This window comes from Otolemur garnettii, unplaced genomic scaffold, assembly GCF_000181295.1.
Source record: "Otolemur garnettii isolate 467f Iridium unplaced genomic scaffold, OtoGar3 scaffold00029, whole genome shotgun sequence".
Lineage (NCBI taxonomy): Eukaryota > Metazoa > Chordata > Mammalia > Primates > Galagidae > Otolemur > Otolemur garnettii.
The window spans coordinates 12044998-12115048 of record NW_003852424.1 but is presented as its reverse complement, the minus strand read 5'-3'; the positions used below and the strand labels follow the sequence as shown (position 1 = coordinate 12115048).

Genomic DNA, 70051 nt, shown 5'->3' with positions numbered 1-70051 from the left:
TCATGTAACTTTCTTAGTTATTATGTCAAAACATTCATATTCTACTCATAGAAAGATTCACTTGTACCCTTGCAAGATGAACCACAGAAGTGAACTCTCGAATCCCTCTCCCTCCCCCCCCTCCCCCCTCCTTATATCCTTAGGTTGTTAGAAAGATGGAGACTTTACATCCTTCATGTTCACATGGATGGAGCTGGAAAATGTCCTTCTTAGCAAAGTATCACAGGAATGGAAGAAAAAGTATCCAATGTACACACACCTATTATGAAACTAATTTAAACCTTTTTATATGAAAGCTATAACCTAATATTCCACATTTCTTATTATTATTCTATAGACTTTAGTTTTTCCCAGCTCCCTTTGAGTATGCACTGGTCCCCACAGCACGCACTGTGCACACATGCATCCTGCACACAGGCCTGTCACACACACACACACACACACACGCACACACACACACACACACGTGTGCTCCTTTAATAAGACAGTGGGGCCCATCAGTCAGTTGCCAGCCAGAACTCTCACACCTCTCTGTGGAGCAGAGATCATATTCAATAGCTGCTAACTAGGCTCTCTTGCCCTGTCAGCTCTGAGTTTGTCTTTCCTGTGGGATCATCGAGTTGCCTGGCAACCACCAGCAGGTCGGCCTCTCACATGGTTTTCTTAAAGAAAATGGCAAAGCCCTCATTCCTGCTGCAGTCCAGGCCAGGCCTAATTAGTGTGAACCGGGAATCAATCATTCAGGGGAGTGGGGCTGGTGCAGAATGGTAGAAAGCGTGTGAAGTGCACCGAGGAGGGCCTGAAATGGGCACTGGGGAGCTGGCGTGACAGTAGGTATGTTTTCCTAAGGCTCTGTGTCTAAAAGTCACCCTCAGACAACATTGTAACCACCCCTCTTACTGCCTCCATGAATGAATGTGGGTGGGGGCAGAGCAAGGCAGCACTTTTTAGGTTCATATCTGAGCTATGATTGAAGAAATAGGGGATCTTCGACCTACAGAAGATTCTTTTCAAGCATGGGAAACATGAGTGTCTTCAAATACAGCAAAACATCCATAGTTGATCACTTCACTGCACTGACCACCTCCTAAAGGTGACCTAATTTTTGAAGACTGGACATGCACCACATGTACTAAGCCCTAGTACCTTATGTTGACCAGTTTGTTACAATCTCGTGTGGTCAATTTACAGAGGTTCAACTAGCTGAAAGTGAAGAAAAGGGATTGGGGACTGGGTTCCACTTGCGCATGAGAAGGCAGCAAATGTGGGCCCATTAGGAGGGAGTGGTTTTAAAAATGTAAGTGGTTCAGAAAGGAGGGTTTGTCTTGGGGCAGCCAGCAGTTCACTGCAGCAAAGGCAAGCATGCTGGGGAAAGGGTGGGTGCAGCTGAGACTGTTACCTTTGATGGTAACAGCATCTCAACCTGGGCAGGTCTGCATTCCTACATGGACATGAATGGCTCTGGGCGCTTTATCTGCCCTGCTGTCTTAGTCTTTTCAGGCTGCTATAGCAAAATGCCATGATCTCTAGCTTATCAACAACAGAAATTTAGCTCTGGGGGCTAGTAAAAGTCTAAGGTCAAGGCACTGGCAGATCCAGTGTCTGGTAAAGGCTCAATTTCTGGTTAATAGGTGGTGCCTTCCAGCTGTAAACTGACATATGGAAAGAAGCTAGGCCATTCTCTGGAGCAGTAGTGTTCAGCCTTCCTAATGCCGCGATGTATTTTCATTGTTACAAAGGGGTCGCGACCCACAGGTTGAGAACCGCTGCTCTAGAGCCTCTGTCATAAGAACATTAATCTCACTCATGACGGCTGCACCCCCATGACCCAATCACCTCCTTAAGCTCCCAGCCCCAAATAGCATCACAATGGTGATTAGATTTCAGCTGATAAATTTTGGAGAGGATGCAAATATTCAGGTCATAGCACACAGCCATATCCTGGCCTGCGGAATTGTCACCGTCTGGCCCCCATTGTAAGTGTTGGGTAGCTGCTGACCTATCAGTGTCCTTTTCATGCACAGGAATCACACTCCAATTCTCTCACGCCAAAGGTACTTTGGGGGCCATGGCTGGCATGGCTGAGGCTGCTGGCGGCATGATGTGGGGGCTGGGATGGTCTTAAGGGACGGGCAATAGACAGGACTGACTCACTCTTGCTGAAACAGGCAGCACCAAGAGCACGGGACAGGCCAAGGGTTATAAGCAGGGATTCTGAAGTCAGGACGTATGATGCAAAGTTGTGGAGTGGGTAAGAGGAGGTGGAGGGCGATAACTGGGCTGCCAAGCAATGTCAAAATTCCTTTCTGATGTTGGGTGTGTCAGGTAAGGCAGAAGAAACTAACATCTGAGGGAGCAGCTATTACAAAGCAATGAGTGATGACATTTGGTGTGTGTCCGTGATGGGCAGGGTGTTGCCATTTAATCACCTTTAACCATCACAGCAACAGGCAACATCATGCCCACTTTGCGAGTGAGGAAACTGAGACACAGGAAGTCTCTGAGTGACCTAAGAAGTGGCAGAGAAAAGACGCACGTATGGATGTGCCCTCCCCGAAGGTCTCCTGTGCTGCTGCCTCCACCCAGGCAGACAGAGAAACAGCCACTGAGGCTACCTGTGCACACACGGCCTGGGTCCCTGCTCGGAGCGGCAGGGCTGTTACACTTGAGAGCTTAGCATGACTCGACTGTTTCTTTTTTCTTCATGGATTTATTTATTTTTCTTTTAAACTTACAAACAGAGGGATAAGGGAAAGAGAGAGGTCATGGATAAAGGACCTTCAGCAGACAGCTTCGTGTTTTACAAATGCACCTGTATGACCGTCACCCAGGGCAGGAGGTTTCCAGCTGCCCAAATGGTGTTTTTCTTAGCACAAATCCGAGCTCTGTGGGAACAGCTAAATATATACATTAATGGGTCATGTACTGCTGGATAGAGCCTAATAAGATTTGCTAACATAGGTACTGTGCTATGGTTTCCAGAGCCCAGACAGGGGATGAGCAGATTGTACCGCAGATAAGGTTCTGAAGCGCAGCATTCAGTGATTAATGGTCCCTAGGCTGCTGCTTTGATTCAGTCTGATATGGAGAGGAGAAAGCATTGTTTAAACTCCCTGTTCCAGCCCCATTGCCACGTTGCTCTGTTATCTCAGGGAGGCCAGAATCGACCCATGTTTAAACTCCCCGGAACCTTACAGAGGGCCCTCACCCCCGCCACTTCATGTCCAGAGAGCCATCTCTTAACGACCAAAGATGTACTCCTGACGTGTTACCTGGGAACCTAGCAGGTTGCCTTGTAGCACCTGGGGCTTGGGGGGCTCTCATTCTCCCCAGCAGGTGTTCCAGGACCCCCTGCAGCCCACCACCTTTGAAGAGGTGAGCAAAGAGGCCTGGGTGGCCCTGTCTAGAGGATGAAAGTGCCAGATGGCCTGGCAGGTGTTCCAGCTGACTTAACAACCTTATCAGATGCACCATGGGGCCCAGCCCCCAGCAGACAGTAATGATCTGTGAAGGTGGCAGGGGAAGGTGTCCGCCCTCCTCCCTTTCCCCCTTCTATCTCTTTGGCCTTCCTCAGTTTGGTCAGAGGGCCATCAAATGGCTCTCAACTGCTGTCACTCTGTCCCCACCACATCAGATCCCTGGCAGAAGCTGCAGGCCAGGCTCCTAGAAGGACCTTAGCTGCCTCCCAAGCTCACCACTTACAGACTGTCAGGGGAATGGGCCACTGGAAGTACCCCAGCTGACCAAGTGGCCACTCTAGTTAGAGTTGCAGGGGTGACTGGTCTCACTGTGGTCACACTGACTGCTCTGCCCTCATGTGCTGGATCCAGACCTATAACTTCTTAGTTTGTCAGCTCAGAGATGCTCAGGGGGTTGGAGGGAAAAAGAGAGTAGCTTTGGGTGTCCCCACCCATGGAAGGGGTGGACAGACTTCACATACAACTGCTACCATGGTTATTCATTACATATAACAAATATCAAGTTTCCATTCCAAATGCCCAGCTAATTTACAAAATTATTTTAGAGATGAGGTCATTCTATGCTACCCAGGCTGATCTAGAACTCCTGGCCTCAAGCAATTTTTCCACCTCAGCCTCCCAAAGTATTGTGATTACAGATGTGAGCCACTGTGCCTGGCCTGTATTAAATACTGTCTTTCCCAAATAGGATGGCTTCCTTCCAATCCCCCATGATACCTGTTTCATAGATGGGAAAGCAGGCAGAGAAAAATGGCTTGCCAAGGCCACATAAGCCTGGAATACAGCGATGGAGCTGATATTCACACAGAAGTTAGAGCAGCCAGTCTGGGGTGGGGACATGGGGATGAAACACAATTCTCATTTTCAAGGGGCTCATAAGCTTATTGATGAGACAAGGTGGTCCAGCATGGTAAGAATCCAATTAATGAGTTAACATTTGTTGACGGCTAAATGTTTTAGCAATGTGCTAAAAGCTTTCCATGTATTCACTAATTTTATTTCCCACACTATAATGTAGGTAATACAATTATTGTCCCCATTTAACGGATGAGTAAACCAAGGTACAGAAGAGGTAAGTAACTTGTGGGTAGGAACTATCAAAGGCTGAACTGAACTAGTCTCCCTCCAAACTTCCCCCACCTTTTGAATGAGCTCTTGGGGGAAAACTTAAAAGCCAAGGGGCAGGCCAGGAAAAGGATGGTGAGGGTCTACATTTCAGGGGAGCGAATTCCTTCCATTGCTTTATCTTCATGTAGGTCAAGCATGGAAATAAGCTTATCACTAAAGAGCTACTGAAGCTCTCTCCTCCTCGCTCTCCTCTTCTCTGTCCTCTTCTCTCCTCCCTCCTCCTTGGTGCTGCTCTGCAGCATCCCTCCCTCACCAATAAAGACCTTTCGTACAAAATAAATAAATAAATAGCTACTGAAGCTGTTTGAGTGCCAGGCAGGCTGGAGGGGAATTTCAGTCTCTTTTTGTTTTTATGGAAAGTTTCAAACAAATACGAAAATAGAAGAGTAGGATGAATTCAATGTCTCCAAAAACTTTTAGTTTAAACCACTTCATTTCTCAAGGGAAAGTTTAACTGCAAGAAATCAGAGGGGCTTGAGAAAGCCCTGCCTCCCCTGTGGTGTGGGCAAGGGTGAGCAAGCATGGGCTGTGTGGTGGGTGAGGAAGTGTTGGGCTGAACCCTGGGGGGACAGCATCTAGCAGGCCGAATGGAGAAGCAGAAGGCCTGCAGTCCACTCAGAGGTGGCTCCACAAGCCATTCCAGCCACAAAGCTGGAGACAATCTGAAACTTAAAGCTCCTCTTTTCTTTATTTCTTTTTGTTTGTTTTATTTTGAAACAGGGTCTTGCTCTGTCACCCTGGCTAAAGTGCAGTGGCATCATCATAGCTCATTGCAACCTCAAACTCCTGGCCTCAGGGGATCCTCCTGCCTCAGCCTCCCAAGTAGCTAGGATTACAGGGGTATACCACCATGCCTGCAGAGATGGGGGTTTCACTGAGCCTTTTTGCTCAGGCTGATCTTGAATTCCTGGCCTCAAATGATCCTCCTGCTTTGGCCTCCCAAGGTGCTAGGATTACAGGTATAAGCCACCTTGTCTGGCTAGAGGGGATCCATTTTTTTTAATTGAGATATAATCTACATACCATACATTTCACCATTTTAAAATGTACCATTCAGCAGTTCTTAGTATATTCACAGTCATGAGTAACCACTACCATTATCTAATTCCAGGACATTGTCATCACTCCAAAAAGAAATCCTATACCCACTAGCAATAATTCCCTATTCTCCTCTTCCCTTAGCCCCTGGCAACCACTTGCCTACTTTATGTCTCTAAGATCTGTTTGTTCTAGATGTTTCATATAAATGGAGAAATACCATGTGTAGCCTTTTGTGTTTGGCTTCTTTCACTCAGCATAATGTTTTCGAGGTTCACCCATGTTGTAGCATTTATCAGTACTTTATTCCTTTGTAATGCTGAATAATATTCCATTGTAGGGATATAGTGCCTTTTATATATTCTATTGATGGACCAGGGTTATTTCCACATTTTAAATAATGCTGCTATGAACATTCAAGTTCAAGGGTTTTTTTTGCTTGTTTGTTTGTTTGTGTGTGTGTGTTTTTTGAGACAAGTCTCATTTTGTCACCCTTAGCAGAGTGCTGTGGCATCATAGCTCACAGCAACATCAAATTCTGGGGCTTAAGTGATTCTCCTGCTTCTGCCTCCTGAGTAGCTGGGACTACAGGTGCCCACCACAATGCCCTGCTATTTTTAAGAGACAAGGTCTCCCTGTGATTCAGGCTGGTCTTGAACTCCTGATCTCAGGCAATCAACCCGCCTTGGTCTTCCAGAGTGCTATGATTACAGGCTTGAGTCACCACGCCTGGCTCAAGTTTTTGTGTTTTAATTCCATTTCTTTACATACCTAGGTGTCATATGGTAACTCTATGTTTAGCTTTTTAAGGAACCGCTAAACTGTGTTCATAGCGATTGCACCTTTCTTACCAGCAATGTACAAGGATTTCAATTTCTCCACATTCTCACCAATATTTACTGTGTATTTTCATTTTTTAAAATTATGACCAACTGAGTGAGTATGAAGTAGTATCTCATTGTAGGTTTTTTTTTTTTTGAGACATAGTCTTACTTTGTAGCCTTCAGTAGAGTGCTGTGGCATCACAGCTCATAGCAACCTCAAAGTCTTGGGCTTAAGTGATTCTCTTGCCTCAGCTTCTCAAGTAGCTGGGACTACAGGCGCCTGCCACAATGTCCAGCTATTTTTAGAGACAGGGTCTTGCTCTTGCTTAGGTTGGTCTTGAACTTCTGAGCTTAGGGGATCCACCTGCCTACGCCTCCCAAGTGCTGGGGTTACAGGCATGAGCCACGGCTCCTGGCCTCATTGTAGTTTTGATTCAAATTTCTATGATGACTAATGATGCTGAGGATTTTTCTTGTGTTTATTGGTATACGTACACCTTTTATGGCAAAATGTCTATTTAGATCCTTTGCCCATTTTTTAATTAGATTGTGCTAAAGTGTAAGAGTTTTACATTTTTGGTACTAGATTATCAGTTATATATGATTTGCAAATGATTTCTCCCATTCTTTTTGTCATCTTTTTTCATTTTTGGGTGCTTTTTGAAGTACAACAGTTTTTTTTTTTTTTTTGGCCGGGGCTCAGTTTGAACCCACCACCTCTGGTATATGGGATGGGCACCCTACTCCTTTGAGCCACAGGTGCCACCCTGAAGTATAACAGTTTTTTAAAAAAATTGATGAGTTTTAATTTATCTATTTTTCCTTTGGTTGCTTGTGATTTTCATGTCATGCTTAAGTCAAGGTAACAAAGAATTATACTTTTAAGAATTTTATAGTTTTAACTCTTACATTTAGGTCTTTGATTAATTTTGAGCTGATTTCTTTTTTAGTCTAGTTCCCCATCCTGCCCTATCTGGGGCCACAGCCACATAGAAATGGTATTGTAATTGTTCATCCTTTAGCAACTGGTGTTAAAACTTCCAGTTTCAATCCCCAGGCCCAGAACTGAGGTAGCAGGCCTCAGACATTTCCATCTGAGTAGCTTTTGGTAGTTTAAACTAATTCTCTCATGTGATCTCTCCAATAACCAGGTTAGAACATTGTCCAACTTTATTTATTTATTTTTAGATAGAGTCTCACTTTGTTACTCGTGGTAGAATGCCGTGATGTCATAGCTCACAGCAACCTCAGACTCCTGGGCTAAGCGATTCTCTTGCCTAGCCTCCCAAGTAGCTGGGACTACAGGTGCCTGCCACAATGCCCAGCTACTTTTAGAGACGAGGTCTTGCTGGTCTTGAGCCTGTTACCTCAAGCAATCCACCCATCTCGGCCTCCCAAGTGCTGGGATTACAGGCACGAGTCACAGCGCCTGGCTGTCCAACTTTAGATATAAAAAAAGAGACTTGGAGAGGGTGAGTGAGTTCCCTAAAATTATGCAGGAATCCAAACAGAAGAGTCAAAATTTAAACCTTGAGGAAAAAACCCTGGAAAAAGGGAGATGGAAATCCTCGGTCATAGTCATGGCTCTGGCACTTGTACTTGTGTCGTGTTGCACAAGTCAGGTCTCTCTGGGGTCTCAATTTCTTTCTATCTTATTTTTTTCTTTTTGAGACAGAGTCTGACACTGTCACCCTGGGTAGAGTGCCATGGCATCATAGCTCACAGCAACCTCAATCCTCTTGCTTCAACCTCCTGAGTAGTTGGGACTACAAGTGTGCACCACTATGCCTGGCTAGTTTTTTCTATTTTTAGTAGGGACAGGGGTCTCACTCTTGTTCAGGTTAGTTTTGAACTCCTGAGCTCCAGTGATCTATTCGCCTCAACCTCCCAGAGTGCGAGGATTACAGACATAACCCCCTGGCCCAGGATGGAGTTTTAATTTCATCATCAGTAGGTAAGGGATTTGTCCTCAGGCAATTATGGAATAGTAATAGTTTACTGGGCTCTGTGTGAGGTACTTTACATATAACACCTCTCATTCTTTCAACCTTGTAAGGCAGGTATAATCTTAGTTTCTCATAAGAAGAAATGGAGACTCTCAAGCTAGTAACTCAGGACACTCCAATTTGAAATGAGAAGACTGGGCCAGAAACCCAGGCTCTTTCTTCTCCAAGCTACTTATCCTTTTTGAGCTTTAGTTTCCTCATCTGTAGCATAAATAATAAACATTCCTTCCCCACAGTTGCTGTGAAGGAAGCAGCTGTGGGAGCAGCCATTCGTTCATTTATTGGATTTTTATTGAACAGCTACAAGATATCAAACCCTGTTGTGGGTAAGGATAGAACAGAAAATGAGGCAAATTGGCTGCTTTAACAGAGTTTAATTCCAATGGTAGTGGTGGTACTGGGTGTGGGGAACAGAAAAAAGAAACAAAGGGGAGAAAATACAGACAGTGATGAGTGCTATGTAGAAATAGCATGAGCGGGATGAAATGAGAGAGGCTACTTAAAGAGGTGACATTTGTGCTGAGACATGAATGATCTGAAAGAGGCTGATGCCAGAAAGTTTGGGGTTAGGCTGTCCAGAAAGAGGACAAAGCAAAAGTTTCAACGGTGAAACCAGCTCGTAAGTGACTACATAAGACAACGTAAATACAAGACAAGTAAAGGTTTGAAGTTAAATTTAAAAGGATTAGGTCAAGGAGCTGTATACCACTTCGTGCCAGCAACTATATTGGGCAGAGTATCCAAAGATGGTAAATACAATCCCAATCCTCGAGGTGCTCACTAGCTGATGCTCAGCTGATGAAATGAAGCATCTAATTAAGAAATGAAAAATCGGCTCGGCGCCTATAGCTCAACCAGCTAAGGTGCCAGCCACGTACACCTAAGGTGGCGGGTTCAAATCCCCAGCCCGGACCCGCCAAACAACAATGATGGCTGCAACCAAAAAATAGCCGGGCGTTGTGGCGGGCGCCTGTGGTCCCAGCTACTCGGGAGGCTGAGGCAAGAGACTCACTTGACCCCAGGAATTGGAGGTTGCTGTGAGCTGTGATGCCACGGCACTCTACCCAGGGGGACAGCTTGAGGCTCTGTCTCAAAAAAAAAAAAAAAAAGAAATGAAAAATCAATTCTTATACAAGTTTTTGCAAATGTGCCCAGCAAATGCAGAGATACTGTCATAGGAGATCACAAGGTTCCCCAGAGGGCTCCGGGTTAATTTTTCCTTCCCAGCCACTGAACCTCTATGGCTTCGATCCCTCCTCCGGGCGCCAGGGTGCGTTGTAAGATTTCTTAGCCCAGGCTGGACAGTGCTACCCTCTCTCCTGCTTCCCTTCTCGCTGTGCCTCACTTCCGGTAGCTAGCGGAAGTGGGCCCTGACGCCACGGGCGCCGGGGTCCTGAGGCATGGCGGGGGCGGGGCCGGGGGAGGTGCGCACGGAGCAGGCTGGGGCATCTCTCGCCCCCGTTCTTTGAGTCCGGACCAGACAGGTGAGGACTTCTTGTTTTTGGCCCAGCCTCTCAGCTCGGCCGACCCTCCCCTGCAGGCTCCTCCCTGCTGGAAGCCGAGGGCCAAAGGCTCCATAGCCCCCTCCCGTCTGCAGAAGTCTCTTCCCTTGGAGGCTCCGCCTCTTCCCTTTTCTTTCCGGGGGCGCCCTCTTGGGCGTGTCTGCCCGCCCCTTGTTATTCACTTTTCATTTTGGAGGCCGTCTCAAGGATTTGAGAGACTGGGCAGCTTCTCCCATGGCGAAACTGAGACCCAGCAAGGGAAAAGGACTTAGGCCCACACAGTGAGTTAGTGGCCCGATTCAGTCAGGCTTTCTTACCTTTTCTGTTACGTAATGTACCGAACACCTGCTGTGTGCCAGCCCTAGTGCTGGGCTGAGACTACCGGGATGACCATAGTAGACCTGGCTACTGTCTGGAGAGTACCGGTTAGCAGGAGTCAAACATTAAAACATAACCATGCAAATGAAAGTATATATACAAGTTGCGACAATTACTAAGAAGACAAATAACGGGGAGACTTCTGAAGGAGATGACCTTTAGCAGCAACTTGGAAAGTTATGGCAAGGATTAGGGGAAATACATTCCAGGCAGAGGGACTAGCTCCTGTGGGTGCCTGAGTTGGCCAAGAATTTGGCAGGAGGCTGGTTCAGTGTTCAAGAATGGAGGTTTATCATGTATCAAACACTACGACGGGCCAGAAGATACAGTTTGTGTACTGGTCCTTGGAAGCATAGGTATAGTTAAGAGCAAAAATATAAGTAAAATACAAAGGCGGAGATGCTAGCATACTAAGTGCAGGGGAGGGGTATGGCTAGTATATTGGGATTTTTATCTAATGGGAGCTGAAGGAAGAATTCTCTGAGGAAATGATGAGTAAGCTGATATCTGAAATAGGAGTTAACTCAGCAAAAACAAGAACTTATGTAAAGGGTCAGACAGTAAATATTTTAGGCTTGTGGACCGTGCGGTCTTTGTCTCAACTACTCAAGTCTGCCAATGTAAGGGAAAAGTAGCCGTAAACAACAGGTAAATGGATGGGTGAGGCTGTGTTTCAGTGAAACTTTATTTACAAAAACAGGGAAGTGGGCTACATTTGACTTGAGAGCTGTAGCTTATAGACTCTTGCTCTAGTCTAGATCGGTATACATTTTGTATCTTTACTCAGTACAGTGAAACAAATGTTACCATTACTACATGTGATACTTTCTATTTTATTGTACTTCACATCAGTAAGAATATCCTCTAAACTGATTTCAAGGTCCTATTAATCCTTTGTAACTAGCAGTAGTTTGAGAAACTTGATTAGCTCAGTATTAGAGGTATGTACATTTTTAACTTGACTAGATGTATGTGTATTTATTTATTTATTTTTAGCTCATTTTGTCGCCTTCGGTAGGGTGCTGTGGCGGCACAGCTCACAGCAACTTTCAGCTCCTAGGCTCAGGCAATTCTCTTGCCTCAGCCTCCCAAGTAGTTGGGACTATAGGCACCTGCCATAGGGCCTGGCTGTTTTTTGTTGCAGTTTGGCCAGGGCTGGGTTTGAACCCGCGACCCTTGGTATATAGGGCTGGCGTCCTACTCACAGGCACCACCAGATGTATATGTATTTATATAAGACATTTGAAATCCTTTTAGTGGGAGATAGAATATAAGCAAAGTAAATATTTCATTGTATATATGTTTTTATTTCTAAAATACAGATTGGATCCAGTCATTCTCCTGGAGTCTTTTTCTATATCACTCTGTGCTTCTCTGTGTTCTAGCTGCTTGAAATTATTCTGATTCCCAGTGGTGCCATGCCATGTTCTTTTCAAGTGTATTTTTAGGCATTTTTTCCCCCCTGAATGTTCTTCTTTTACTTTGCTAGTGAATTCTTTATCCTTCAAGGCCCATGTTGAATGTTGCTCCATTTATTCAACATATATATGAGCATTTATTGCCTTTGTCCTAGGTGCTGGGGGTATAGCAAGGAATTAGACAAGGTCCCTACTCTCTGATATAGAGAGACAGATAATAAAAAGGTAAATAAATAATGTAATTTCAGAAAGCAATAAGGGCCTTGAATAAAATGAAATAGGGTAAAATGATAGATTCATGTAGATGGAGGTGAGGCGGTTGGGAACACTTCTGAAGAGTTGGTGTTTTTTTTTTTTTTTTTTTGAGACAGATCCTCAAGCTGTCCCCCTGGGTAGAGTGCCATGGCATTACAGCTCACAGCAACCTCCAACTCCTGGGCTCAAGCGAGTCTCTTGCCTCCGCCTCCCAAGTAGCTGGGACCACAGGCGCCCGCCACAACGCCCGGCTATTTTTTGGTTGCAGCCATCATTGTTGTTTGGCGGGTCCGGGCTGGGGATTCGAACCCGCCACCTTAGGTGTACGTGGCTGGTGCCTTAGCCGGTTGAGCTATAGGCGCCGAGCCAAGAGTTGGTGTTTTAACTGAGACTTGAATGATAAAACAGCAGCAGCTTGTCAGCACTTAAAAATATGTTCTATTTCCTTCTGGGCCCTGTGTTTTGTGATGAGAATCACAGACATCAAATGTCTACGGACATTTGAATTGTTGTTTCACCTTTAAGTAATGCATTGATCTCATCTGGTTGCTTTTGAGAGTTTTACTTTACCTTTTCCCCACTTTAACTTTGATGTGTGTGGGCGTAGATTTCTTTGGGTTTATCATAGATTGAGGAGGGAGTCTTGTCCTGTGAACTTCTCAAAATCTGGGGTTCATGTCTTGAAATTTTCAGTCATCATTTCTTCAATTTTTTTGTTTTTAATTTTTAAGCATTGTACTCTTTCTTTCTGGAACTCAGAAGAAGTTTCTTTCTGGAATTCTTATGACAAGGGCCTTAGACTCTTTTTATTTTCCCTAGGACTTTTAAAATCTTTTTTTCTCTGTTGTTCATATTGCATAATCCTTACTGATCTTTCAGGTGACTTTCTTTTTCCTCTATTGACTACATTCTGCTCTTGAATCCCATCCAGTTAGTTTTTACTGTGGTTATTGCCTTTTACCTCTAACTTTTCTCTCTGGTTCTTTAAAAGTAAATTTTCTTTGTTGAGACTTTCTTTTTTTTTTTCCATTCATTTCAAAAGTATTTGTGATTGCTTGTTGGAGCATTTTTATAATAGCTCCTTTAAAATCTTTGTCAGACAGGCTGGGTGCAGTGGCTCAGGCCTGTAATCCTACCACTCTGGGAGACTGAGGTGGGCAGATTGCTTGAGTTCAACGGTTCAAGACCAGCCTGAGTAAGCGTGAGGTCCTGTTTTTACTAAAAATAGAAAAACTAGCCAGGTGTTCTGGCACACGCCTATAGTCTAAGGTGACCAGATTTTAACATTGGTAAAGCGGGACACCATTGATGGGGGGGGGGCGGAGAAGGGGTGTGTTCTTAATTAAAAATTTGGTCTATATGGAGCAACAAAAATTTTCACAGAATGCAAAAATAATATTGTAATATATATATTTTTAATTTCAACATAAATACAATTTACAAATATACATTAAAAAAATGTATAGGGCAGAGCCTGTGGCTCAAAGGAGTAGGGCGCTGGTCCATCTGGGCTGCCTTGCCCAGGAGGGGGGAGTAGGGAGTTTACATTAGCCTTTTCATTTCCAAATGAAGTTACATTAATCTCTTCATTCCCAAATGGAGTTACATTAACCTTTTCAGCAGCTGAAAATCTTATATTCCCTTCCGGTTGTCCCCACCATTTCCTAGCTAGTGCATTCTTTCCAAAAATTGGGACTTTTTAAAAACACCTCAGGACGTGGGACAAATTGTTAAAAATTGGGACTGTCCCGCCAAAAGCGGGACGTCTGGTCACCTTACTATAGTCCCAGCTACTCAGGAGGCTGAGGCAAGAGGATTGCTCAAGTCCAAGAGTTTGAGTTTGCTGTGAGGTATAATGCTACAGCACTCTAGCTATGGTAACGGAGTGAGCAGAGTGAGATTTCGTCTCTTTAAAAAAAAAAAAAAGAAACTTTGTCAGAGAATTTCAATTGACATTGGTTGTCAGTCAGTTGTCATTTCTGATTTGAGCTTTTTCCTAGTACGTAATATACTGAGTAATTTTTTTTGGGGGGGGGGGACTTAGTCTCACTCTTTTGCCCTTAGTAGAGTGCCTTGGCAACATTGTGGTTCACAGCAACTTGAAACTCTTGGGCTCATTGTTGTTTGGCGGGCCGGGCTGGATTCGAACCTGCCAGCTCAGGTGTATGTGGCTGGTGCCTTAGCTGCTTGAGCCACAGGTACCAAGCTGGGTGGGTGGGTGGGGTTCTTGCCCTTTTTAGGCTGGTCTTAAACTCCTGAGCTTAGGCATTCCACCAGCCTTGGCCTCCCAGAGTGCTAGGATTACAAGCGTGAGCTGCCACACCTGATCTGCTGAGTGATTTCAGATTGTATTTTAGACATTTTGTATGTTAAACTATAGGACTTATTTAAAATTCTATGGAAAATGTTGATCATTTTAGGTTTAGTAAGCAGTCTGCCTAATTAGGTTTAAGTAATTAGCAATTTGCAACCCTTCTTCTGCAGGCTATGGTTCCAGTGTCACATCAGTTTTCAAAATCTTTGCCATACTGTTTAGATCTGTCCCATGTTTGTGATACTCATTGGCCCATCTGAGATCGGGATACTTGTCTCCTTGTTAATTTGGGTCTCAAAGCCTTTAGTGTAACGATTTGGAACAGATCTACAACTGTGCAGGTCAGAAGCAAGCTCAGGCATTCAATAACTTCATGGCTTCTCCCCATCCCTTTTGGTTCCATGGGGGCTCTACCATTTTATCCTCTGGTTCAAAAGTTGGGGCTTTGGCTATCCTTTTTCTGTCAGGCACTGGCTCTGCAAACAGCAAGAGGATCAGAGGAAACAATGGCAACTTAACTGTCTGCTGAGTGGTACTTTCTTGTTAGTCTGCTATTGTCTTCAAGTGTCTGTACATGTATTCTGTGTTTCATAGCTACATTTAGCAATAGAGATAAGGTGGCATTTGCTTACTCCATTTTACCTTGGAATAGCTTAATAACTTAAAAGTTTTTCATTAACTACATTGACTTTTATGGATTGTGATTTAACTTTGGTTTGAATCAAGGTGGAATAAAACATCTGGAAGCCTTAAAGTAAATGCCCCATCAGTATATTTTTGGTTCCATGGGGGCTCTACTGTTTTATGCTCTGGTTTGAGGATATATAATAGATGCCCCATCAATATATTTTTTTAAATTTTGTTTAAAAAGAGCATAAAATGTACCATCTTAACCATTTTAAAGTGTATAGTTCAATGGTGCTGAGTATATTCACATTGTTGTGAAATAGATCTCCAGAACTTTTTCATCTTGCAGATATAATCCATTGAATAGCACCTTCCCTTTCCCTCCTCCAAGTCCCTGGTGGCCACTATTCTGCTTTCTGTTTTTATGAATTTGAAAACTTCAGAAAAAAGGATAAAAAATTTTTAAAACTTTTTTTTTTTTTTTTTAGTGATGGGGCCTTGCTATGTTGTCCAGGTTGGATTTGAACTCTTGGGCTCAAGTGATCCTCCCACCTCATTCTCCCAAGTAGCTAGGATTCTAGGTATACCACCACACTAGGCTGTGGAATTTGACTAGCCACCTCAGCCTCCCAGGTAGCTAGGATTATAGGTATGCCATCATACTAGGCTGTTGAATTTGACAACTTTTGATAACTCACATAAGTAGAGTTATAAAATATTTGTCTTTTTTGTAATTGGCTTATTTGACTTAATACATGTCCTCAGGGTTTGTGAACGTTGTATCATATGTTAGAATTTCCTTCCTTTACAAATTTTTTTCTTTAATTTTAGAGATGGAGTCTTACTCTGTTGCCACCGTGGAGTACAGGGGTATGATTGTAGTTTACTGCAGCCTCAAACTCCTGGGCTCAAGCTATTCTTCCACCTCAGCCTCCTGAGTAGCTGATACTACAGGTGTGAGGTACTACATCTGGCTAAGTTTTAAATTTTTGTAGAGATGGAGTCTTACTATGTAGCCCAGGCTGGTCTTGAACTCCTGGCCTTAGGCAGTCCTCCTGCCATGTCTTCCTAAACTGCTAGAATTACAGGTACAAGCCACTATGCCTTTTAAGGCTGAATAATATTCCATTGTATGTATATACAAAGGGTGCAAAAAAATGTCTACACATTTTAAGAAAAGAAAAAAGTGTGTTAAAATTATAGTACTCAATATATACAAATAACAAAAGATGAATACAAGTCATATTTGAGCACCTCTTGTAATTGCTGAAGTCACACATGACTTGAGTGTTAACATATTCCAGAATAGGAATATGTTCCAAGTATTCCTAGTGAACTAGGTCCTTCCCTTACACCTATTTCTAGCCTTAGGCATGTCACTTCCTGACTATAATCTGTAAAGGAGAAATGCTAGTCACTGTCAACTGGAGAGCTCTTAAATTTAGGATATATAAGAAGGGAAATTTGTTTGACCTGTGTGTTTTTATATTTTGGAGGATTTTGTTTTGTTTTCTTGACTTCTGCTTTTTCATGCAGAGATGTGATAATGGATCATCATGTTACCACCATTAAGCCCCGAAGAATCCAAAACCAAAATGTTATTCACCGTTTGGAACGCCGGCGGATCAGTTCAGGCAAGGCAGGTACCCATTGGCACCAGGTCCGCGTTTTCCACCAGAATGTCTTCCCCAACTTCACAGTTGTCAACGTTGAAAAGCCTCCTTGTTTCTTGCGCAAATTCTCACCTGATGGACGCTACTTTATTGCTTTTTCTTCAGACCAGACATCTCTTGAAATCTATGAGTACCAGGGCTGCCAGGCAGCAGAGGACCTACTGCAGGGGTATGAGGGGGAGATCCTGTCCAATGGCAATGACCAGCGGTCAGTCAACATCCGGGGCCGGCTCTTTGAACGATTTTTCGTCTTGCTCCACATTACCAACGTGGCAGCCAACGGTGAGCACCTGAACCGGGAGTGTAGCCTCTTCACTGATGACTGCCGGTGTGTCATCGTGGGCTCAGCTGCCTACCTCCCAGATGAACCTCACCCTCCTTTTTATGAGGTATATCGAAATAGTGAATCAGTGACCCCTAACCCACGATCCCCTCTAGAGGACTATTCCCTCCACATCATTGACCTTCACACTGGCCGCTTATGTGATACACGCACATTCAAGTGTGATAAAGTGGTTCTGTCACACAACCAAGGGCTCTACCTGTACAAAAATATTCTGGCCATCTTGTCAGTGCAGCAGCAGACCATCCATGTCTTCCAGGTGACTCCTGAAGGCACTTTCATCGATGTGCGGACCATTGGCCGCTTCTGCTATGAGGATGACCTGCTCACTGTGTCAGCTGTTTTTCCTGAGGTACAGCGGGACAGTCAGACAGGCATGGCCAATCCCTTTAGGGATCCTTTCATCAACTCACTCAAGCACCGGCTTCTAGTATACTTGTGGCGTCGGGCAGAGCAGGATGGTAGCGCAATGGCTAAAAGGCGCTTTTTCCAATATTTTGACCAACTGCGGCAGCTGCGCATGTGGAAAATGCAACTTCTGGATGAAAACCATCTGTTTATCAAGTATACTAGTGAGGATGTAGTAACACTACGGGTCACAGATCCATCCCAGGTATGAGGTGAATTGTCCTGCCCTTGACCCCTCCACTCTTCTTGGCAGAATGGGAAGGCTTCTCTCTTTGCCTATAGCCAACAACTCAAAAATAAACATTTTATGTAGTCTGAATTGCTATCTTAGGGCTCAAACTTAGAATCAGCTCCATTTTTCTCTGGCCATATGTGTTCATCTGAACATTTGGAAACTAAATCTCAAGCCATTGACTGGTAGATAGTCAACTCTGTGACTAGTCTTCTCATTCTTTTGCAGAGAAGTACTCTAGAGATAGAAGCCCAGATGTTACAAGGCCAAGATTTAGACTGCCTATGGATAATCCTCCTTTGATTTTGTAAGACTGTGCTTGTTGGTCTGGCTTCTTTAGTTCTGGCAATGAGAACGAGCACAAGATGGGTACAGTGGCTCACACTTGTAATCTTAGCACTCTGGGAGGCCGAGGCAGGTGGATTGCTTGAGCTCACAAGTTTGAAACCACCTTGAGCAAGAGTGAGACCCCAGCTCTAAAAATGCTAGGCATTGTGGTGAGTGCCTGTAGTCCCAGCTACTCAGGAGGCTGAGGCAAGAGGATCACTTGAGCCCAAAATTTTGAGGTTGCTGTGAGCTATAATATTGCCATACCACTCAACCCCAGGGCAGCTGAGTGAGACTCTGTCTCAAAAAAGAGAGAAACTTAAAAAAAAAATCTAACCAGGTGGTGCCTGTGGCTCAGTGGGTAGGGTGCCGACCCCATATACCAAGGGTGGCAGTTTTGAGCCTAGACCTGGCCAAACTGCAACAAAAAATAGCCAGGCATTGTGCTGGGCACTTGTAGTCTCAGCTACTCGGGAGGCTGAGGCAAGAGAATCGCCTAAGCCCAGGTGTTGGAGGTTGCTGTGAGCTGTGACGCCACGGCACTCTACTGAGGGGGATAAAGTGAGATTCTGTCTCTAAAAAAAATAAGTAAATAAAAAATAAAAAAAAACTAACCTCACTTTCCTACTTAAATGATTAATGTCAGTTTACTTCTCCATAAAGCCCTTTTTTGTAAGGTATGTAAGAGGTAAGTTCATTTGACAGAGTTGAGTTTTTCTGCTTTACCCTGACCTTTCTCCTGTGCTGGGACATAGGTTGTAGAGCAGTGAAAAGATCAAAAGGAAGCCAGAATTTGTGACGCACTGGAGAATCATCAGGATTGTGGGTCCTAAAGGTTTTTGGATTTGGGTGAAATATGTTGGTAAGAGGTAGAGGAATTTCTCAGAAGGGGATAAGGTGATGTAAAGAGCACAGAAATCATTAAGATTCTTGGGTTGGGCTCGGCGCCTGTGGCTCAAGCGGCTAAGGCGCCAGCCACATACACCTAAGGTGGCGGGTTCGAATCCCCAGCCTGGGCCCGCCAAACAACAATGATGGCTGCAACCAAAAAATGGCCAGGCGCTGTGGTGGGCGCCTGTAGTCCCAGCTACTTGGGAGGCTGAGGCAGGAGACTTGCTTGAGCCCAGGAGTTGGAGGTTGCTGTGAGCGTGATGCCATGGCACTCTACCCAGGGGGATAGCTTGAGGCTCTGTCTCAAAAAAAAAAAAAGATTCTTGGGTTGAAACACTATGTTGAAGTTCAGGGTAGTTTGGGCATTTGTCTTTGAGAAGCCCACCACTTTGGTTGAATAAGTAAGAGACCTACGTTTCTGTACTTTCCCCCCCAGCCACTGTGCTCATTCTCTTGTTTCCAGATTGTCTCCTTAGACGCTAGTTTGGAAATTCAGACTAGCCAGCAAACCAATAAGCCATGAAGTCAGCTGAGGTGGGTGTCTTATTGACCTACAGCTGATTTTACCATTACGAAATAGTATTATAGGGGCATCTTCTAAGACCTCACCAGCTATCTGTGTTAAAATATAGTAGAACCTCGGGTGGTGCCTGTGGCTCAAGGAGTAGGGTGCTAGCCCCATATGCTGGAGGTGGTGGGTTCAAACCCAGCCCTGGCCAAAAGCTGCAAAAAAAAAAAAAAAAAAGTGTATATATATATATATATATATAGTAGAACCTCTGTAAATTGACCACCCAGGGACTGTCACAAACTGGTCAACATACAGAGATGGTCCATATGAGGAACTAGGTTTACTGTACTGATATGGTACATGTGGTAGATTTCCAGTCTATGACAGTTAGGTCAACTTACGGAGGTGATCAGTGTAGAAAAGTGGTTAATTATGGAGATTCTGATGTTTTTTCCTCAAGAATAGTTTGTGTATTCTAAACAAACGGGGGGGGGGAGAGTAATAATTTTTTTCTGGATCTTTTTATTTCCTATCGTTGAAGTCATCCATGAGGCATCATAGGTGAGCATCTAGTTTGTCTTATGCATTATGGGGTATCTGTGGTGAAGACCTTGACTTCCCTACTCTCCTGTTCTTTATTTCCCAGTCTGGTTTGGAGGGAAGGCTAGTAAATGTTTGTGTTATTTTATATTCATATAATTTTGAGGGATCCTGATGAAGCCCTGATATAATCCAAGCGTTATCCAAGTCTATAGAAAGGACATGAGTCAATCTTTTATTTAGGTTTGAGCTATTATTACTTTTTTATTTTGGAGGCAGTATGTTATCTATGATCGTTGCATTTGAGATTATCCATTTTTCCTTTGCAAAAAGGTGACCTATTTTTTTTCTAGTAGCTATAATAAGTTGTAGCTAGAAACATTGCTAGAGCTCTATCCCTTGCTTACAGAGTTTGTAACTCAAAACCCAGTCTTTCTGCCCTAGTTGTCATCTTCATTCCCCCCTCTTCCCCAGTCTAATTTGATAGGTTCCATTAAGGTTGATGAGTAAGAGGTGCATCTAAACACAAAGCCTCTGTAATATTAAGGGTATTATTCTCAGGTTACTCTCCAGTCTTTTTAATTTACAGCCGAATTTAATTTCCTGGTGACCACAAGGCCATGTAATATAAGTTGTAGGAAGGACTAATTGCTAGTAAGACTGTTGGGCCACCTGGCTCCAGAAATTGGTAATGGAGATTTAAACTCCATCGTAAGAGGCTAAAATACTAAACATAGTGTTATGAAAACCTAGAGTCCTATTAGAAGCTGGCAGTTTAATTTACACTACTACATTCACTATGACAAAAACTAGAAGTGCCTGGAGCCTCCTTGTTAGGCAGAGCAGAACACTGCAGGCTTAAAGGAAGAGGGTTAGTCACCTAGGGGCCCATTCAGAAAAAGCAGTATCTCTGCCACCTATGGCATTTGAATGCTTTTCAGGTTCCCCCTCTGATCTTAATTGCTACAAATCTCAAATGTATTTTACACATGCTTTTGGCTGAAAGAACATTTAAGAAGAAAGAAACGGAAAATGCCTCTCTGATTTGTCATTTGTTTAGCAATGGTACCCTGCTTGGATACAACTTGCCTGGGCAGTTTTAGAGCACCATGTACTTAAGGTGTCTCTCTGCATGTTAGAAATATTAAGAGGGAAAAATAAATGCCCCTAAATTGAACTTTCAACTGTACGCGTACAAGGGAAAATAATTTGCCAACAGGCAGCCCCAGGCTGCAAATCACTTTCTCAGCAGGAAAGAAAATTAAATCTGGCTTTTTAAGAAAGTGTTTTTTATCTCAGGGTGGGTTGGGGAGCAAGTAGGGCATAAATACTCAGAAGGAAAAATATTGAATTTGCACAGTTTGAAAATTGAAAACCTTTTTATACATAAATGCCAGCCGACTCAGTAATGCTAGCAGCACAAATACATAGGAAACTTGGCAACATTGAGGCTCTTAATTGATAAATCCCACTGATGCTTCCTCTTTTACCAGAACCACTTAGAGCTACGTTTCCACCCTAGTGGTAAAGTTGAAGTGTTTGCTTGTTTTATTTGTGTGATTTAAATTTTGAGCCAAGTGGTAAGTTTCCTAGCCATGACATTATACTTACCTGTCCCATAGCGCGCTTTCTCCTTCTGCAGGCATCTTTCTTTGTGGTTTACAATATGGTGACAACAGAGGTGATTGCTGTGTTTGAGAATACATCAGATGAGCTTTTGGAGCTCTTTGAGAACTTCTGTGACCTCTTCCGTAATGCAACCCTGCACAGTGAAGTCCAGTTTCCTTGCTCAGCTTCTAGCAACAATTTTGCAAGGCAGATCCAGCGCCGGTAAGCTGTTTCACCTGGCTCAACAGGCTTCGTTCTTTAGAAAAGTTGATGTCAGGCCAATAGTTGTTTTCATCAGGAACTCTCTTTATTATCTCTGTCTACTTGGCCTTGGTTAGTCTGCCTGTTGTAACCATCCTGAACTTCTCCTTTCTCTCTCTCAGCATCTGTGTAATTCCTTATGTATTGTTTATGATTCTTCCCGTGTGTGAATCACTGTATCTGACTCTGAATTGCAAAAAGATAAAGGCTGTGTCTTCATTTATCATTACATCCTCAGAAGTGTACTGTCAAGCACTTAAATATTTGTTGAATGCATTATTAAGGATACTATTTTAGAATTTTTGGTTAAAAAGGGTGTGTTAACAAATGCATTTAGCCCTACTTCACCCCCAAGTCCTAGTAAATGACAATAAAGGAATAAGAGGTATAAACCTGTAAGAACTAAGAGAATGGGAGAGGAGATAGTTAGAGATGGAATATATCAACAAAGTTTTAGAAGCTGAAAAGCCAACAGATGAGTAATAATTGACTCAGCATACTTCAGAGAGTAAAAACTTTTTTTTTTTTTTTGAGACGGAGCTTCAAGCTATCCGCCTGGGTAGAGTGCCATGGCATCACACTCACAGCAACCTCCAACTCCTGGGCTCAAGTAGTCTCCTGCCTCTGCCTCCCAAGTAGCTGGGACTACAGGCGCCCGCCACAACGCCTGGCCATTTTTTGGTTGCAGCCATCATTGTTGTTTGGCGGGCCCGGGCTGGGGATTTGAACCTGCCACCTTAGGTGTATGTGGCTGGTGCCTTAGCCACTTGAGCCACAGGCGCCGAGCCGAGAGTAAAAACTTAACACTGCCCAGCTTAATCATCAAGAAACAAGTCTGCCTTACACCAGAGAACTCTGGAAAAGGTCAGGACATTGGAGGCCCTAGGTACCTTGGAAGTTCCCTGTGAGGTAGGCTGAAATCAGAAGGATTGGCAAAGTTATTATTATTATCATTATCATTACTATTATCATTATTATTTTGAGACAGAGCCTTAAGCTGTCGCCCTGAGTGGCATCACAGCTCATAGCAACCTCCAACTCCTGGGCTCAAGCGATTCTCCTGCCTCTGCCTCCCAAGTAGCTGGGACTACAGGTGTCCCCGATAATGCCTGGCTGTTTTTTGATTGCAGCTGTCATTGTTGTTTGGCGGGCCTGGGCTGGATTCAAACCCGCCAGCTCAGGTGTATGTGGCTGGTGCCTTAGCCTCTTGAACCACAGGCACCCAGCCAAGCAAAGTTATTAAAAGGAGCAGCCATACCTCCTACATTTTCCTTAGGCCTACACAGCCAAATTACTGTCTCTTTCTCTAACTCCATGAAAGTCTGGAATTTTAATCTCCAGACAGATTGAACCAGAAAAGCTCTTGACTCAGGTTCCTGAGGTATGTCTTAGAGTACGGATGAGACATAGCATGTTAAACACAGGAATTCGGTGAAGTGTGACATACTGAAGGGTAAAACTCTTGTCCCTTTTCCCTGATGTGGCATTTAGGCTTATCTTCTCCAGGGAGGAGATGAGAGACTTTTCCCTAGGGAAACCAACCAACCCAAAGAAGAGGCTTTCAGATATTGATGCTTGGAGTCCCCTTCACAAAACAGTTAAGTTATCCTAAGTTGATACCCACCAGTCAGCAAGGGGCTCTCCTATGAACTGAAGCTTCTAAATAACTACCTTAGTGCATTATTATGAAATTAATGGCTTCTTTGGACTAAGGGCCCAAGCTAAATCCTGTTCTAGTCAGACAATACCTTATCAGATTTCACATATCTAAACTGTTCCTCTTACCTTAGCCAAAAATGGAAAGTACCTATTTTAAGTCTCAAGATAGATCAGACCACAGTGAGTGGATGAATCAGAATAAGTGTTACTACCACTAGGAAAAACATGAAAAACAGCTATCTTAATGCAGTGGCATCATATTATATAAAAGGACAGTACTCAGTTAGAAATACGTAGATATTCATTTCAGATGACTGACTTGCCTTTTCCTTTTTCTCTGGTTCACACAAATATTCTGCCTTGTTAGTAATTTTATTCAGTGTAGAAGGATTTTTGGAAGCAGAACATGGATCAGAATTTGCTTTTTTAATTTTGGAATGAATTTTCTTCTTTTAAAATTAACTTTACAGGGGGCCATTTCCACCATCCCTCTACTGTTAAGCCTTGTCTTAACTTATGTAGAGCCTTTTTATGTCTTTCAATAAGCTCCAAATACTCTAAAAATAAAAGAAAATAAACTTTAATGTTAAGTAGATCATTAACCAATAACAAAAGGTGGGTACACTCAGTCAGAACATCAAAGTCATGGGAAAGCAAGCTCCATGAGAGCTGGGATTTTGATCTGTTGTTTCTACAACACCAAAGCCAGTGTCTGTCGTGTGGGAGGAACTCACTATGTATCTACTGAATAAGTGAAGTTATACAGGAATTAGAGGAAACTGTTTTCAAAATATTATTTTAGAATGTATTTGAAATTAAGCAAAATTGCAGAAATGTCTCAGAAGGAGGAATTAAAAGTTGAGAAAGTTTATATATTCCTGCTCAGTGATCTTTAAAATTTTACTTCATACTTCCAAAAGATTTGGAGAGGGCCGGTGGCTTATACCTATAATCCCAGCACTCTGGGAGGCTGGGGCAGGTGGATTGCTTGAGCTCAGGAGTTCGAGACCAGTCTGAGCCAGAGCAAGACCCTGTCTCTAAAAATAGCTGGGCATTATGGTACATGCCTGTAGTCCTAGCTACTTGGGAGGCTGAGGCAAAAAGATCTCTTGAGCCCAAGTGTTTGACGTTGCTGTAAGCTATCATGCCACAGCAACATGTTAGGCTAGAGCGACAAAGTTAGGCTCTATTTCAAACACAAAACACAAAAACAAAAGATTTGGAAAAACTATAGATATTCTCAAATATTTTTAATTTGATTTTCTTTCCTTTCCTTTTCTTTTTCTTTTTTTTTTTTTTTTGAGACAGAGCCTCAAGCTATCGCCCTGGGTAGAGTGCTGTGGTATCACAGCTTACAGCAACCTCAAACTCCTGGGCTTAAGCGATTCTCTTGCCTAAGCCTCTCAAGTAGCTGGGACTCCAGGTGCCCAACACAATGCCTGGCTATTTTTTGGTTGTAGTTGTTGTTTGGCAGGCCAGGGCTGGATTTGAACCTGCCAGCTTTGGTGTATGTAGCTGGTGCCTTAGCCACTTGAGCTATAGGCGTCACCTAATTTGATCTTTAAATATTTTTACTATTACTACTAAATTTAAGTAGTTCTAGAGGATACTATTTTCTTTCTTTCTTTCTTTCTTTTTTTTTTTCTGAGACAGAGTCTTGCTCTCACCCGTGCTGGAGTGAGACAGAGCCTCAAGCTATCGCCCTGAGTAGAGTGGCATCATCATAGCTCTCTGCAACCTCAGTCTTCTGGGTTCAAGCAATCTTCTTGCTTCAGCCTCCTGAATAGCTGGGACTACAGATGCATACCACCACCTGGCTCATTTTTCTGTTTTTAGTAGAGATGAGGTTTTACTGTTGCTCAGGCTGGTTTTGACCTCCTGAGTTCAAGTGATCCTTCTACCTTGGCCTCCCAGAGCACTAGGATTATAGATATGAGTAACCATGCTCAACCTAAGGTACTATTTTTAACATATATTAAACATTGACATTTAAAAAGAATATTGGCCTGGTGTGGTGGCTCATGCCTGTAATCTTAGCACTCTGGGGGGCCCAGGTGGGTAGAATGCCTAGCTCACAGGTTTGAGACCAGGCTGAGCCAGAGCAAAACCCCAGCTGTAAAAATATCTGGGTGTTGTGGCAGGTGCCTGTAGTCCCAGCTACTTGGGAGACTGAGGCAATGAATTGCTTGAGCCTAAGAGTTAGAGGTTGCTTTGAGCTGTGATACTTATGGCACTCTATCAAAGGGGACAAAGTGAGACTCTGTCTCAAAAAGGTAATAATAAAAAATAAATAAAATATTATAACACTTTTAAATATGGCTAAAGGAATCTAAATACTATACTAATTTGATATTCAAGTATTTGATATCAAGTTTAGAGCAAATTATTTCCAGTTGGAAATTTTACATTGTTTCTTCTTATTCTCAAATTCATATGTTTATTCCATTTCCCCAATAAAATTATATCCTCATGTAGTATGTTTTATTAATCACTCTTTCATACTTTGCTGCTTTGAAAAAATGATATATATATAGAAAGCATTTTTTATTTTTTCTGAACATGTCTCTAAATATTAAGTTTTATGGTGATTTTTTTCCCTCAATAATTTTTTGGTAACAGTGAATAAAAATGGGTCCCTGTGGTCAGAATAAGCCTTTAAGGAAAACAGTAGACAACAGAGTTCATGAGTTATTTAAGGAAATCCTTTATCCCAAAAGGTAGAAACCAAAAGAAAACAATCAGCAGGAATAAAGGATAAGGAATAAAGGATTCAGGAAACAATATTACATTAACTGAAACAGTTGCAGCTATAAAAACAGGAACATTTTGGCTTGCCACCTATAGCTGAGTGGTTAGGGTGCTGGCCACATGTACCAAGGCAGGGGGCTTTGAACCTGTGAGCTAGGCATTCTACCCACCTGGGCCCCCCAGAGTGCTAAGATTACAGGCATGAGCCACCACACCAGGCCAGCTAAAATAGCAATGACAACTGTAACAAGAAACAGCTGGGTGTTGTGGTGGGTGCATGTAGTCCCAGCTACTTGGGAGGCTAGGGCAAGAGAATTGCTTAAGCCCAAGAGTTAGAGGTTGCTGTGAGCTATGACTCCAGGAAACTCTACCCAGGGCGACATAGTGAGACTCTGTCTCAAACAAAGACTATAACCTTGGCTTGGCACCTTTGACTCAAGTGGCTAAGGCGCCAGCCACATATACCTAAGGTGGCGGGTTCGAATCCAGCCCGGGCCTGCCAAACAACAATGACGGCTGCAACCAACAAAATAGGCAGGCATTGTGGCTGGCGCCTGTGGTCCCAGCTACTTGGGAGGCGGAGGCAGGAGACTTGCTTGAGCCCAGGAGTTGAAGGTTGCTGTGAGCTGTGATGCTATGGCACTCTACCCAGGGGGACAGCTTGAGGCTCTGTATAAAAAAAAAAGGCTGTAACCTTTTGCTGTGCCAATCAGGTGTCCGCACTAAGTTCGGCATTAGTATGGTGACTTACCGGGAGTGGGGGTGCCACCAGGTTGCCTAAGGAGGGGTAAATCAGCCCAGGTCAGAAATGGAGCAGGGCAACATAGCAAGACCTTGTCTGTTAAAAAAAAAAAAAAGAAAAAAAAAAAACCAGGAACATTTCTAGAACAAGAGAATAAAAACAGGGACGTTCCTAGAAAAATGAGATGCTCATGGAAATTTAAAATTTGTCAGATACAGGCTTGGCACCCATAGTTCAGTGGTTAGGGTGCCAGCCACATACAGTAGGTCTGGCAGGTTCGAACCTGGCCCAGGACTGCTAAACAGCAGTGACGATTACAACAAAAATATAGCCAGGCGTTGTGGCAGGTTCCTGTAGTCCCACCTACTTGGAAGCCTGAGGCAGGAGAATTGCTTAAGCCCCAAGAGTTTGAGGTTGCTGTGAGCTGTGACAATACAGCACTCTACTGAGGGTGACAAAAAAGAGATTTGTCAGATATGTCTGAGGGACTCTCCAAGAAAGTAAAGTGAAAAAATAAGAGAAGGGAAATGACAGAGAAACAAATGTAAAAAAAAAAACAAAATAGGCCAGGTGAGGTGGCTCATGCCAGTAATCCTGGCACTATGGGAGGCTAAACTGGGAAGACTGCTTGAGCTTGGGAGTTCAAGGCCAGCCTGAGCAAAAGTAGGACCCCGTCTCTATTAGAGATAGAAAAATTAGCCAGGTGTCATGGTATATGCCTTAGTTCTAGCTACTTAGGAGGCTGAGTCAGGAGGATCACTTGGGCCCAAGAGTTTGAGGTTGCTGTGAACTATGATGATGCCCTGGCACTCTACCCAGGGTGACACAGTGAGACTGTGTCTCAAAGAGTAAGTGAAATAGTGAGATAAATGTAAGTGGGATAGAATTAAAAAAAAAAATTCTCTTCTGCTTTCTCCTATTTTTTAGTAACAAAGTCAGCAATGCCATTAGCTGAGAGTGAGCATGGAGTAGGGGGAATGAAATCGCTATGGAAGAGAGTAGGAGCCTGGCATGTCTATGGACATGTAGCCTGAGTGCCTTGTAAAATTAAAGGCCCACCTAAAGTTCATGGTCATAAAGTGAGCATTGTTGTATGTTTTTCTCCAGCCTTGGAGAAAACCAAGTGGATACAGGCATGGAATTAGCTAGAATTGTAGTTTTTCCAGGCAACTACCACAAAGCAAAAGAGTTCAAGGTTGTTAAAGATAAACATAGTGAAGCAATTTACATGATTGACTGTGGGAACAAAAGCTGGCTAAGGAGAAAGAAGAGAGGACATGCTGAGGGTATAAGATGGCAAATAGCTGGGTACAATCAGTGGACTGTGGGTCCTCTGGAGGCTGAAGGATTGCTGAAGATGAGATGAGTAAAGGGAGTAAGCAGGAAGATAAGAGAGAAGATGGTTGGAAAATGTGATGGTCTGCTGTGAGATTACAGAGGGGTTGCAGACGTTGGTAACGGTTGAGGGAATGTCCATAGAGTAAGGGTCTGAGTTTGAGAGTTCAAAAAACTAGGAGGCCACAGTGTTAAAAGGATCGTTGTGAGAATTTTGAAACCAAGAAGAGTGGAGAGAATGATACTGACCTAGGAGCTAAACTGGTGAAGATGTGAGAGTGTGAGTGTCATCTTTTCCTCCGTGGGGAGCATGGTGGGAGGTGGGTGCTGCTGCAGAGGAAGAGGGGTTGCTCCAACCCTTGTTTCACCTGAGAAAGCCAGAAGCCAGTGAGCCAGGCAGGGTGAGGGCTGGATTGTGAGGTGGTGCTAGATGTTTGCTGAAAATCAGAGAGCCCACTAGAAGGATTTGTGATTTCAGTTCAAATGAAAAGGAGAAAATAAGTTCTGTTTGTTCCAAAGTTTAATTTTAATGATTTACACGGAGGCTGTGAAAATTACTGTCGGGACAAGTAATGGAAAAGCAGCATTGATAGCTAGGCTTTCTTCTAGGGTTGCTGAGACGTGTTCATGTCCATTCAGCACCACAGGTTAACAGTGAAAATCAAAATCAATCCCAACTGATCAATCTTTCTGGTCTCATGAAAGTTAGGAACATTCAAGTTTTTTATTCCATTGGTTTCAGGGATGAGATGTTATGCAGGTAGTCCCTGGATTATGAACAAGAAAGGCTCTGTAGGTTTGTTCTTAAGTTGAATTTGTATGTAAGTTGGAACAGATACATTTACCTATTACCTGTAATAGCCTCTGCTTATAAGTGTGAGTCAACCTCATGTGGATGTTTGTAACTTGGGGACTTAACTGTAATAGCCTCCATTCATAAATGTGAGTTGTCTGTAAGTCAGATGTTTGCAACTCAAGGACTACCTGTATCATATTTTCCCCCCAATTTAAAAAATTGTATTTATTTTCCCTCAATTATTAAATCATCTAATATACTTTGATACACAGAGTTTTATTTTATTTTTATTTTTTGTTTTTTGGGACAGTCTCACTGTGTCACCACGGCCAAGCTGTGCCTTGGCGTCACAGCTCACAGTGGCCTCAAAATCTTGAGCTTAAGTGATTTCCTTACCTTAGCCACCGAAGTAGCTGGGACCACAGGTACCTACTACAATGCCGGGCTATTTTTTTTTTGTTGCAGTTGTCGTTGTTTAGCTGGCCCAGGCCAGGTTCAAACCCGTCAGCCTCAGTGTATGTAGCTGGTGCCTTAACCACTGTGCTATGGGCGCCGAGCTGATAGACAGATTTTTAAAAATTACTGATAGTTGAAATTCTTTCTAAGAAAGTGAGAAAGAAAAAAGAAATCCAAAATGTCATTATCTAAACAATTATTAACATTTTGATGTTTTTTCTGTTAGCCTTTTTTTTTTTGAGTGGAATTTTTCTGTTGTTTTTAGCCTTACAATATAGACAGCGTTGTAGCCTACTTCTTTTATTCAACATTATGATAAACATTTCCCCTATTACCATATAATCTTTGAAAATTACAGTTTTCCATTAGGTTTTTAATTTTTCCTTCAGTTTTTTTTTTTTTTGGGAGAGAGTCTAACTTTGTCACATTCAGTAGAGTGCTGTGATGCCATAGTTCAAAGTAACCTCAAATTCTTGGGCTCAAGTGATTCTCTTGCCTTAGCCTCCCAAGTAGCTGGGACTATAGGTGCTCACCACAACACCTAGCTATTTTTGGAGATGGGGGGGTCTCACTTTGGCTTGGGCTGGACTTGAACCTGTGAGCTCAGGCATTCCACCTGCTTCAGCCTCTCAGGGTGCTAGGAGTACAGGCGTGAGCCACTGTGCTGGTCTCCTTCAGTATTTTATTGTCATAGACAGTGCTGTATTGAATGTGCATAGAGATTTTTCAGCGTGTAGCAGTGTTTCCTTAGGGTAAATTTCTAGAAGAATAGAAATACTTGATTAAAGAGTACTAAATTTAGTATTTGTTACAGCTATGGGAAATAACTGGTCTCATTATTTTCCAACAGAAGTCATATATATGACTCTGTGTCTGTGTTAGTATTCTTCTAAGTACTGGTTTTTCTGCAGGAGTATAGAATGCTAGTTCCCAAACCTTGTTTAAACAAACAAAGAATAAGTAATTTATCAAAAGATTTGAGGGAAGTTAGCTTCCCAAGAAGAGTCACATAGAGGCTCTTCAGGGTTCTCTGCTTTCCGTAACACCTTCCTAATTCATTCTAAGGCTATTATTTGAGGGAAGTAAGTTTTTGAACTTCTTCCCCTAGTTGAGCTATTATCAAAAACAGCAGAAACAGTTGTCATACACTAGTTATACTCGTTTTAAATTTGTCTATAGAGTCTTTGTTAACTTTCCTATAGTAACTTAGTATTGTCTATTTCTAATTCTGCTTTTTTTTTTTTTGCTTTTTAAGAGTATTTCTAGTTAGACTAGTCATGTGCTGATAAAGAGTTCTATCTTTTTTCAGAATCTAGATTTTAACTTTTATTTAGAGATTGAATTGTTTTTAGACATATGTTAGTCAACTTAAAATCCAAGAAAGCTTTGTGTACCCACTAACAAAGCCTTCGTCACTGGTCCTTTGTTTTAGGTTCAAAGACACTATTATAAATGCCAAGTATGGAGGGCACACAGAGGCAGTACGCAGGCTTCTGGGTCAGCTCCCCATCAGTGCTCAGTCTTACAGTGGTAGCCCCTACCTGGATTTGTCTCTCTTCAGCTATGACGACAAGTGGGTGTCTGTCATGGAGCGGCCCAAAACTTGTGGAGATCACCCTATCAGGTACAGTGTCACCACTACAGGTACAAACTGCCCAAGGGCTAAACACGGCCTCCTTTCCTGCTTCTTCCCAGACATCCTTCCATTGTAACTGTTTCTATCCATACTCACTGGCTAGACTGGAAGGACGGGCTATTTCTGTAGCATGATGAGTACTTTGATCATTTAGGTGCTAGTCTCATAAATTAATTGATCTTGACCTTTGCTTCTCATTAGAACATTTAATTCACATAAGTGTTGTCCCCCACCCCTTTTTTTTTGTAGAGACAGAGTCTCATTTTATCACCATTAGTAGAGTGCTGTGACATTACACTGCTCACAGCAACCTCCAACTCCTGGGCTTAGGTGATTCTCTTGCCTCAGCCTCCCAAGTAGCTGGGACCACAGGCACCCGCCACAACACCTGGCTATTTTTTGTTGCAGTTTGGCCGGGGTCGGCTTTGAACACACCACCCTCAGTATATGGGGCTGGCACCCTACCCACTGAGCCACAGGCACTGCCCAGTGTTGTTCCCTTTTAAGGGTATCCAGGGAAGGGAACTGTACTTTTCCATTTAATAATCTAATACCATTCTATAATAGTTTTGGTAGTTGAAGATTTATTTATTATGAATATCTAATACAGATTAAGCCTGCTGTGGTAGCTGAAGTCTGTAATCCTGGCTACTTGGGAGGCCAAGGTGAGAGGATAGCTTGAGCCCAGGAGTTTGAGGCTGCAGTGAGCTGGAAATGTACTAGTGCACTGCAGTCTGGGTGACAGTGAGACCACATTTCTTAAGTGGGAGCACAGGGGCGCATGTGCGCGCGTGTGCACATACACACACTCACACACACACACACACAAATAGAAATTGAATTTTTTTTTTTTTTGGCCAGGGCTGGGTTTGAACCTGCTACCTCCAGCTTATGGGGCTGGCGCCCTACTCCTTTGAGCCACAGGCGCCACCCAAATAGAAATTGTTTTATCTCCTATGTTACCCACTAGAAAAGATAGCAGAGACAGTTTAGGGAATAGGCAGGTTTAGCAGAAATCCTTGCTCCCTCACTTCAAGGAATTTTGGAATGTGGGCTGCTATGTTATTGTTGGAACCCTGAAACTAACCTTCTATGCGCAGCCCCCACCCCAGAAGTCCAGTTCACAGACCCATTGTGTCTCCACATGTGGAGCCTGTGCTGCTGTGTGTGCTGCGGTAGATACCAGGGAGAGGAACTGACACTGATGTCACTAGTGGGATTGACTTTAGGGATGTGTGCTCCTGGAGCTCTAAGCTAGAGCTTGGAAGATCTTTTTCACATAGAAGCAGTGGTAGCTAGATCTGTATAATAGATATATTTCATCTTCGAGCTTCATAGAATGTTAAGTGGGCCTGTGTTATCTATTCTGTATAATCAACATTTGTTAAATTTCCTTTGGGAAATTGCAATCATGTTTGAAAACCAATTAAAATTTTTTTTTTATTATGGAAAGTTGTTTTGTTTTTTGAGTCAAGATCTCACTGTGTTGCCCACGCTGGAGTGTGGTGATCATATCTTTGTGTAGCCTCCAACTCCTGGGCTCAAGTGATCCCCCTGCCTCAGCCTTCCAAATTGCTAGGATTACAGGCATTACACATGGACCAAAAAATTAAAATATACACAAAAAATAGAAGAGTATAATGAATATCTGTGTACATGTTACCCACTTTAGCAGTTATCAGCTCATGGCCAGTCTTATCTATTTCCACCATCCTTTTCCTACCACTGGCTGGATTATTTTGAAGGAGATCCCAGTTATCCTAGCATTTTACCCACAAGTATTTCTCTATGAATTTCTAAAAGATAAATTGTTTTTAGAACAATATCCCATCTTAAGAAAATTAACAAAAGAAATTAACAAAAAAAAATTTTTTTTAAATTTTTTGTAGAGGTAGAGTCTTTCTTTATCACCCTCGGTAGAGTGCTGTGGCGTCACACAGCTCACAGCAACCTCCAATTCCTGGGCTTAGGCGATTCTCTTGCCTCAGCTTCCTGAGAAGCTGAGACTACAGGCCACAATGCCCTGCTATTTTTTTATTGCAGTTTGGCCAGGGCCGGGTTTGAACCCACCACCCTCGTATATGGGGCCGGTGCCTTTCCCACTGAGCCACAGGCACCACCCAACAAAAAATTTTTTTAATGCTAGCAAAGATCTAGTAAGTTTTCACATTTCCCTATTGTCTTGTAAATATTCTTTTTATAGTTAATTTGTTTGAATCAGATCTAAACACGTTCATGCATTGCATTTGGTCACTATTCCCTTAAGTCTTTTTTTATTCTGTAAGTTCTGCCTCCCTCTTTTATTTTCCTTGCAGTAAAATTATTGAAGAAACCAGGTTGTTTGTCCTCTAGAATTCCCCCACATTCTAGATTTTGCTCATTGCATCCCTGGGGTAGTATTTACCGTATTTCTCATTTCCCCATATTCCCTGGGGGTTAGATTTGGAGGCGCACATGTCATTTTAATTATAAGCTCTTGTGTGTATTGGGGAATGTGTGGGTAAGACTAATGTGTTGTTGCACATACAAACATATGATGGGCCCCATTTGATAATGAGTCAAGTAGCACACATTTCTCCTTTCTAACTTCTCTGCCTTTCTAATTTGAAAAGATGAATCTAAAAACAAAACTCAGAATGCCATTGCACTGAATAAAGGGAATTTTCTTGTGACTCTTACTTATATATATTTTTTGACATTTACACTAGAATGTTTATTGCAGCTCAATTCACAATCACCAAGATCTTATTTATATTTTTAATTTAAAATGAGAAATGGTAAGGATATTAAAGGCATTTTTGGAGAATATGCCATTATGCTAACACCTTTATGGTATATTCCAGTCTAGTCTGTTCCATTTGTCGATATGCATGTTTATGTTTTACACAGTTGTGATTGTGCTTAGTATCATATTTTCTAGACTGCTTTTATTTTATAAATGTTTTTTCATCTTGTTACATATTCCTCACAATTATAGTCTTAATGATGGCATATTATTCCATCGAGTAGATGTATCATAATTTATTTATCTATTCCACTGTCACTGAGCATTTATTCTCTTTCTGCATTTTTTACATTAGAGTGACTGTCATAGCAGCCATCTTTATTCATGTCACTAGTTACTTCATTTAGATGAAATTCTGAGGTTAGATATTCTTGTGAAGGGGATTAAGTCAAAGGGTGTGAGTATTTTTAGGTCTGCTCTTGTTTTGCTTTGCCAAAGGGAAATTATAAAGCTCTTTAATTTAGGGCTTTTTATTTTCTAGAATTTACCCCTAATTCAGCCACTACCCTAATAATCATCTCTAGTTTCCCAAACCTCAGGGCATTTATTTTGCATATGGGAAAAGGTATTTTAAGTACTGGGATGGATGGAAGCATCTTTAATCTCACTGTATCAGATGAAAAATTTAAAACTATGTAGTATTTTATTTCTGTGTGTGACAAAGAAGACCCTTCCAAAAGAATTTATTCTTAAAAATGAAAAACTCAAAGGTAAACTAGGTCTGGACTGTCCTATATGGTAGTCATTAGCTCCCTAGCCACATGAGGCTCATGAGCACTGGACATGTGGCTGACCCAAGTTGAGATGTGCTGACGGGTCACATACACACCGGATTTCAAAGACTTATACCAAAAAAATGCGAATATCAATTATCTCACTAATATTTTTATGATGATCATCAATTGAAATGACAATGGCTATATTGGAGTAAATAAAATGTGAAAATTCATTTTACTGTTTCTGTTTTACTTTTTTTAATGCAGCTACCTAAAAACTTAAAATTATAGGGCAGTGCTTGTGGCTCAAAGGAGTAGGGCACTGGCTCCATATGCTGGAGGTAGTGGGTTCAAACTCAGCCAAAAAACTGCAAAAAAACCCCAACAAACCAAACTTAAAATTACACTTGGGGCTTACATTATTATTTCTAGGACTGGCCTAGACAGTCTTGAGGCAGGAATTCTGGAAGTGGAGTGTTGTAATTGAAGGCTATAATTAAGGACCATCTCAGGAAAAAGAAATGAACCAATGGTTAGTATCACATTGGAAAATTCATTATCACTCTGTCTCTAAAATGATCTGATCAGACCAAGGTGATTTTAGTTCTGATGATTTCATTAATAATGTGAAATATTGAATTGCAACATTTTCCTGTTGTCTAGATTTCAATTTGGTGGTGAAAGTCAATATTTTCTCTGTCTCTCCTTGTTTTGTTTAGGTTCTATGCTCGGGACTCTGGCCTGCTCAAGTTTGAGATCCAGGCGGGCTTACTGGGCCGCCCCATCAACCATACGGTCCGCCGCCTTGTTGCCTTCACCTTTCACCCTTTTGAGCCTTTTGCTATTTCTGTGCAGAGGACTAATGCTGAGTATGTTGTCAACTTCCATATGCGACACTGCTGCACATAGGTGCCTCACCAAACCTAGGCTATCTGGTCTTCCAAGATTTTACTCCCCACCTCCCTTTTTGAGGCAGAGTCTTGCTTTGTTGCCCTGGCTAGTAGAATGCAGTGGTGTCATCATAGCTCACTGCAACCTCAAACTCCTGGGGTGAAGTTAGCTTTCTGCCTCAGCCTCCCAGTAGCTGGGATTGCAGGCATGTCGCCATGATGCCTGGCTAATTTTTGTATTTTTAGAGTCTTGCTCTTGCTCAGGCTGGTCTGGAACTCTTGAACTCAGCAATCCACCTGCCTCAGCCTCCTAGAGTGCTAGGATTACACATATGTGCCACCATGCTGGGTCTTGTCCCCTTCTTATCTCAGTGGACTCTAAAGCAAAAGCTTCTGATTGCCACTTTGTTGGTTTTAACCTGGTATACCTCAAATGAGAGAGAGCCAGAGAAGGGAGCAAGGGCAGCTCAACCTACTAGAATTTTTTTATTGTATACAGTACTACTACTGATCAATTCAAAGGCCCTTTGCCTTTTCCCTATGGGAATGCCCAGCATTAATTAAGCCTGGTTCACTTTTGCTTTACTTTGCATTTTATTGCTATGAAGATGAAAGCATTACACCTTTACACCCTTCATGTCACTTCTTTGGCATTATGGTTTGCAGCCTGAAGGGTAAATCTTGTTTACTCATGAGAACAATATATATCCTTTCCACTTAGCCAATAAGCAGGGCTGTCTTTGTAAGAAAAAAAAAATAAAGCCTTGGTATTTTCTTACTTAAATGTATCCTGTTTGATGACTGCCTTATGTTTGTATCACACCCAGTGCTCTTCAAGTACTTGGGTTCAAGAAAGGACTGTGAAAGAGATGAGAGGCCATGGATATGGCAGCTGCTCTTGGGAGAACTAAGTGGTGAGAGCCAGCAGGGAAGACAGTTATCTGCCGGGATTGTTTTCTTCCCTTGGGTTTTCGCCTGGTAATTGTCACAGCTGGAGGAACTGGGCATAATTGCGCATCCTTGTGTGGAAGCATGCTCTCATCTGTTCCATCTGTGTCGTGCAGGTGGAGAGTGAGCAGTTCCCATTGGCCGTAGCAGAAACAAACACTGTGTAGCACGTACTGTAATTTAGGTAGTGGGAGCTAGCAAGCCGCAGGTGTCCCTACAGAGACTGGCTGGTCCTGAATGGCCAAGTCATCAAAACCATCCCACCAACACCTGCTAGCCCAGCCACATCCCTCTGTCACATTCTCAAGTTTTGCCATACTGTTTATATTTCATCTGCATAAAGTATCCGCCAGAAATATAGTAGGCTTGTTCAGTAACATCTCTTTGAAGGTAGCTTTATTGAAATGTTGAGTTCCAGAGCAGGCTGTAAAAGGAGCCAAGGATGCAGACAGCTGGTTCCTGTGTTCCCTCTGCCATCCAGACTGACTTGCTAGGGAATATAAGGAATGTGAAGTGAGATGCTGAGCCTTCCCCAAAACTGTTCAGCTAATTTCAGCATCTTCAAAGTGACCAGCTAAATTTAGTCTTATTCAGCATTCAACCCACGTTTTGACCACCTGCTATGAGTCAGGGTAGATACCATGTCAAGATGCTAAGAGTGAGGAGAGAAGGAAACAAAGAGATCATTATAATTCAGTGTGGTAAAAGCTCTAATAGTGTGTCTCTGGGGACAGTGGAGGGAGATGAAGAGATGGAGAAGGATGGGTGTAGTGGGAAAGGAAGGAATGCTGGCATTGGATAAACAGGAGTATATTGTGTAACTTAGGGTTGAAAACATTTCAGGGAGATTCCCAGCACGTGCACAGGCACAGAAACTTGAAGGGGTCTGTCAAGGTTGTAGAATGGTAAATAAGCTAATATAGCTATAGCAAGAGCTTGGGTGGAGGAGGCCAAACAGACTGAGGGGATATCAGGAAAAGAGGTTTTGTGTACGGTGCTAGGGTTTTGTTCAGTAGAAGGCATAATATTTTCCAAAGGTAACTTTCAGCTATCTGGAAGATGACTTGAGATGGAAGGGGATTGAGACTTGAAGGAGGGAGGCTGGATGGGTCAATAATGATCATCCAAAGGAGAATGGGAGGGCTTGAATGCTGTCAGTGGGCCTCTTGAAGTAAGTAATTGTTCATTTCATATTTAATGATCTAATACTTTGTAGATCATGATGAATATAGGATCCCAAAGTTTGATGATTCTAATCATGTATTAGCAATACAGATGCTTCTTGACTTACGATGGGGTTATGTCCTGTCTGAATTAATCCATCATAAATTGAAAATATCTGATTATGGGTTTATCCAGATACAACCCCGTCATAAGGAATGTACTGAATGCAGATCACTTTTGTACTGTCATAAAGTGAAAAAAATTGTAAGTTGAACTGTCTTTAAGTTGGAGACTGTCTGTAATTGTGTTCTTGTAATGTACTACTCATTGGCCCAGGAGAAGTTTTGTTTGTGGGGTAAGCTAATCTTTCCTTGTAGAAACATTTTACCTGCAGTTATTTTCTTTGAATTAGATTGCTTGACAGAGGAGAAAGAGCATGCGGAGTGTGAAGTCACTCAGGCTTCTAGCCTTTCTGAGACTTAATTTGCATTTCCCTACACTTTTTTTTTTTTTTTTGAGATGGAGCCTCAAGCTATCCCCCTGGGTAGAGTGCCATGGCATTACAGCTCACAGCAACCTCCAACTCCTGGGCTCAAGCGAGTCTCCTGCCTCTGCCTCCCAAGTAGCTGGGACTACAGGCGCCTGCCACAGTGCCTGGCCATTTTTTGGTTGCAGCCATCATTGTTGTTTGATGGCCCCGGGCTGGGGATTCGAACCCACCACCTTAGGTGTATGTGGCTGGCGCCTTAGCTGCTTGAGCCACAGGTGCTGAGCCCATTTCCCTATACTTTAGTCACGCATTCCTTTGGCCCTATCCTATATCTTTTCATCACCACTAACTGCCCACCTCTGAAGTCTCAATTTCGTATATCCCCTTTGACCACTTTCTTGCAGGCTTTCATCTTACGGTCCTTACTACCCCCACCACACAGGATCTTAGACTCCCTGAAGTCTCTAGGCCCTTACCGAGCCTGAATTAGTTAGGATAAGGTTAAACTGCTATAACCAAAACACCCCGAATACAATGGCTTAAGCCCCCCCTCAGGTCACAGCACAAGACAGACATTCAGAGTGATTGATTCTGCCACTCACAGCATTCAAAGACCTGAGTGTCTTCCATCTTGTTTCTTGGTTGTACCCTGTGGCATTGTCCTGGATTGAGCTGAGGGGAGGGTGAAAGAGTGTGGAGGAGGCTCTGCCCGGTTGCAGAGCTCCTGTCTGCTAGTAGCAGGCATCACTTCCACTCACATTCTGTTGGGAGGTCCTCATCATATAGCCACACAAAAAGCCAGGGTGCCTGGGAAATGAAGTTTGCCTGGCCAGCTGTGTGCCAGGTACACTTATATTCAGAAGAAGGGAAAATGGGATTTGGTAGACGGCTAGCCATCACTGGGACATGAGCATCTTCACTAGCTGTCACCCCCTCTCATGTCCTCTTCTTCCCTTATTCAGCCTAGGTTGCATGGTCTAACACTATAATTGCTCTCTTACAATTACCCTTAACCTCCTTGTTGCTCTGCCTCCTCCATGGTAATTTAGAAAAATCTCAACTCTGAGCAGCTCCTGTGGCTCAGTGGGTAGGGCCCTGGCCCCATATACCTAGGGTGGCGGGTTCAAACCCGGCCCTGGCCAAACTGCAACAAAAAATAATTGGGTGTTGTGGTGGGCACCTGTATTCCCAGCTACTCAGGAGGCTGAGGCAAGAGAATCGCCTGAGCCCAGGAGTTGGAGGTTGCTGTGAGCTGTGACGCCACGGCACTCTACCGAGGGCAATAAAGTGAGATTCTGTCTCTTAAAAAAATATATATATAGAAAAATCTCAACTCTTTACATGTCTTATGTCTGTATGTCTGAACAGCTGAAAATAAGTGCAGAAAAACCTGTCTGTCCTTAAATTCATGATCCCAGACTAAAATGTGCACTCAAGACTGCTGAGCAATCCTGACATTCTTCCCTTATCTGTTTACTTCCCTAGTCCCTTAAATTGCTGTTTTACACATTTCCCTCCCTCTTCAAAACCCCTTCTCTGATTTCTCAGCTGGTCATCTTGCCACCTCCTTCATAGTAGATATTGAAACAATCAGGTGGGAAGTCCCTTATTTTTCCTTTTCCGTGCCAACCATGCGACTTGGATCTGTGCTTGTTCTCTGCCTTCCCTCTTGTTGCAGTGAATGAAATATCCCCACTTCTCTAAAAGACCATCTTCCTCTTCTCTACCTTTGAATCCCGTCTCCTTTTGACTTCTCAAAAGACTTTAGTGTTTGTTCCTACAATTATTCTCTCTCTGCTGTATCATCTTTCTCTTGATAGGCTATTCCTGTCAACACATCGATGTGCTTTAAAAAATCCTACTTTGGTCCCTACTTCCCTTTAGTTATTACCCATTTTTCTTGCTACCTTTCACAGCAGAACTCCTCAGAAGAGTTGTCTAAATTAAATGATTTCACTTCCCTGTGGCCCATTTTTCCTCAATACACTCCAGAGAAGTTTCTATCCTCACCACTCCTCTGAAACTGCAGTTGTCTAGATCAACCAGTGACTTTGTGCCGCCAGCACCGTGTTCACCTCTTCTGGCCTTCCTTACCTCTCAGTGTCAAGCATAGTTGATTTCTCTATATCAAGAAGCACTTGGTTCTCCTGGTTTCCAGGACAGTATGTGCTTCTGGTTTTCTTCCTGCCTTACTGATTGTTGCTTCATGGTCCCCTTTGCTGGCTTCTCCTCTGCTGTTGGAGTGCTCTAGCACTTACTCTTGGAGCTGGGCCTCTTTTTCTCCATATAGCCTTTCTTTAGTTGATTTCTTTTTCTTTTCTTTTCTTTCTTTCTTTCTTTTTTTTTTTTTTTTTTTGAGACAGAGTCTCACTTCGTTGCCCTTGGTAGAGTGCCGTGTCATCATAGCTCACAGCAGCCTCAAGCTCTTGGGCTTAAGCCTCAGTATCCCAAGTCGCTGGGACTACAGGTGCTCGCCACAGTGCCTGGCTATGTTTTTAGAGATGAGGTCTCGCTCTGGCTCAGGCTGGTCTCGAATTCATGAGCTCAGGCAATTCACCTGCCTTGGCCTCCCGGAGTGCTAGGATTACAGGTGCAAGCCACCATGCCCGGCTCTGTCGCTGGTTGATTTTGTCCATTCCCATAGTTTGAAATTCTAGCTTATATATTCATTCCTTTCAGAGTTATAACTCTGGCCTGGCCCCTTTCTTGAGCTACACAGTTATATATCCCAAGATTTACATGACATCTTCATTTGGATATCTAATAGGGATTTTAAACTAGCATGTCCAAAAAAAACACTGATTCTTACCCTCACCTCCAACCTATTTTTCCTTCAATATTTTCCTATCTACCCATTTATTTTAGCCAAAAACTTAGGAATTATTCTTCCTTTTTCTTTTTTACATCCCCCTTCCATTTTGCCCACCTGCCACACATCTGATTTCACTTTAATGATGTGCCCTGAGTGAGCTAAACAGTCATGATAGTCCTGTAGTCCTTCGTAGTGACTAGAACAGGATGCAGAACTGGTCTGCTTAAGAGGTCAGTTTGGGAATGTAATGTGTCTTTAATTTCAGGTCAGTGGTACAATGAAGTAAAGATTTCTGGGGAATATGTCTCTTTCCAGAATGTCTGTGAGGAAATACATAGCCCACATTTCTATCCAACACCCTACAGCCATACTCAGAATCAGCCTTTGTGTGAAGTTGACCTTCTGGATGGCAGAATGGAGAGGAGGAAAGCCTGGCTCACAGATAACACGGCTGGTTGACGGGAGCACATGACCGCAAAACCCACACCACATCTGGATTTCCAGTTCTAGGAGATGATACATTTTCTTATTGTTTAAGCCATTTTGAATTAGGTTTTCTGGCTTTTGCAATTGAAAGCAAATGAGTAGATGTGAGGAGAAAGACAGGTTACCTGTGGAAAGATTCATGAAATTCCTGCTGTCTGTGTACCTTAGATTCAGTTTTGGTTTCTATGAGGACCAGTTATGCTGAGATTCCTATTCTTGGATTTCTGTGAGATTCCTGGTTCTCTCAAAGCCCTCATGACCATACCAGAGCTGGCCTGGGTGTTTTTTGTACCTTAAAGAATTTAACCAAAATGGGAGATGATAAAGCACTCTGTCCTTTGAGTACTTGGCCCATATTAAGTTCTCAGTCTCTTTGTGTTTGTTTGTATTAATTTTGTTCCTAAAAGTTTTAAGGCAGCTCTCAGTAAATTGCAGTGGACTTCAAGAATTTTCAGAGAAACAAGTTCTTTAGAACCAAAATTTTAAGAAAAGCAGAGACAGACTTCAGGGGAATTGGTCTTTTGGGATCCAGATTCTTCCCTGAAGTGAACGAGGGGGTTTGGTAAGTTCCCACCTACTGGGCACAATGTAGGGGTATATGGCATACTTCCTGGGTGAAGGACTCAACTGCAAGTTGGACTTCACTTTACAAATGCAAAAAATGTGACTTAATTGTATGTATCTGCATATGAATCCAAAAATAAATAAATAAAATACACATGATTTAAAAAATGGCTTGGTGCCCATAGCTAAGTGGTTAGGGCACTGGCCACATACACCAAGGCAGGCAGGTTCGAATCCAGCCTGGCCCTGCTAAACAACAGTGACAACTGCAACAACAACAACAACCACCACCACAGAAATAGCCGGGCATTGTGGCAGGCGCCTATAGTCCCATCTACTTGGGAGGCTGAGACAAGAGAATTGCTTAAGCCCAAGAGTTTGAGGTTGCTGTGAGCTGTGACACTACAGCACTCTACCCAGGGCGACATAGTGAGACTTTGTTTCAAAAACAAAACAAAACAAAACAAAACACTTCCCTGAACCTTTTCTCTCATTCCTACTTGGCAGGGAGCTGGTATGTCCACAATCAGTGCCAAGTTGCTCTGGATCTTCCAGGGAAAATTGTCATTTAAATATAGTAAAACCTCTTTCACTTGGAGCCCTTGTGGAGGAGCACAGTATAAATGAGTGAAAAGCCTAAATTAGATAATTTTTAAAAGAATAGTAGCTTCATTATTTTCAAGTACACAGAGTAACTTAAACTCAGTCATGAAGCGTTCCTTTGTAGAAGCCCGTAGGGACTTTCCTTAATGAGTAGTTTATAATTATTGGTAATCAGCATAACGGCTCTCTGCAATGCGTGCTTTGAAAGCTATTGAGCATATTAAGTGTTTTTGATGTTCCAGGGGGCAATTTTATTCACAATATTAATCTGCTCAGAATATACCCTTTATAGCTATAACCCTCTGCTGTCTAAAAATAATAAAGTCTGAAGGCTTTCTCTATTGGACATTTGATTACCAGTGTAGAAGGCCGAGAAAAGCTTAGTACGACTCAGATTCTTGTCTGTGTGAGGCCTGACATAAACCCTGGCTTGCTTACCTACTGACTGTATAGCCCTGGGCTTGGTAAAAAGAATTTTAGTGAGTCTCAGTTTCTCCTCTGTAAAGTGGGGATACTACTTCACAGGAATGATGTGAATACTAAATGAGTGTGAAAGCTCTTCATACAGTAAGTATTTTATAAATGCTAGCTGCCTCTTCCCTCTCCATAGATCTCTTGGCCTATGTGGGAGGCTCTCTTGCCTCTTTAGCTGCCTCTCCCAGCTCTGGTTGTACCTATTTATTCCCTGGTGACCAAGCGACATAGCTTGTCCCTTCTCCAGGCCCAACCCTTGCCCACCCTCAGAAGACTGTGGCATCTGAGGTGGTAACTTTCTGTTGCCATAGCCTGTCATCAGCATACCTGAATCTGAGAAGAACGGAACATTGCAGACCCACTTTGCAGCCCGATGCTCTGCTAAATACCTCGTAGGAGGGTATTTACTGCATTTCATCAATTCTGAGATAACTTTTATGAAATTGCAGTATATTTTAATATTTGTGTCTTATCCCTGTCAGCCAGGCAGCAGCTGTGACATTACTGCTGTTCTCACCCGTGAGTGTGCAGATTGGGTATGCTCTTCTCATTGCCACCATTTCTATTGAGTAATGTGCATTGTTGATACCACACATGCTCACTATAAGTGCTTTTTAAGATGTCTTCAAAAAGATTATACTATGATTTGGTGTTACATTGAAAGGTGATTTTGTATTCAGAAAGGCACAGGAACAGAGCAGTGGGGTTGATGTTGGTATCAGTGAATCACATATTTGCTATTAGAGGAATGAACATGAGGCCATATTTTTTACAAAGCAGCAAGGGTTTTTTGGAAGTAAGAAAAATATCCACTACTAATTGAAGTTTTGCTGTCTTACTGAGATGAATGCAACAGGATTCCTTAACGAACACTAAACAAGACAACTGAATGACCTGTCTTATCCCGTGGAATAAGTGGACGACGTCTTAATGTAGTAAGAGGCCTACTGTGACCAATTCATGCAAAGTACAGGACTGCTTATTAAGGTGTGAACTGATTTGTTAGAAACTTCCTGTTGACGATGAGTAGGAGCTGATTAACTTCCAGGGACTTATGATTTGATATAGAAAAAAATGAAACTAGTTTAAGTTGAATAGAAATGCTGATGATGGGCGGCACCTGTGGCTCAAAGAAGTAGGGCGCCAGCCCCATATGCTGGAGGTGGTGAGTTCAAACCCAGCCCCGGTTAAACTGCAAAAAAAAAAAAAAAGGAAAGAAAATGCGGATGAAACTGGATGTTTTTCAGCGTGCCCCCAGCTCTGAAAAAGACCTTAAATGTTTTCAAATAAGTATATTTTAAGGTTACTAGGATTTGTCTTAATCAGGTTATGGTATGATATACACAGGGAATGACTGTCACGAAGGAGGAAGTGTGTTGTACTCATGGGTCCCTAAAAATAGGAGGTACAACATGTCACATAGGGTGATGGAGAGTGCCGGGTGAGTGAGGAGGCAGAGGGAGGCAGGGGAAAATGTGGGCAGGAGCCTTTATTGTGGTTTCTGCAGAAAGGAATGGGTGAGGCAGGGTGGTTAGGGATTGGCTGACTTAAATATTTTTGGTGGGCACTGGAGAATAGGGCCTGTCTCTAGTTGTGTGGTATCTGGCTCTGAGGTTACTAAGGCAGAGAGTAAGAGCCCTGTCAGAGAAGTGAGTGGGCTCTAGATCAGTTGGTTTGCACATGAAAGACTTGTTCCCAGGTATGTTATATGCTATCTCTAGGAATTGCCAAACCCTGGGAGGAACAGTCCAGGGTCAGCATGGCCCCAAGATGTCAAAGCCTCGGAAAACAAAAAGTATGGTTTATTCAGTACAAAAATAATCCCAAGTAATCAGAAAGCCTTGTCATGGTTTATTTTTTTTCTTTTTGACACCTTGTGGCCATCCTTCAAGGTGGGCCACATTGCATCGAAGTTAGTCTGTGTGACCAATAAAATATAGCAGAAGTATGATGTGTCACTTTCAAGGCTCAGGTATAAAAGACATTTCAAGGCCAGGCTTCTCCATTCTCCCTACCTCCCTTGAATTACTGAAATTAGGAAACCCAGCTGCTGTGTCACAAGCACACATAGGTAACCTGGGGAGACCTACTTGCCAAGGAACTGAGGCTTCCTGCCAATAGCTGTGTTAGTGAGACATCTTAGAATCTGATCCTCCTGCTTCAGACAAGCCCAAAGATGACTGCAACCTCCTGAGAAACCCTGAGCCAGACCACCAAGCCAAGCCACTTCCAGATTCTTGATTCTCAGAAATTGTGTGAGATAATAAATATTTATCTGAGTTTGGGGGGGTAATTTATTGTCTATCAGAATATAACTGACATGGCTTGGCGCCTGTAGCACAGTGTTTACAGCAGGCACCTATAGTCTCAGCTGCTTGGGAGGCTGAGGCAGGAGAATCGTTTAAACCCAAGAGTTTGAGGTTGCTGTGAGCTGTGATGCATGGCACTCTACTGAGGGCAAAATAGTAAGACTCCGTTTCAAAAAAAAAAAAAAAAAAACAGAATATAACTGACATGTAAGAGTAACTGGTCTTTTTTTTTTTTTTTTGAGACGGAGCTTCAAGCTATCCCCCTGGGTAGAGTGCCGTGGCATCACGCTCATAGCAACCTCCAACTCCTGGGCTCAAGCGAGTCTCCTGCCTCAGCCTCCCAAGCAGCTGGGACCACAGGCGCCCGCCACAACACCCGGCCATTTTTTGGTTGCCGCCATCATTGTTGTTTGGTGGGCCCGGGCTGGGGATTCGAACCTGCCACCTTAGGTGTATGTGGCTGGCGCCTTAGCCGCTTGAGCCACAGGCGCCGAGCCAGTAACTGGGTCTTTTTAATATGACATCTTAAATTTGAAAAATGCAGTATTCTTCTTTTATAGATAAGGGCATTGACCTTAGAGAGATTAAGTAAATTATTGAAAGTGACATTACTGGTTAATAGTGAATAATCTTTAATTGAGATTATGTTAAAATTCATTTAAATCCCTGAATTTATTTAAGTCTAAATTGGTATTTTACTGATCATCAGAAACATTAATATGGAATTCTGATTTTCTGTCTTTGTATCTGTCCCATACTTGTAGGGGGATGACCCAACAGAGGTATTTTTATTAAAGGTTGATAATATGTCCTGCATGTACTTTCTCCTCCTTAACACTAATATGTTGTGTTGTTTGTTCACTCATGTATTAAATTAAACATTGAGGATCTACTAAGTGCCAAGGACTAGGAACATAAGCATGTGTAAATCAAGCCCTAACTTTTGACTTTCTAATCTGGCAACACCTCTGAATACCTATGTCCCTCTCTTTGAAAGAAAGAGGCACCTTGCCATCTGTCTGGCTCACCTGTCCTGAAGTCAATAAAGGAGCCAGGTAACCAGTCTTTTGATTGTGGATTTAGCAAGAAAGAGCTGAATGTGGGGTTGTTTTTTGTGGAAGCCCACTTCTCATCCAAGTTATGTTTCATTAACTCCAATGCTGAAGTTCCACCTCCTGCAGGGAGCATTTGCAGTGCCCCAGGGGAGCTGTCTGTGGCTGCTGCCTGGCAGTAGCGCACATTAATTCTTAGAGCCAAAGTGGGGCTCCCAGGCCCCACTCTGGCTGCATCTGAGCACCTCTTCCTGGCCTGGCCCTGTCTGTTTTCTGAGACGGCCTTAACTACTGTTTCTCTTCTTAGAGTAGTCATTAACTTTCCAGGATTCTATTAGAAGAGACTGTCTCTTAATTTTTGTTTTTTTTTTGAGACAGAGTCTCACTTTGTCACCCTCAGTAGAGTGTTATGGCATCATAGCTCACAGCAACCTCCAATTCTCTTGCCTCAGCTTCCCAAGTAGCTGAGACTATGGGTGCCCACCACAACATCTGGCTTTTTTTTTTTTTTTTTTTTTTAGAGATGGGGGTCTCATTCTTGCTCAGGCTGGCCTGGAACCTGTCAGCTCAGGGCAATCCACCCATCTCGGCCTTCCAGAGTGTTAGGATTAGAGGCATGAGCCACCGAGCCTGGCCTCTTAATTTTGGTTGTTAGAAAAATGAGGAAGGGCCTCTGTGTGTGTGTAAATATAATTTCCATTAGCCCCCCCCAAAAGTTGTGACAAGAGACCTGTATTTCTACTAAAAGAAAGGAAAAGTTGAGTAAAAGGAATATTCTGAACAAAAAAGATGCAAATGAAAGGTAATTTCAAACTATTTTTTCCTTAAAAGTTTTTGTTGGCAGTTACGAGGTTTTAGAATCTGTCCTTTAAAGGAGGGATGTACCACTCAAAATAAATTGCCTCTGGAGTGTTTTCCCTTTAAGTCTTGTTTTAAAAATGTCATTCTAGTTAAGTTTTGTTTTTTTAAATAAAGTTTATCTGAAAAGTGATTCTGAACTCCCAGAGTAGGTTGGGGATAAGATTGATTTAGTGGATAATGTCAGAATCTTGGGAGGGATTTCCTTTGAAAAAACAGTGGTGCATTTTTATTGGAAAAATGGAAAATGTGTAATTTTTCATATTATAAGTTTCAAAGAGCTTGAAAAAAAAATCTTATCTGATGAGGTTTGCAGAAGACACATAATTCATAATTGGAACACATGCCCTCAAAATCTCAGAGGGATGTGAGAGTTCACTGGTTGTCCAATGGTGGGATGAGTTGTAGAAAGTTGAGAAATGTTGTATTAGAACAATTTTCAGGCTCGGCGCCTGTGGCTCAAGTGGCTAAGGTGCCAGCCACATACACCTAAGGTGGCAGGTTCGAATCCAACCCAGGCCTGCCAAACAACAATGATGGCTGCAACCAAAAAATAGCCAGGCATTGTGGTGGGCACCTGTGGTCCCAGCTATTTGGGAGGCTGAGGCAGGAGATTCGCTTGAGCCCAGGAGTTGGAGGTTGCTGTGAGCTGTGATGCCATAGCACTCTACGCAGGGGGACAGCTTGAGGCTCTGTCTCAAAAAAAAAAAAAAAAAAAAAAGAACAATTTTGAGTTTCCTAACAAGGCAGAGTAGGAAAAACTGGAGCAGGATCGAGGAACATTTCTATAACGAGTGTTGCGGTGCCCCACAATAGCTGTCTCACAATGGGAAGGCTTCAGGGAGGGGCAAACAGGAAGGGCCAAAGCCACTGTGTTCTAGATTTCTGTTTATAATTTTGCAATGAGAAAGCCACTTCCAAGAAGAGGGAAAAACCCATAACACTGAAAATATACAAGTGAACCCTTACATGTGGCAAAAAAATACCAAAACAAAGTCAGATGACAAATGATAATACCTTTACCAAAGGATTGGTTTAATAAATATATAATAAAAATATAAGCAGTCTTTAAAAATGGGCAAAAAGTAGTGTGTTCAAAGAAAAAACAAATACACATGGCCAACAATAATATGAAAAATAATTATAGTAGTTATTTTTGTCCATCAGATTAGCAAAGGTTAAAAAAAATATTTGATGCCCAGTATTAAAATGAATGTAGGGTGGGCTTACCTACTGTTGGTGGGGGAGTAAGTTTATTCAGATTTCTTGAAAAACTAAAAAGCAGTATCTTAATAAATGTACATTATTTATTTATTTATTTATTGAGGCAGAGTCTCACTCTGTTGCCCTGGGTAGAGTGCTGTGATGTCCGAGCTTACAACAACCTTAAAAACTCTTGGGCTCAAACAATTCTCTTACCTCAGCCTCCAAACTAACTGGGTCTTTCTAAGGCTGGTCTGGAATTCCTGAGCTCAGGTGATCCACCTGCCTTGGCCTCCTCCCAGAGTGCTAGGATTACAGGTGTGATCTCCTGCACCTGCCTTGCACATAACTTTTAAACCAGTAAATTCTAACTCTAAATATGTATCAAGGCAAAACATTTGTATGTGAACAAAACATATGCTCATTGTGAGTTTTTAATTATGAAAAAGTTGAGGCCAGGTGCTGTGGATCAGACCTATAATCCTAGCACTCTGAGAGGCCGATATGGGAAGATCACTTAAGCTTAGAAGTTCAAGACCAGCCTGAGCAAGAGTGAGATCTGATCTCTACTAAAAAAGTTAGAAAAAACTAGCTGGGCATTGTGGCAGGCACCTATATTTGTCCTTTTACAACTGGCTTATTTCAGATTAGCAAAATGTCCTCACATTTCATCCATGCTGTAGCCTGTGTCAGAGTGTCTGTCCTTTTTAAGGCTAAGTATTCCATTGTATTTATATATCACATTTTGTTTATCCATCCATCCATGATAGACACTTGGGTTGCTTCCACCTCTTGGCTATTGTGAATAGTACTGCTATGAACAAGGGGTGTGCAGATGTTTCTTGGGGATCCTCTTTTCAATTAGCAGTGGAATTTTTTTTAAGTATTTAACCAATGAATGCACCTGCAGCAGGAGAGGCAGTATTAGGTAGGCTGTCTGCAGGTTAGCTGAACTTAATCTGAGGCCAGGATTTTCTTGTCCTTTATCAGCCTCCCAGGAGCTCAGCAATTTCATTTCTGCCCCCTGAGCCTTTCCTTTGCACAGAGACAGGAGGAGGCTTAGCAGGCTTGTGAACTGGATGCTCCTGTCTGCATTAATTTGGCACATTTCTATAGCTCCCTGAAGGAAGATATGCTGCGGCAGCATTTAATTAGTGGCCAGGAACATGCTTTCCCAAGGACACGACTTATTTCTCGGCCAGCTGTTGCCTGTTGCTCCCTAGCAACATGAAGCACTCATGTCTGATTGCTAGGCCCTTTCTCTCCAGACAAGGAGGGTGGCCAGTTTCCCTTCTATCTCAGTCTGGGGCAGGGGCAGAGGTTGGTGTCCCTTGGTTTGGGGCTGATCCTTCAGAGGAAGTGAGTGATCTGAACTTGTTGTTCCTGCCAGCTATGGTATTAAACCTCTTGACCCTTGGGCTGCCTGCTCACGGTTTAGGTGTTCCACTACCCCCTCTCCTTCAAGTTTGTGATTAGACAGAAAGAATGTCACCAGCTATAACACAGGAGCAACACAGGCTAGGAAAGTCCACTGGTATTTTCAATGCAGCTAAGAGACTTTGGCCTCCCTTTGGGAGAGCCTGTCTTTCAGAAAGGACTGGGGTGGGGGTTCTGGCACTACATCACCTTGTGTAGGAGGAGCAAGGAGGGGTCTCAGTGGTCTGCTCACTCTTGGTTTCCAGGGGCCTTGGAAGGAGGGAGTGGGTAGGCAGATGTCCACAGCAGCCACTGCTTTGAGTCTGAATTTGCCATTCCTCATAGCATCCGAAAGATGGCTTTTCAGAGACCGGACTGCAGGCTGCTTCCTCCCAAGCGCTGTTTCTGTGGAGGTTGCAAAGTGGAGCCTTTTAGGTGAGGTGCTGCTTGCTCACATGTTTATTTGGTATATAGGCTGTTTTTGCAGCTTGGAAGTTTTGTAGAATATCCTGCACTATCCACACCCCTTAGACTGGTCATGGCTGCCTCCCAGCTCATGCTTTTCCCCTCACTCAGTGGTCTGACCTGGCCCGTTTGAGTGTGCGTCCCCCACCCCTGCCTGTGCCCTTCCACAGCCACCCAGCATTCACTCATTCCACAAACATTGATTGAGCTTCTTTTGAGTATCCAACTCTGAACTAGGCACTGGACAAAAAAAAAGACCTGTGTACTCCCTGAGCTATGGACCTGCTGGGGAGACAGGTGCACAGCGGGGGATTCCCTGAAGTCAGGTGATAGAGAGATGCACAGAGACCTGGGTCACTGGCCCAGCCTGGAGCTTCTGGCAAACATGTCACCTGAGCTGAACATTTGGAAGGATGAGAGGAGTTAGCCTGCTAACACAAGGGGAGAGGAGGAGGGAGAGAAGGGTGTTTTGGCCAGAGGCAGTGAGGTGCAGGTTCTCGGAGGCCTGAGAGAGTTTGGGGTGCTTGGGGACCTGCAAAGAAGACCTGCAGCTGCCTAAAGCTAAGTGCCTGTGGGGGTGGCCAGGGAGGCAGTGGGGAAGGAAACTTGAAGACCCCCATGGGCCTGCTGGGGGTTTGGGTTGAGAGAGTCCTTGCAGTATTTAACTAGCAAAGCCATTTGTCAGGTTTGGTTGCTCAGGCTGTATAATGCGTTTGATGCAGGAAGCAGGGAGGTCCAGAAGAGAGGCTATCACAGTACTGGAGGAGAGTAGTCATCTGTGTGCAGCCCCTTCTGGAAAGCCTCTCATTTGGTCAAGGTGGGTGTGAATGAGTGTTTGAAGGGTTAATGTGACATTTTCAAATCATTCTACCCTGGCTAGAAAGAACTAGACCTTGGGAGGTGACAACCTTGGTTCTGGCTTCCCTTCCAGCTGCTTCTTACTGATGAAGTGAAAATAGAAAGCTGCCACCTCTCAGTTCCCCCACTGTGCAAGCAAGGAGGGCCTGTCTCAGCCTGCAGGCACCTCTGGGTGTGTGTCTTCCATGTCAGGGAGTCACAGGAGAACAGGAAGCTGGTGTGGGGGTGAGAGCGCAGAGGAAGGCCATGGAAGGCTGTCCTCTCCGCACCTTCCCCAGGAAATACTAAGGAGGGGTTGAGCCTGGGCCACAAAGTGCTGCAGGTGGCTCAGTGTGGAAGGCATGTGACACTCAACCTCCCAGTGAGGCAGAGCTTGAGAGGGTGTCACTCACCACCTATTTCAGAGGCTCCCAACAGTTCCAAATCCAAGGCCTCTGATCACCCTTACAGTGACTTCAGTGGGCTCACCCCCTACTAAAAGCTCTATTTTTCATATTCTTTCAGTGACAGTGTCATTTGTTTGGTTCCCCCAGTATTTGAACCTCTTTCTGGGTTTGTTCCATTCTGTACTGCATGAGTTCTAACTGGGAGCAAAGGCCAGCCCCCCACCCCACCTCCCGTCAGCCTGCCCAAGCCAGACTTCCCGAGACAGCTGTGCAAGATGATGGCGTGGGGGCTCCCTTTCTAGGACAGTGATCCTGGACACTAACATTTTAGTATCAAAGTTGAGTTTTCCAATTTTCATCTGGAAACAGCATAAAAAAATATTGACATTCTACTGCTGGAGTGATGAGGGTTAGGCAAGAGGATTCCCTTTTGATCAGGTAGGAAGCACAGAGAGTCACTGAAGGGGCCAAAATAGCACACAGCCTTTCCTTTAAAGTCTTCCCTCTAGGCTCGGTGCCTATAGCTCAACCGGCTAAGGCGCCAGCCATGTACACCTAAGGTGGCGGGTTCGAATCCCCAGCCCGGACCCGCCAAACAATGACGGCTGCAACCAAAAAATAGCCAGGCGTTGTGGCGGGCGCCTGTGGTCCCAGCTACTTGGGAGGCGGAGGCAGGAGACTCGCTTGAGCCCAGGAGTTGGAGGTTGCTGTGAGCTGTAATGCCATGGCACTCTACCCAGGGGGACAGCTTGAGGCTCTGTCTCAAAAAAAAAAAAAAAAATAAAGTCTTCCCTCTAGATCCCTAAGCTCTACTGCTAGGTTTCAGGAGCTTTCTGAAGAGGGCTATGAAGCTGCTCCTCTGCCTCCTGAGTGAGGTAAGGGGGTGTCTGCAGCTTGGGGCTTGCAGCCCCAGAGGAGTACAGGGCAATGAAGAACAGTGAGCATTTCTTGGGCACTTGAGCCACACACAGTGCTGAAGTTTTTGTGTGTGGTAACTGATTTAATCTGCTCTGCTCTCTGCAGTGCCTGCTGCTAACTGTCTCCGTCTTATAGATGAGGAATTTAGGCACAGAGAAACTAAGTGACTTGCTGAAGGTTGCAAAACTGGAGCCACAATTCACACTTGGACTGCAGAGTCTGCCACTCAGCTTGTCTTTCACCCTTACATGTGGTGAGGGACACCAGGGAAGGATGTAGGGGATGGGTGGTGGTGGTGGAGCAGACAGCCCCTGTGGGGCTCACACTGCATGCAGGTGGCCAGCCATCTGACCCATAGATCCAGATCAAGAGGAGCTAGGTGAGACGCTCTGTGGGATCAAGGCTATCTCAGAGATCCCCTTGAACCTCAAGCCAGGGAGGGTTGGTGGCAGATGGGCAGCTATGGAGCCCAGCCCTGACCAGCTGCTGCTTGCAGGGGAGAGCTGCCCACGTGCCCTTCTGGTGAGTGCATGGTGACAGTGGGATTAGGTGTACCCAACAATCTCAGTGACCATTGGGCAGAGATGCACAGTGGGCCGTTCTGGCTGGCCCTTCTAGAAACTCTGAGTCCTGGCTGCTTAGTGCTTGCTAATCTCCATCCCCATGGCAGGGGTGGGTGACAGAGCCATCACTGAGAATTTCCCCTTGATGGCCAGGCAAGTCACCCAGCAAATGTCTCCTAATCTGAAAAGCTGGGAGGGTGAAAGGATTTCCAAACTATAAGAGAGCTTCCTAGTATTGTCCCTTCTAGAAAGGAAGATGCAGAAGGAGGACAATGAACCCCGCGTCTGTAACTATGGTGAATGGTGTCTCTCCTGTCCACTCATATCCCCTCCTTCCACCCTCTTGATTTGGGTCTCCTGATTTCATTTGTTCTGTCTGCATTCTGTTTCCTGCCTCGTTTCACAAAGGACTTGAAGCAGCTCTCAAAAAGTCATTTAGGCAGGGTGCGGTGGCTCACGCCTATAATCCCAGCACCTCAGGAGGCTGAGGTGGGTGGATTGCCAGAGCTCACAGGTTCGAGACCAGTCTGAGCCAGAGCGAGACTTCATCTCTAAACAAACAAAAAACAAACAAACAAACAAAAAAAAAAAAACTGGCATTGTGGCGGGCATCTGTAGTCTCAGCTACTTGGGAGGATAAGGCAAGAGAATCACTTGAGCCCAAGAGTTTGAGGTTGCTGTGAGCTATGACACCATAGCACTCTACTGAGGGCAACAAAGCAATGCTCTGTCTCTCTCCTCCCCCCCAAAAGTCATTTAAAACAACAGGACAATAAAGTTTTGAGTAATTTAGGGCCAGAGGAATATATGAGTAAGCAGCCTGAGATGGGTGGACTGCCAGGATTTCTTAGTGACCTCTTTTCAAAATACTGCTTCTGGAACCATTCCAGTGTGCCTCAAAGTAATATTTTGGGCATATTGTCTTTTGTATATTACATAAGTAACTGATTCATTCAATAAATATTACATACCTATTTTTTAAAAAGATAGAAATCCTTTTGACTTCTAAATTTTGGGGCCATATTTTGGAGGCATTGTTATGGTGTTCTTTCAGAATCAGATACTGGCTAACATTCTGAGTTCTAGATATTACTCTATAACCCACCCCAGTCAATCATTTTAGCCCTTTATCTTGCTGGTAATCCAGAGTCTTTCCTGTTATTGTTTTTGAGTGTTTCTCCAGAAACATTCTAGAAAACCATTTTTTTTTTTTTTTTAGACAGAGTCTCACTTTGTCACCCCTGGTGGCATCATAGCTCACAGCAACCTCAAACTTTTGGGCTTAAGCAATTGCTCAGCTTCCTGAGTAGCTGGGACTATAGGCACCTGCCATAACACCTGCCTTGGCCTTCCAGAGTGCTGGGATTATAGGCCTGAACCACCATGGCCAATCTAGAAAACCATTTTTAAAATCACATTTTATAATGTTCTGCAGTGTTTCCATGGCACATTTTGTAACATGTCTGAATCTGGCCCTATGTCACCAACACAGTTAGAGGTGAGGCCAACCCCCAGCCACCGTCTCAGGCTCTTCTGTTCAGAGAGGCCCTCAACAATGTGGGTCATGCTGAGGGAAGGACTGGAGACTGGGCTGAGGCCAGGCTGGAAAGGGCTGTGCAAAGGTGTCTGCTCTGCTCAGACTTTGTCACATTCTGTCCTACAATCATTCAGGAGAGGTGTTTACAGAGCACAGCCTGCTCCCTTCCCTGCCTTCCTGCTGTTACTCACCCCAGGCCCTTCACCTAGTCAGCACCACTGCAAAGGTTAACTCAGTGGCTTCTTCCCTCAGAAGAGTTCTTTTTCTGGTCCCTGCCTGTCCCTTGCCCCCAGCACAATGACTGCCATGTCCTGGTCCTCAAGGCCTATTGTAGGTGGGAGGATCTCTTGAACCTAGCAGTTTGAATCCAGCTTGGGTAACAGGACCTCATCCCAAGTGGAGTGGGAATGGAGAGAGTGCGGGTTCTTTGAGGAATCACATGTTCACCCAGGAAGCTCTTGTTGCCCTTGGACCTGGAAGGGTGGACTTCTTCATTTGCAAGGTATAGAGAAGGCAGGAGATCCATGTTCTGCCCTCCAGGCTCTGTCTGCAGTCGGGAGCCAGCTTACTGATGAGCTTTTGGAGGCTGAGAGCGGTTCATGCTTTTTAGCAGAACTGGGATAGGGTTACTGCAAAGGCCTTACCTGGAATTTGCTAGAAATGCTAACTTTCTTTTTTTTTTTTGTTTTGAGACAGAGCCTCAAGCTTTCCCCCTGGGTAGAGTGCCATGGCTTCACTGCTCACAGCAACCTCCAACTCCTGGGCTCAAGCGAGTCTCCTGCCTCAGCCTCCCAAGTAGCTGGGACCACAGGCACCCGCCACAATGCCTGGCTATTTTTTGGTTGCAGCCATTATTGTTGTTTGGCGGCCCTGGGCTGGATTCGAACCTGCCACCTTAGGTGTATGTGGCTGGCGCCTTAGCTGCTTAAGCCACAGGCGCCGAGACAGAAATGCTGACTTTCAGGCCCTATCCAACACCTACTAAAATAGAACCTGCATTTTGACAAGTGTTCCTGGGGGTTCATGTGCACAGTGGAGGATAAGGGATGGTAAAGAGAACAGCTGGTCACCTCCAGGTAGGACTTAATGAAGGACAGTAAAACAAATCCAACAGCAGCCACCTGATCCAGGCCAAGTAAGAGATTAGAAATTCAGAAAGATGTTCTGTGCCAGTCAGGCTCTCAGTTGCAGGAACCAGACACCACTCTGGTATTTCAGGCAGAAAAAGATTTATTACCGGAAATTAGGTGTTTACAATGTCCTTGGAAGGGCCCAGGAACATCCTTGCAGATACTCTAGTTGCTGCTGCCTTCCCATCAGGAAAGCAGGGCTTTGGGAGGGAGTGTAGGCGGGTGACCTTCAGACCACTGTCTCTCCTTGACTCAAGGATGGGGAGGCTGCCACGGCCGCTGCCATGACCACTTCTCAACAGCTGCCAAGCTGCTTATGGATAAATCCACCTTCTCCCCAAGCAAAGTGGGTGAGAGTGGGGGGGGGGGCACTGGGATCTGCCTCTCACCTTCCTTCTGATCTTGCACAGGTACAGCTAGTGAGCCACACGTGCAGCCACAGTGGCCCCCCTGCTTTGAAGTCAAGTGATGGGGAGGGCTTCTAGAGTCGGTCAGAAGAGGAGGGGGCATTCATGCTCTGGCTGGAGGCTGCTGAGCTGCTGCAGAAGACCCGTCAGCCTGTTTTATGTCACTTCCAAGGCAGAGTTTGACAAGAGAGTTCTTGGGAGCAAAACACTGGTGGTCCCTCACAGTGCTTGGCTGGGGCACGTCCATGAAGGTAGAGGATACAACCTGCTTCCTGCAGGAGGGGCCTGGAGGTGGTAGGCTGGGGGAGTAGCCAGTATGGCAAGGCCTGGAGAGAGGGACAGAGGGAGGCCAGGTAAGCCAGGCTTCCAACAGCTGGTGGGGTCGGGAGAAGGGTAAGGGGTTTCTGAGGTTCTTGTGGCGTGGCGGGCACTGTGGAGGGAGCAGTGCCTGAGCCAGAATTGCTGGTACTCACTCACTTACTGGGGTTCAAGGATGCCCATGGTAGGGGGCTGAATAACATGGGCCACAGTGGCAGGAGCCGAGACTGGTGAGGAGAGGGCAGCCACAGTGTGCACCAGGAGTCAGTGAAGGGCTTGTGTTGGGGCTGTCCAGGGAGCAGATTCTAAGATGGTTCTGTATTCAAGGCTAGGGAATGGATCATGATACATACCTCTGGAGGGGAGGGGAGGAGGCAGGATGGGGCAGAGGAAGAAGGTGGGCTGGAGTGCAGGGGCCTAGGCCAGGCTGAACATGGTGCTGGTCAGAGCTGCCCCCAGTGGGCATTCACCAGTCTTTGGTGGACATACTATTGGAGGGGGCATGATCTGGGCAAGGTGGTTCTCTGGGGCTGTCCCTGGTGCTGGAAGTGTTCTTGGCAGCTAGGCAATGGTCCCTTCCTTGAATGGGTCTGGGTGGCAATTCCATGCCCACCACAGCAAGCCCTAGGACAGATGTCTCTGCAAGGATGGGTGGGTGGGTACAAGTCTCCAAAGAACCCACCAAGGGGCCCATGAAAAAGCCACCCCATCAGTAAGGGAGGTGTGACAGTTGGGGCTTGGCTGACAGAGCCTGCTGAGCAAGATGAACTTTGTGCTCCATCTTCTGCCATCCAGCCTTGGGGGAGTCTGAAGCTGGAGCAGGGGAAATGGAATGGGGACAGGGGAGACACTTTGAACAGGCTGTGAGATTGAAGTTTTGTTATAGAATTGACTGAACTTTTAGATCACTGAAAAAGAGTTGTAACTATCAAATGGGACTTATAATTAAAGGTAACCAGAAAGTCATGGAATCTTCCTGAGATGGTGCTTTGGGGGGCTAGGAAGGGAGCTGTACTTGAGGCAGTGATGGGAGAAAAATATAGCTGCGTTTTGTTAGTGCTCTGGGTTCAGCCTGTTACTGCACACGGACCCCCTGGGGTGCTGGGCCAGGAGCATTCAGGTCTGCACCCGCTCCCTGCATCCTCAGGTGGCAGGGGAGGGGGCGAGGCCTCCTGAGAGGCTTCTGAGTCCATGTGGTGACCCAGTTTTCTCTCTGCCTGAGCGAGGTGAGCTGTGATTATAGGAGGCGTGAGGGCTCTAAATGACTGCAAAGTCATTTTCAATCAGACAGAAAATAGGTGAGAAATGCATTTCCATTAATGTCCCAATTATTCCAATCCCAACAGAACAAAAAAAAAATGTGCTTTTGCCTGTTCCCAGGGACTTAGCTGTGAGGATCCCTTGATTGTCCTCTGCTGTATGCAGGTCTGGGCTTGGCTAGCACAGCTGAGAGGGGCTGGAGAGGGATCCAGGCAGTGCGCCATGGCTTACCTGCCCCCTCCAGAGGGCCCGGGATGCAGGTGCAGGGAGGGGCCCGGGCACCCCAGCCCTCAGAGGCGGGCCCACCTGGAGTCTGGGAGGAGCCCTGGGTCCTGCTGCTCCCTATGACAGCTCTCTGATTCTCAGCCCCTTCCACCAGGAAATGGCACCTCTGCCCCTCCTATGGTTTGAATGTCCCTTCCAAAACCCATGTGGAAATTTAATTGCTATTGTGACAGTATTAAGAGGTGGGACTGTTCAGAGGTGGTTAGGTCATGAGAGCTCCATCCTCATGAATGGACTCATGCCGTTATCCTGGGAGTGGGTTGTTGTAACAGTGAGTTTGTTTTGAGCTCTCTCATTCTCTCTCTCTGGCTCTCTTAACTCTGTCTCGCTTTCTCTTGCCTTTCAGCCTTGCCCATCCTCCATGGGATGACACAGCACACAGGCCCTTACCATATGCAGCCCCTTAACTTGGATTTTCCTGCCTCCAGAGCTGTAGGAATAAATTTCTCTTCTTTACACATTACCCAGTCAGTGGTATTCTGTTACAGCAGTCCAGGGCGGACTGAGACAGCCTCTAACTGCCCTGGATTCAGCCCTGCTGGCAGTCCTGCTTGCTGTGGTTTTCAGCCACACTCCTGTCTCACCTGGATGCCCATCAACAGTGGCCTCCTGAGGGGCTCCCTGCCTCTTTCTGCCTTCATGCCCCCATCATGCACCCCAGACTGGTCTTTCTGAAACACAGCTCTGACATGCTTTGACCCTATTGAGATCTTTCAAGGGCTCCCACTGCTTATAGTGGAAGGGCCTTCTTGTCACCTCAATAGTGTTCCCAGGTCACCAGGTGACTGGCTGCCTCTTGCTCTCTGACCCCACCTGTAACCAACCTGAGGCTCGCCTACCTGTCCCCTTAAATACCCACCCTCTCTGTCTTCTCCAGCTGTCCTTTCCCACCCCTCTGTACTGCACTCCTGGGCATGCTGGAACAAATGACCACACACTGGGTGCCTGGAAACCATAGCATTTGTTCTTTCACAGTCGAAAATCAGCATCACTGACCCAAGATCAAGGTGGCTGCAGGGCTGTGCTCCCCGAGGGTCCAAAGAAAGATCCCATTTTGCCTCCTCCAGCTTCTGAAGGCTGCTGGCATTCCCTGGCCTGCAGCTGTGCAGTCTCTCCAGTACTGGCCTCTGTAGTTGCATGGCCTTCTCTCTCCTATATGGGTGAGTCTCCTTTTGCCTCCATTTTACAAGGATACATGTGATTGCACACAATCCAGGATAATCCCTCATCCCAAGACTTCTAATCTAAGCACATCTGCAAAGACCTTATTTCCATAGAAAATAATGTTTTGCAGGTTTTGGGAGGCAGGACCTATTGCACCCTCCCCCACTCACACTGTGCCTAGACTGCACTTCCCCACAGAGACGGGCACTCCTGCACCCTTGCTCTGTTCAGGCCATCCTCTCTGCCAGATGCTCCCCATCCGACCTCATCCCCCACAGTTGCCTCCTGATTTTGAGCTCTGTCTCCTCCTCTAGGAATTATTCCTAGCTGTCTTATCTCTCTCTCTCTCTCACACACACACACAAGCACACGTGCGCTCACACTGATAGGTGCCCCTGTCCCGTGATGATATAATTTATTTTTTCTGAACTTGTCCCCCCTGCTAGCCTCTAGGCTGCTCAGGGCAGTTACCAGGGCATACACATCTTGTATGTGAGTACTGACAGTGTTCAAGAAGGGGGCAGGGTGGAAAGACTTGAGGGACAGACTCTCAAATCACTTGGCTTTTAATATTTCTTTTTTGGCTGCAAATTTTTAACATCTGGCCTAACATATAGTTGGGTGGACTTAAGGGAGTAGGAAAATGGGTGGTTGGCTTCCACAGAATATTTTCTGACTAAAGTTAAGGGGAAATATTCAAGATATTGAATGGGCTGGTGTTCCCCACAGCCCTGCACTGACTAGAGCCCAGGCTCTGGGAGGTCAGGAGCTGCCTCCGCAGTAGATGGGCGAGGGAGGAGCGGGAAGGCAGGAGAGGCAGGGTCCTCTGGCTGACACCTGCTGGGCACAAGCAGAGTGCATGGCTAACTCAGCAAATCCCCCAGACCCCTGGGAGGAGGGAGCAGCAGAGGTTCAGAGAGATGTGGTCATTCCTCCAAGGTCACACAGGAGAGCTGGCTCTGGGTCAAACCTGGGTCTGTGTCTTCTCAGCCCAGCAGGCTGGAAGGGGTGGTGGCCAGTGGAAGCACTGACCCAGAGGCCAGGGGAAAAGTACTCATTGGATTTCTAGGGGCATCCAGTCTGGCTTTTGCAGCACCCCTGAGGCTCTCTCCCCATCTTATAGTGAGTCAGGATCCAGGCTTTCTTCACATGCCAGGGCTGTGCTTCACTCAACTCATTGTCCTGAGGGGAAAACGAGGTCCGATGGGGAAAAGGGAATGTGGCCTGCCAGCCTGTGGTGCTGAGTCTGGGACTAGAAAACAGGTGTTCTCCCAGGCAGGGGCCCCTGTGACACCACACTGTCCCCCAGTTCACATTTCTTTTCAGTTTAATCACAAGGTGATTAAGCTGTCCCCTGCAGTATGGAAATGGTGGGGCCTGCTCTCTCTGCCTCCTTCCAGCCAAGAAATAATGACATTGAGGCCGACTTTTTTTTCGCTTTGTCACCCTCAGCCAGTATCGTGGCATCATAGCTCACAGCAATCTCAGGCTCCTGGGCTCAAGCAATTCTCTTGGCCTCAGCCTCCCGAGTAGCTGGAACTACAGGCGCCTGCCACAATACCAGGCTATTTTTAGTGGCAGGGTTTCACTGTCGCTCAGGCTGGTCTCTAATTTGTGAGCTCAAGCAATCCACCCACCTCAGTCTCCCAGAGTACTGGGATTATAGGAGTGAGCCACTGCCCCACCCGCTTTATTTTTCCGTTAGCATTACTTGGCTTGTTTCAGGACCGATATTCTGTTATATAGATTTACCATTCTGTAGTCAATTTAACTAGTCCCCTAACAATGGGCATTTCAGTTTAATCTCTTACCACTACTCCCAGTGCCTCTAAGAATATCTTTGCCTACTTGGCACACATAAGAAAGAATATCCACAGCCGCACAGTCCAGCATAGTTGCCACCAGCCCCATGCGGCCATTTCAGTATAAATTAGTTCAAATTAAGTAAAATTTAAAATTCAGCTCCTGGGTCAGCCAAGACACGTAGGGCTAGGGGCCACCACACTGGCAATGCAGATACAGAATGTATCCAGCGGACAGGGAGTTCTGGGACAGCCCTGCTCTCTACATGACATGTTCCCAGAGGGGAATTGTGAAGCTGTAGGGCCGTGTTATCTGAGGCCTTGACAGACACACCACATTTCTCTCTGAAGAGGCTCTAGCTATTAAGTGCTGAGGGAGAGCCACACTCTTTTGTTGCACAACAATTGTATGGAATGTTGGAAGGAACAAGAAATGTTTGTTCCCTGTGTACTGATTCCAAGGACGTTCTGTTTTCCTTGTTGGTGCCCACGTGGTTCACATCAGACACTGCTGTTCCCAGCTTACAATGGACAGGCCTGTCCCTGGGACTGCACACCACGTCTCCCTCTGAGCCTGGTCTCCTGACACCTGGTTGAGGTCTGCTTCTCCTCAGCTGTAAGCCTCTTTCCTCTGCATGCCCCATATGTCACAGGGAAAAGTGCTACTCCCCTCAAATATTTAGCCCCCATTTCCATGAGACAGGCTTTACTGGAAAACTCAGTACCCTTGACTCAGTCTCTATTTCCTCGGCTCCCACTGTCTTCTGCCCCTCAATCCCTTTGGTGAATCATGACCTCCATGTTCCCAAACCCAAGGGGCAGTCCTCATCTCACAGACCTTCTGTCTGATCTCTGGACAGCATCCTACATTTTGACCTTCCTTCTTGAAGCTTTGGTCCCTTTGGCTTCCATAGCTCCAGACTCAGAGGTCTCTGTCCCCCTCCTCCACAGTCTCTCCATCCTGCAGTTTTATAAGCTTAGGTGTTGTCTTTTCCTTTGCCCATTTCTCCTGGGCACTTGCATCTGTCCCTGGCTTTGATTGGATCGCTACATGTGGGGAATGATGGTAACCCATTTTAATTTCCATTTCCTTGATTACTAGTAAGATTGAATATCTTTTCACGGTTTTTGACCTTTGGGGATTTCTTCCATCATAAAGGCAGGGTATAAGTGGAGCAGGTACTGGATGTTAAACAGATTCCAGTCTGGCTTTTGGCTCTGCAGGGCCCCTCCCCATCACGGGTGTCAGGGTGATTCCACCTCTTCAGCCCCTCCTGGACACCGTCCCACTCAACAGTCCTCTTTTGAAGTGCACGCTGTCTATAGCTTCCTTCTTCCTAAACTCCTGCCTTTCCTGTATCTGGGCCACTCCACTTTTTTTAGGGACTTCGAATCTCATAAATGTTAGGTTGGCCAACCTAACCCCATCTTATATCTGAAAAAGCCATTCTGTGAGACTGTTACAGGTAGTTGTACCTCAGATAAGAGACTTGCCATAGGCTCATCACATCCTTGCACCTGTCCAGTTATAAACCTGTCAGAAATATGCTTATACCGTAAGACTCTGAGACCTGATAAGAAGAGCTGGCTGGAGAGTTCCAATAATGAGCTGCACATCCTTGGCACCCTGATAAGAAAGACTTGTCTATAAAACCAGCTTTTTTTTTTGAGACAGGGTCTCACTTTGTCATCCTAGGTAGGGTGCGGTGGCATCATAGCTCACAGCGACCTCAAACTCTTGGGCTCAAGTGATCCTCTTGCCTCAGCTTCCCAAGTAGCTGGGACTCTAGGTGCCTGCCACAATACCTGGGTAGTTTTAGAGATGGGATCTCACTCTTCCTCAGGCTGGTCTCAAACTGCTGAGCTCAGGCAGTCCACCCACCTTAGCCACCCAGAGCATTAGGATTACAGGTGTGAGCTGCCTCGCCTGGCCCCCTTCCCTCCCTTAAGCTTGAGGGGATTCCCCTTTCACTCAAACATAAATAACATTTATGCCTCTTTCATGGAAGTTCATTCTGTCTCAGCCATACACTTGTCTCACCTCCTTAGACTCTCAGCCCCAGGAGAGTGGTGACAGCTGCAGACGGCAGCTCCCCAGTGCCTAGCCTCTGTGTTTGTGGACCAACTCTTGTTGGCTCAGTTTTGCTGAATGGACAAATTTCTGCTTTGACAGCGATTGTTCCATCATGTTGGGCTGATGGTACCCAGATTTAAAAAGTCTTTCTAGAATAGGAAAAGAATGGCTAGAAAAAAAGAATAAAGGAGCCTGGGGGAAGGTAGATATGCATTTTCTTTTTATCAGACATGTTGGAGCCAGGCTGCTAGCAGATCCAACTGGGAAATGCTTTCTCCCAAAGTACTAAGTGACATTCTGCTAGCATCCAAGGACTCTACTATTCAACAGGCTTGTTTGGGCAGTGACAGTACATCTTGATGTTGGGTGATGGCCTTGGCTGATAGATGTGAAAATACCGCATCTGTGCTGAAAGGAAAGAAATTGTATTGGTCTTTTTGCTTGGGTAGGAGAGGAGAGGCTTCCCTTACACAGCCAGTCCTGTGCTTTAGAAGCAAAACTGCAGATGCACCATGGAAATAATCTGAGGCCCTGCTGCCAGAAAATAAGGAAGGGCATCACACAGGCTGATGCCAACACCGTCCTCATGCAAATACTAGGCGGACCAACGCTGGGCTCTGCCTGGAAGAAGGGCAAATACACATTCCACCCTCCTCTTTCCTTAGGAAGGAGAGACTTGCTGCTGAAAGGGGCTTGTGGTGGCCCCCAATTTTAGGTAAGTAATAACCACCTTACTTGGTCAGCCTTTGGTGAAGATGCTTAGTCTCCTAAGGATATGGGAGTATCTTTGGGAAGCTAAGACAAATGATTAAGAGATAATACAGCTTAAGAGAGCACCAGTTTGATCTGCCACTGGGAAGCTGGAAGTAAGGACACCGACAGCTGACAATAATAGAGTGTGCCAGCTGGTGCGGCGGCTCCCAACTGTAATCCTAGCACTTGGGGAGGCTGAGGTGGGTGAACTGATTGAGCTCAGAGTTTGAGACCAACCTGAGCAAAAGCAAGACCCCGACTCTAAAATAGCCGAGTGTTGTGGCAGGGAGGCTGAGGCAAGAGAATCACTTGAGCCCAAGAGTTTGACGTTGCTGTGAGCTATGATGTCATGGCACTCTACCCAGGGCACTGAGATTCCCAGCTACTCAAGAGGCCAAGGCAAGAGGATCTCTAGAACCCAAGAGTTTGAGGTTTTAAGTAAAATAATGCTTCCTCACCAATTTATGGAAGTTCCACTCCTGTGCTGGCCACTCTCCATGTGCCCCTCCAGGTCCACTCTGCAGCCTGGGAGGCTGAGCCCCCAGGGACCACACCACCAGATTCCCCTGCCCTCATGCTTCCTGTGGGGTTTAGCCATGGGTGACCCCAGGAAGAGACCAGAGGGGGGAATAGTCAGGGTATTTCTTCCCTTTCCCTTTCTGCAAGGTTAAGATTTTGGGAGCTCTTGCCAGGTTCTGGAAACTGTTCCTTCCCCCCTCCCCGCCCCCGTCCCCCGCCAACCCTCCAGGAAGAATCTTCATTCTGCTTTTCTCTCAAACCTGAACTGGTTCTTGTCCAGGTCCTGACTGGTGAACTGTCGGCTTGCTGCAAGACCTCTGTCTACTTGAATAAAGGCCATACCATATCACATGACAAAGTGCAAGCAGAACCCCATGGTTTTATGCTTTGTATCTTATATGTAGTTTCATGGTGAAATAGTATTACTCCTTCCCACACTGACTTTAATGCACGTCTCCAGCTGGGCTTCTTTGGTCACAGCCAGAGACAGCCTGCATAGTCCTGCAAAAATGAAAGAGAAAGCAGGGAGGCATTTTTTCTTCTAAACTCTTGTCTGGGTTCATGATCTTGCTTCTTTCCATAGTCTTAACACAGACTCTTCCCTATTTAAGGGGGAAATTTACAGATTTCACTCCACTTGGTTCAGGAAGATCTCTGCTTCTTGCTTAGCTGGCTGGGCACAGGGGCGCCAGTCCACAGCGTCTGCCCCTTCCCTCTAGCAGCCACCCCCAGAGATTCATTCTGGAGGAGCCGTGCATTTGTGTTTTTGCCCATTCGTTTTCAGCTGCTGGTGAGGCTCTCACCCTTGGCCTTCTTGTCTGTGGAAGAGAGTTCTCTCCTGGTGTGTCTCTAAAGCCTGAATATTTGGTCTCTGTGCTGTCCTGGGACCTGAGCCCCAAATGAGGAGCAATCAGTCCTGTTGGGGGGGTTCTGAGCGGGACCTGCCTGTCAGCACTACCCGGTTCTACACCAACTTGCTTTTTTGCACTTCCTCATTTGGGCTCTGCTGAAGCCCATCCCGCCACGACCCTATTTCCTAGAGTACTGTTTTATACAACTCTACCATCCCCTCTTGAGGGTCATTCCCTCCTTGTGCTATGACTGCCAAACCCATAGAGTGTATAAAGGATGGCTGTCACCTTAGTGTGGGGAATCTTTTATTGTCCATTTGCAGAAAATTGTCTCATGTTGCTGGGGCAAACTTTAAACATGCCAACTATTGGAAATATCTTCTGATTTTATCAGAATCCAGAGGTAGGCAGTAAAAAATTCTAATGTAGAGCCAAATTACAAGTCATTAATAAGAACAGGTGCACTGGAAACCTTGACTAAGGGACTACAAAAGAAATAGTTAAAACCTAAAAGAAGGTATCAGGTAAACAGCACCTGACATTTACATTTTGACCCTTCAGTCTGGAGTCTTCCCTCTCTTTTTCAGGAGGTGTGGGGATTACTGTTTGTCACTCTGGAAGCAAAATCTCACAATTACAACAGATGATACAGGTATTCTTTTATTTTCTCAGAGAAGAGGTTGGGGCCTGGCCATGGCTGCCTCTGTAGACCCCTTCATGTCTAAGTGGCAAAGTTCACTTCTGGGACACATCCCTTTCCAGTTGGAGGAGTAAGCAGAGGCAACACTCGCCCTTTCTGCCAGAGGATTTCCCATAAGCGCTGTTCCGTGGATGGCACAGAACAGTGCTTGTGGTCTGCTGGACCGCCGATGAGCTTCTTATGAGGTCCAACTGGAGGCTGAGACTTGGGGTCATGTTTGAATGCAGGCTTCATTCTCATCATAGCCTCCGTGCCTTCCTGGGGCGGCAGCCGTTGTGTGGGATAGGGGTATTGTCTGTGATGGAGATCACTTCCAGGCCCCCCATGGTCAGTCCCTTGATGGCAGACTGGAAGGAGCAGAAAGAAGAAAGGGAAGGGAAGAAAGAGAGCAGGAGGCCCAATGGCTTTGATACCTACAATACCAATCCTATCCTATTCTCCAAAGTCTCCACCCAACCCCCTTAACCAAATTCTCTCACATTATACCTGCTGCTTTTCACCTTGCGCTTTACCGTCTGAGAACAAAGGCTCCTGGTGAACCTTGGCACTCCGTAAGCATCACACTTCTATAGCTTTCCTTAAGCAGTTTCCTTTGCCTGCAATGTCCCCTCTGCTCCCCTGCCAGTACCTATTATTCACGTCAAAGAGACGTCACCTCCTTGGGGAAGCTACAGATCATTCTAGCTAGTGCCATCAGGAAAGGTCATCCCTGCTGGGTCCAGGCTCCTCTGATGGGCTCCCAGCACCCTGGGCACATGCTGTACATGGCACTCATCAGTGTGTCCTGAGGGATCTGTTTGTGATGGTCCTCCAAGAGCCCCCTGCCCATTCCCAGTGCCTAGCATACAGCAGGCATTCAGTAAATGTCTGGTAAATTAAACTAAGTGATCTAGGCCTGCTCTGAGGGGCTCAGTAGATTACAGGAATAAGAGGAAGCTTCAAGCCATTATGGAAATCCACCACAGACTGCTTTTCCACTCTCCATACTTGACTCTCAAACCCCAACTTTTTTCCTGAGAGAAGAAAGCACACAGACTTCAGAGAAGCATGGCCACTTACCAGGCGCCCTGGCCCCAGGCCTTTCACCACAACTCGGATGTGAGTCACACCTTTCACTGCAGCTTTCTGGAGAGAAGGTGCAAGCGGTTAGTACCCCCGAGAGAGAACTAGTGCACCTGTACCTCTAGCTGCTGCCACCCAGAGTGCAAGGGAAAGGGAGGGAAGCAAAGGACAGGTGGCAGCAGTGCAGGACAGACCCAGCAGTGCCACAGAACTCCTATCTCAAATGAGTCACAGAATTGAAGTAACTGTGATCCCTTTAGCCCAGGACTGCACCGCCACCTAATGGAGATTTCTAAATATCACTCTGTTTTTCTCAGGTGTGCAAATGTCAAATTTTAGACCATGAAGTGGCAGCCTGGACTTCAAGGTAAACCTAAATATTCACTTATTCTCTTATCCTTTAAAATCGTTAGAGTTAAAATTTTCTTTCTTGTTTATAAAGGCAGCTCATTATAAAAACTAGAAGACACAACAGAAGTCTCTTATGACCCCCCAATAGAACCCACTGTGAACACTGATATATCCATTTTGGGGCATTTACAGCATTTTGATGATCATTAATAGATAGCAGTTAATATTTTGGGGTATCTTCCTGTGTTTGAAGGTCAAGGTTTTCCTTTAAGAAATATGTCTGGGCCAGGCATGGTGGCTCACACCTGTAATCCTAGCACTCTGGGGAGGCCAAGGCAGCCAAGGGATGCCAAGGTGCTGGACTGCTTGAGCTCACAAGTTTGAGACCTGAGCAAAAAGTGAGACCCTGTCTCTACTAAAAATAGAAAAACTGAGGCAAGAAGATCACTTTAGCCCAAGAGTTGGAGGTTGCTGTGAGCTATGATGGCATGGTACTCTATCCAGGGCGACAACTTGAGACTCTATCTCAAAAAAAAAAAAAAAAGAAAAAGAAAAAAAGAAAGCAATGTCGGGTTTGGTAGAATATGAACACTCGCCAGGGCTGTGTGCCAATAGAGTGCACAGACTGGTCCCAGACTCATTTGAGTCCAGATCAGGGAAATGAACTGGCTGCATGAGCAAGTTGCAGTATCTGAATCTCAGTTCGCTCTTGAAAACATGGGTAATACTCAGGGTGGTTTGAAGATTTAAGATAATGAATGGAAGATTTAAAATAATGAATGTAAGATGTCTGGTAAATGACCAATAAATATACCAATAGCAGCACATTGCCAATTTGTTTCTAGAAAGGTCTGCTATAATTGATACTGGAACTCACATTGTATGAGAACCTCACCATACCACATCCTCTCCAAATAAGACTATTATCACTACATCCCCAACCCCAACTGACCTTTAAATAGGGGTGGGCTTTGGTGCTTGCGCCTTCTCTATCCTGGCTTTTACCTGCTGGAATTCTCCCAGCATGAACCAACAAGTGTTTCACCTCTAATGAAGCTGACAGAAAGAGAAAAGGGCAGCCTTTTCACATAGACCTCTTTAAACCATACTCAGTGTCAGGGCATCTAACAGGAGTTGCTAAACCCCTGCTTCTGAAAGTGCTTCTGAACAGCTAGTTTAATGGGAATTCTCTGTGATTGGCCCTGCAGAGAGCAGAACACAGCACACAGGGAACTGGAAAGAACAAATACTTACCGCTGCTGCAGCTATGCCTGTGGTCTGTGCTGCGATGCCTGTGCCCTTTTTGGCATTCCGAAATCCCTCTGTGCCACAGGAAGTACGGGCAAGGGGCTGGTTGGCGGCAGAGACCACCTGGATCTGTGTGCTGAGTAAAGCGGGGGAGGCAGACGGGTATAATTATCTTTCGTTCAGGGAAATAAGAGAGCACTAACCTGTGCCCGGGGAGGCACAGGTGAGAAAGAAAAAGACATCCAGCTGTTTCCCCTTTGAGTTTCTCAGATGAACATGTTTTGAACTCCAAGAAGTGTTAGAATCCTCCTCTACCCTGAAGTGAAAACTTTCAAATCATATAACCTAAAGAGAGCTCCACAATCTGAGGGTCAGTACGCATCATTGAGAGGAAGGGAGGCACAATTTCCTCCTACTGTCTTTCCTGTAACCAGTATTTAAATTAGATAGGATGTCCTTGTCTCACTTTTTTCCCCTAAGAAATTAGATGTTTCACAGCAGGTAATTAAAAAAAACCGGACTTTGCATTAGGGAAAGTTTCAGATATACACAAACGTGAACAGAGTAACATATGAACTCCCATATTAATATATGAACTCCACCCAGCTCAACAATTACCAACCATATCCAATTCAGTTTCCTCTCTACACTCTGTTCCTATTTCCCTCACCGATGGATTACTTCGAAGCAAAACCCAGGCCTATCATTTCATCTGTAAATATTTCAGTATATTGCTCTAAAATATAAAGACTCTTAACCCTCCCCCCCAAAACCATTATCTTAACTAAAAAAAGTTAGCCACATACCATACGAGATAATTTTGATGCTTATGACATACTAGTCCATGATCAAAAATTATTTTAAATAAGCAAAACTTTTTTTTGTAATCATCTCCAACAAATTAAATTGCAGTGAAGAATGACTTTAAGGAATTCTTAGACATGCTTTCCATTTTGCCTTTGGCCATCATCACTCTCCTTGTGAGCTCCCAGGAGAAGCAGAGGAGCGGCTGGAGGGGAGACCTGCTGCAGCCAGCCCTGGGCTCTAGCCCTCTCCTGTTGGCCTGGCCATGGCTCTGCCGGTTCCTCTACCAAGGTTTCTAAGGTTTTCTACACTGAACAGAAGCATAAGACAATTGCTTGTGCTTGAGACAGCCTAAGTAGTGGCGCACACAGCAGGCCAGATACTTTCTCTCATGAACACTGCCAGGGACCCCACAGTGTCTCATTTGGACCCCACACTCTAGTCTGTGACTACAAAGTCTCTTGTACTCTTCCTCCTGAATTGCTTGGTGGGCAGGCTGTGGCCAAGTACTAAGCCCATTTCCAAGCAGCCACTGACTTGCAGAGGTGTCACTAATGCTAGCTATGTTTCTGTTGACACGTGGTTGGGAACTCCTTTGGAACCTGTTTGTAAGCCACGCAAGAACACTAGTCTTGTCACTTTAAATTCACCACTCACATTTAGCCCTTGTACAAGGTCAGTGCATAGTGGC

General features: G+C 44.7%; 2 protein-coding genes across 6 annotated transcripts in view; one reads left to right on the top strand and one right to left on the bottom strand.

Moving 5' to 3' along the window:
- The first annotated feature begins 10160 nt into the window (after positions 1–10160).
- Positions 10161–35673, top strand: DET1 (DET1, COP1 ubiquitin ligase partner). 5 transcript variants are annotated; one of them, XM_023512661.1, is made up of 6 exons: positions 10161–10258; positions 16506–17031; positions 17245–17598; positions 21537–21724; positions 30932–31123; positions 35356–35592. In XM_023512661.1, the coding sequence occupies exons 1-6, from the start codon at positions 10212–10214 to the stop codon at positions 35543–35545; spliced, it is 1497 nt and encodes a 498-aa protein (XP_023368429.1). In that variant the 5' UTR covers positions 10161–10211; the 3' UTR covers positions 35546–35592. The 5 variants fall into 5 exon arrangements, with proteins under 5 accessions (XP_023368429.1, XP_023368426.1, XP_012659895.1 ...); XM_023512658.1 differs by having other exon boundaries at positions 16506–17598; positions 35356–35673; XM_012804441.2 differs by having other exon boundaries at positions 10173–11003; positions 16506–17598.
- A 30166-nt stretch (positions 35674–65839) lies between these two features.
- Positions 65840–70051, bottom strand: part of MRPS11 (mitochondrial ribosomal protein S11) — an 11693-nt gene continuing 7481 nt past the window's right edge. Inside the window, exons 4-6 of the mRNA XM_003788656.3 lie at positions 68563–68692; positions 66955–67020; positions 65840–66242 (exon numbers count right to left, since the gene is read on the bottom strand). Coding sequence (XP_003788704.1) covers positions 66135–66242; positions 66955–67020; positions 68563–68692 — 304 coding nt within the window. The 3' untranslated portion in view covers positions 65840–66134. The remainder of the gene's footprint in view (positions 66243–66954; positions 67021–68562; positions 68693–70051) is intronic.

Coding starts and splice junctions, on each gene's coding strand:
- DET1 (XM_023512658.1), top strand. CDS start 10,212: ATGGCGAAACTGAGACCCAGCAAGGGAAAAGGACTTAGGCCCACACA. Junction 17,599..21,536: donor GGGTCACAGATCCATCCCAG/GTATGAGGTGAA, acceptor CTCCTTCTGCAG/GCATCTTTCTTTGTGGTTTA. Junction 31,124..35,355: donor TGTGGAGATCACCCTATCAG/GTACAGTGTCAC, acceptor TGTTTTGTTTAG/GTTCTATGCTCGGGACTCTG.